General features: G+C 33.7%; 1 long non-coding RNA gene and 1 pseudogene across 1 annotated transcript; both read right to left on the minus strand.

Moving 5' to 3' along the window:
- Positions 1–31,773: 31,773 nt before the first annotated feature.
- Positions 31,774–39,753, minus strand: LOC128164182 (uncharacterized; annotated as a pseudogene).
- Positions 39,754–40,357: 604 nt separating this feature from the next.
- On the minus strand, positions 40,358–42,184 carry LOC128171085 (uncharacterized). Its single transcript, XR_008242007.1, has 3 exons — positions 42,057–42,184; positions 41,165–41,339; positions 40,358–40,647 (listed from the first exon to the last, which is right to left on the minus strand). It is a non-coding gene; the product is annotated as an uncharacterized LOC128171085 (long non-coding RNA).
- Positions 42,185–69,098: the final 26,914 nt, after the last annotated feature.

Below are 69,098 nucleotides of genomic sequence, written 5' to 3' on the forward strand. Positions count from 1 at the left end.
AAAGTTGTTGATTTGATCTGCATACGATAGCGATTTACTTAAAGTCGTACATAAAATTACCGGAAATGTCTATTGTAAAGTCGTACATAAAATTCATGTTGTAACTTCGCTTTTTTACGATAATTTAAAAACTATTGAATCAAGTGACTTGGAAATCAATAGGGTTTGTCCTTTTACCATGCCAAAGAAGTGTACAAAGTTTGACAAATATTCATTAATGGGTTGCGCGTGGGGATAAAAATGAACAAAAAATAATTATGGTTCAACATATTAAGAATTGCGTCGTATTAATGTGTAAATTAAGATGTACAAGCTGTCAGACCAAGTGTGATGGTACTAAAAGCAAAATGTAGAAGTTAATAAAAATTGTTTTTGTTCAACGACAGGATTGATGTACATACTGAATGACAGACAGATAGGTCAAAAACATAACAGGCCAACCATTAACAACTTGTTGAATGGGTATAAACAACTCTTCCTAAAAATCTGGAAGGGGGGGGGGGTGTGGTTGTATGGTTCAGCATATCTTGCACTGGTGACTGGTCAGTAAAAATGTTCAACTTTCACATAGGTCTATTACAGCTGAGCTGACCAAATTATACTGAATTACGGACATTTCATCCTTAAACCATTTTGAGAACAATAATCATTTCAAATCTAACTTTTCAATATCATAATATACATTTACACTTTCTACAATTAAATTTCACTTCCGTACCATGTCTTCAAAACAGATATCCATTAAGATTTATTAATTTTCAAAACTTAAATGAAGCAGTACAGGAAACATATTGGATGAGGGAACAGTACTTAGTTAATTGTCTTGAAGTAACTTTTAAGTTATGAATACTTCGAATTATGTTAAAAAAAAAATAAACAATTAATATTCATTCAGGGCTTAAAGAAGACTTTTGGTTACAGTCGGCAAATGTCAACCTTCTTTGAATTTAACTAGCCATTGTCAAATTTAGGTTGCCAATGGCAAATCTTAATGTTATTATAATACAAGAGGCCCATGGGCCACATCGCTCACCTGAGGAACAATAGGTATGATAAAATCAGCTTAATGGAGTCATAATACAAACTATCTGGACAATGTACAATAATACATGTAGATCCTGTATAAATAAAATCCATTTTCCCCTGGATATTCTTATGTTTATAATCATTAGTCCCTTTTCTAACAAGATGATTTTATAGTCATATCATATGTTGAGTATTGCAGTTCTCAAAAAGATCCTTAACAATAGTTTATATATTAGATATAAACGTACATCAAACTCTGAACCTTCTCGGGAGGCCAAAGAATTGTCCTGGGGCCAAAGTCTTAACAATTATAAAGAAACATCTGGCTGATTAGTTTCTGAGAAGATTTTTAAAGATTTACCCTATATATTCCTTTGTTAAACTTTGACCCCCCATTGTGGCCCCACCCTACCCCTGGGGATCATGATTTTCACAACTATGAATTTACACTACCTGAGGATGCTTTCACACAAGTTTCAGCTTTCCTGGCTGATTAGTTTCTGAGAAGAAGATTTTTAAAGATTTACTCTGTTTATTCCTATGTAAAACATCGACCTCCCATTGTGGCCCAAACCTACCCCCAGGGTTATGATTTTCACAAATTTGAATCTACACTACCTGAGGATGCTTCCACACAAGTTTCAGCTTTCCTGGCTGATTAGTTTCTGAGAAGAAGATTTTTAAAGATTTACTCTATATAATCATATGTTAAACTTCGACCCCCCCATTGTGGCCCCACCCTACCCCTGGGGATCATGATTTTCACAACTTTGAATCAACACTACCTGAGGATGCTTCCGAAGAAGTTTCAGCTTTCCTGGCTAATTAGTTTCTGAGAAGAAGATTTTTAAAGATTTACCCTATATATTCCTTTGTTAAACTTTGACCCCCCCCCCATTGTGGCCCCACCCTACCCCTGGGGATCATGATTTTCACAACTATGAATCTACACTACCTGAGGATGCTTTCACATAAGTTTCAGCTTTCCTGGCCGATTAGTTTCTGAGAAGAAGATTTTTAAAGATTTACTCTGTTTATTCCTATGTAAAACATCGACCCCCATTGTGGCCCCGCCGTACCCCCAGGGGTCATGATTTTCACAACTATGAATCTACACTACCTGAGGATGCTTTCACACAAGTTTCAGCTTTCCTGGCTGATCAGTTTCTGAGAAGAAGATTTTTAAAGATTTCTCTATATATTCCTATGTTAAACTTCGATCCCCCATTGTGGCCCCACCGTACCCTGGGGGTCATGATTTTCACAACTTTGAATCTACACTACCTGAGGATCCTTCCACACAAGTGTCAGCTTTCCTGGCCGATTAGTTTCTGAGAAGAAGATTTTTAAAGATTTATTCTATATATATTCCTATGTAAAACTTCGATCCTTCATTGTGGCCCCACCCTACCTCCGGGGATCATGATTTTCACAAATTTGTATCTACATTACCTGATGATGCTTTTACACAAGTTTCAGCTTTCCTGGCTGATTAGTTTCTGAGGAGAAGATTTTTAAAGATTTACTCTATATATTCATTTGTTAAACTTCGACCCCCAATTGTGGCCCCACCCTCAGGTGAGCTAAAAAGGTTAAGTTTACAATACAATAAGTTGTTTAAGTTGGTTTCTGGAAGAACAGACTTTGAAAATTTTCTTAATAAATATTGACAAATTTTTTACCTTTTTAAGCTTTAGTTTTTAAGATCTGTGTACAAACATAGAATTGTGAGCAAATCTCTGTATCTTGCTTATAATTCGAAACTTAACACTCAAATATGGTTGGTAAATAGAAATTGTAAACAATTAAACACAAGAAACATGCACTACATGTATAACAAATAAAGAACACAATTTATTTTTTCGAAATGAATCATATATATACATGTATATACCTACACATTTCCGTCAGCGATATCAAACTCTATTTAAACTGAATAAACTCGAGAAAATGCCAAGCATCTCAACAAAACCTATTGCATTAATCTACATGTACCATTACGCAAAAGATAATGCCGAATTACCGATAGAATGAATTGTATTTCAGTACCCCTACATCCGATTTTGCTTAATTTGCGCAGGTAAACAGTTAACTGTTTGATTTACCGAAGTCTCTGTTTGATTTGATACGTAAAAATCACGAAATACAGACGATAGTTTCCAGGTTACAAAGCATAATGAGAACGAAACGAAAATCAGAACAAGCTAACACCAACGTCATGTGTGAAAACTGTCAACGCATTGAAATATTTAGCCTCAATTTACTTCACAAAATCGGCACCAATATATTTTGTATGTTTCAAAATTTCCCTTCATACGCGAACTGTTGCACAACAAGCAAATTCATCATAGTCAGATCGACCCTTTTTTTGTATAATGTCATGGCTGCTTTAAACAAAGAACCTCGTTTTAGAAGTATGGAATCATTTTACCGGATGCCGAACCCGAAGCTATTAAACTGATTGAAACACGCCTTTCCTTTATTATTATTTTCGTAATAACTCAGATTTGAAACAGAATTACCACTTAATTTTTGCAATTTATATTTTCCTTCCCATAAGGATAATTTATGCTAAACTAGGTTGAATTTGCCTCGGTAGTTCTTGAGAAGAAGATTTTTAAAAATGCACCCCCCTTTTTCTACAGTTTCAAGGTTTTCTCCGCTTTGAATACAGATCAAACTTTTATTTCTGCAATTTATATTCGCCCTCCCATAAGGATGGTTTGTGCCAAATTTGGTTGAAATTGGATAAGCGGTTTTAGAGAAGAAGTTCAAAATGTAAAAAGTTTACAGACGGACAGACGGACAGACGGACGGACAGACGGACGACGGACAAAATGTGATCAGAATAGCTCACTTGAGCTTTCAGCTCAGGTGAGCTAAAAATATTGCATATTATTATTTAAATAATAAAAGATATGTATAGCTGGGAAGATTTTATTTATTGCAAGTTCATGTATGGCAAAAAATAAATAGATAATTAATTATAGATAATTAATTCCATCTAATATTGAATCAAATCTGTCATCAATGATACATCATTCTCATGACTGACACTAGAAGTTTTATTTAGCAGTGATTAGAGACAGAACTTATCTCAAAAATGCATTGTTTCGAGTTGAAATGTAAATTTTGGTAAAATGAGAATCTCCTGTAAAGTTTTTTCAGTTCGGCTAAACAAAATCATTTTACCTTCTTGTTACATTAAAGTCTCACAAACATTACTAAACTTGTTTGTCTCACGCAGTCTTACATATAAATTTATATTGGACAAAATCTCTACTTAGTATATACTGGACTGTGACAAATAATGTTGTTTTGAATAGTCTGTCATTTTGTCTGTTTTGACAGAATTTTGAAAAATTTGTAAAAATTTCACATGATCCAGGGCATTCAGGCAGATATTTTTAATCACAAAATAGCAACTGGCTTTCAATTTAAGTTCTAAAACCTGAATATAAGTCGCAAATGCAATCTTTTTAGTCACTAAGGGTTCAACGATAAACCGTGAGACCGTATATGACGGTAAAAATATGCTTCGGTTCAATGTCACGATACTGTAGGCTATACTGCGGTTGGGTATTTCGATCCGGAAAATTTTTATCCGTCCGATTCGGTTTGAAAATTATATTTTCAAAATGGCTTCCGATGTTGAAAAGCTTGCTTCGCATTATCTAATTTTGCCCCCTGCTACAGTGCATCCCATAAATCTTCGATACGATAACATTTGGGGTTTTATAGGATAAACAAAATTGGTTAACAAAGTTTCCCACATTGAGTGTTTCTACATGTGAGCACTATTTTGCACACCTTTTCCTACAAAAAAACGACATGCGTATTGCACCTCGTATAAAACGGCATTATCCATGCATGTGTTTGTTGTCGCAAGGAATTAATGCCACATTCTTAGATGCGCAAAAATGCAATTAAATTTAATTGTCATCCTAGTCATTAAATATTCTGCTTTCAGAAAGTTCATTTCATCTATGATAAGAGCTTAAATAATTTAATTGTTGTCAGTGTTGAAATAACCATATTGATGTCAACATTACATTTTTACCTTGTGCAGATTATGTTGACATTCTGATATTTATACAGATGATAAGGAAAAGTATGTGGGAAGAAATGATAAATCTAAAAAATGAAGATTGAAAAATACCAAAGTATGCATAATTGTTTATTTGTTAATTTTTAAAAGCACATCAAAAGTATCACAATACGTATCGTATCGTATTGTCTGTATCGTGATACGTATCGTATCGTGAGGTAAATGTATCGTTGCACCCATATTAGTCACAACTATTAGCCCTGTCATTGTGTATTTATTTATAGTTTTTATATACGATATCATTTGTTATCTTTATTTAGCTATATAAGAATTAAAAATTAATAACTTTATTTATAATTTAAATAAGAACACATTTAGAATATAACAATGAGTTTTGTGATTATAATCTTCACAACTAAAGGGGCAATTTAGGCCATTTAAAAAAAAATTCACATTCTCATCCATAATTGCCCCTTTTAAAGCGTACCACGTACCCTTTATTTTTATTTGAAAAAGAAATCGTACGGGAAAAAAAATTCAGGGGAAAACTTCAGGCTTTAAAAAAAATTGATTCCAGCAATGTTTGTAATTATCATAGGGATACAAATGTTTACATGCATTAACATTTGAATGAAATTAAATGGAATTTAAAGATTACAAATTGGTGTGTGTACTAACATCAGCGTTATTTATTTATAAAAAGATTGAGCGATTCTTATTTAAAGAAAAGGAAATTGTTGATATTTGATAAAAAATTTAACAAAAATTCATGGTGCATACCACAGGGACCAAGCCCGTTTCAACATTAAATGTATCTTTATTTATAGTTATATTGAAATTCATGTTAAGCGGGCTTTGCCCCTGTGGTGGATACAAAATGGTCATGGTAGTACCATTCTAAATGGTTTTCACAATATTATACAAACATGACAAATGACTAGCTTCACATTGACGTACATCTACATAAATTATTCATGTTTTTATGTTGTGTGTATCTGGAAAATAAGAACATAAAATAAATTATGTTCCTAAGATTATGAGAGAAAATTGGGTTGGAATAGGTTTACATTGGAAACAATCACAATATTTAATTATTTGGGACCCATAATAACATATTTCAATATATGAAAATAAATCATACGATATTTACACCTCTTTTATGACTATGCCAACTATAGGAAACTTAGTGTTAATTGCAGAGTCATGGAAAATAGTTGCTGTCGAGGGGAACACCAAGTTCGCATTAGAGTTATCGGACTTTGCATTTACCAAGCGATAACACTTCAACAGGCAATATGTATAGGCTAATAACAATCAAAGTATCAAATATAAGAACACGAGACCGGGAAAAGCATAATATCAAATCTATGTTTTCTCTCAAAATACAACTTTCAAATGATAACGCAAAAGTAATTATGTTTTATGAAATGAATATGGACTCGTTTCACAATGGCGACTGTGTCGACATGATGACGATACGACCTACAGTTGAATGTTTATACCCCAAAAAACTTACACTGTTTGCCGAGTCTGTAGAGATCAATACAACTTTACACTTTAAATGACTTATACTTCTTTTTCAGGCGCTGTGACTTTTAGACTATTTGTTTGTCGCAAGTTCCAATAATTTCGTAACTGCGTAGATCGTGCACTAGTTTTCTGTTCTAAATATTCACCTCACGGGACTTATTAACTCGTACGATAAAATTTCATGCAGAGAATCTAACAGACCTGATATGTGTAATTATTTGTCCCGACGACTTCACACGGCTTGTATTTTGTAAAATACAGATTTTCTTTTAGCAATGAAATAAGAAAACTATTCCAATTTCAGACTTCCAGTTTCACTATGACTTCTTTATTGATATATGTGAATTGTTTTAATAAATCAATCTATGCAGAACACGCGATTTTAGATTTTATTTTGAGGATGAAAGGTAAAATCATATTATTTTTGTTTTGCGCCATCTATTCTAAAATCATTGAGTCATTTTTTTGTATATCAAATGAAAGCAAATTTCAAAGAAATGTTGTTTTAATAAAGTGTCAACTATTTCAAATATTTTTTAAGAACAAGTGTTTTGATTTTTTTTTTACCGGATTTCTGGAAAAGAACATATTTGTAACAGATCCTCCATCTTCTTATGAGACCGTAAAAACAAACAAATAACTAAATAAATAAATAAATAAATAATAAGGTTGAAAATTAAAAAAAATAAGGTTGCATATTGTTGACAATATATCGTTTTTGAGTATTTCTTCAGTATTGATTTTCAAAATATATCTCAATTTTGCGGTATCAAAGATCAAATTTTTGGCGCATAACCCCTTAAAATCCCTAATTACTTAACAGAGAAGCAAACATTTGTGTTATATAGGTCAACAGCATTGCAGTGAACATAAATTATTGCTTCGATCTATAACAATGAAATTGAAAAATAGTTCACAGTAAAAAGTTATTAATAGGATACGTAAGCGCTCTCTCGGCCCCTAATTTGAAGGGCCAGCCCTTTGACTTGATGTGAAATGAAAGTTCTTGTCATTTCAGACACATTTTGTTCAACAAAACTTTGAGATTTTATGCCGTTCTCAAGATATATGGGAACGAGTGTTTTCGGGGCCGACCTTATAACTAATTTAAGGTACAGTTTAACTGAATTTCTGATGTCACAAGAAAGCCCTTATCATATCAAACACATTTGGTTCAGTAAGTGTTTACAAATTATGTACTGTTCTCGAGATATCTGGAGAAGATCGCTTCACAGGCCGACCATGTTTCTTCTTTTAGGGACAGGATTACAAAGAAATTTTGGTTGCATATTGTTAAGCACATTATTTCAGGCATCTTGTGCTCAATATTGCTTTTTTCTGAATTTTCCTCCATATTTAGATATTGAGGATCAAAGTTTCGGATTTCTGGCCACTTAAAATCTCTAATTACGTAATATAGGAGCAAATGATTGCCATATAAATAGGTAAATACACTTATAATGAACATAATTGCTTCTATAACGTATTACAAAAAATTTCACCGTAAAAAGATATAATTAAAAGACTTTAGATCCCTCTCAGCCCCTTATTTGAAGGGCCAGCCCCTTTTTCTTGATGTCATAAGAATGTTCTTGTCAATTGAAACACATTTTGTTCAACAAGTGTTTAGAAGTTATGTACCGTTCTCGAGATATCTGGAGAAGGTTGTTATAGGGGCCGACCCTGTAACTCCTTTTAGGGACTGCATAACAAAGAAATTAAGGTGGCATATTGTTGAGCTCAATATTTTGAGCATCTCCTGTTCAATATTGCTTTTCAGAATTTTCCTCCATTTTGAGATATTGAGGATCAAAGTTTTGAACTTCTGGTCCCTTGAAATCCCTAATTACGTAATATACAGTCTGTATGAGCAAATGATTGCCATATATAGGTAAATAACCTTATAATGAACATAATTGCTTCTATAATATATCACAAAATATTTCACCGTAAAAAGATATAATTAAAAGACTTTAGAGCCCTATCAGCCCCTTGTTTGAAGGGCCAGTCCCTTTTTCTTGATGTCATAAGAATGTTCTTGTCAATTGAAACACATTTTGTTCAACAAGTGTTTAGAAATTATGTACCGTTCTCGAGATATCTGGAGAAGGTTGTTATAGGGGCTGACCCTGTAACTCCTTTTAGGGACCGCATAACAAAGAAATTAAGGTGGCATATTGTTTCGCTCAATGTTTTGAGCATCCTCTGTTCAATATTCCTTTTCAGAATTTTCCTCCATTTTGAGATATTAAGGATCAAAGTTTTGAACTTCTGGCCCCTTGAAATCCCTAATTACGTAATATAAGAGTAAACGATTGTCATGTATTGGTAAATAACCTTATAATGAACATAATTGCTTCTATAATATATCACAAAATATTTTACCGTAAAAAGATATAATAAGAAGACTTTAGAGCCCTCTCAGCCCCTTATTTGAAGGGCCAGCCCCTTTTTCTGGATGTCAAACAAAAGCTCTTGACGTTATAAAGTTTTTTTGTTCTACATGTTTTAGCAAAATACTATCGAGAAAAGAGATATTGAAAGAAAACCACGAAAACTCAAGACGCTTTTTCAACCGTAATTTTCGAGCTCGGGCGAGCTTCGGCGCTTTTGGTCACAAAAAAATATATGAACCATATTTCAGATCTCCAACTTGTTGTCTACAATCCCTGAAAGTTTGAACTCAATATCTCAAATACTTTAGGAGTTTATCCCCGGACAAGCCGACCCTCTGAAAATCGTTAAATTGTAAATATCTCAAAACCGGAAGTGACGTCATCATTCAAAAAAATTTCCAACAAGGTTCAGATCAATACCTATTAGATCTGAAAGTTTGACGTAAATCGGCTCAGCCGTTTATGAGAAATTGCGTGCACAAAATCGGTAAGAAAAAAAAGAATAATAATAATAGGGAAAAAGAAACCTAAGAAAAACAATAAGGTCTTCCGTTGGAAACGGAAGACCTTAATAATAATAATAATAGAAAGAAACCGAAGAATAACAAGAGGGTCTTCCGTTGAAAACGGAAGACCCTAACTAGACACGATCTCGTTGCGAGCAACGAGGAGGTCTTCCGTCCGATTTTTAGAATACGGAATGACCTTGCTCTTGATCTTCGTCAACGAAACGTATCTGGAAATGGAAGCGGGGTCTAAGAGGAATGGGTGAAAGACTATCTACCCCTTTTGTGTCCCTTTTTTGAGGGATCAGCTCCTTTTCATTCATTTTAGTTAAAAGGTATTTTTGTGTACTGCTAATAAATGTTTAGAAATTGGTTATCGTTTTGAGATATATGTGAAAAATGGATTTTATATCTGGTCCTAAACTCCATTTAGGGTCCAAATAACAAACAATATATGGATGTACATTGTTAAGCACATTATTTTCAGTATCTTTTGTTAAATACTGCTTTTCGGAATTGACCTACATTTTGAGATATAGAGGATCAGAGTTTTGGACTTCTGGCCCCTTAAAATCCCTTATTACGTAACGTAGGAGTAAATGATTGCCATGTATAGGTAAATAACGTTAGAATAAACATAATTGCCTCTATAACGGATCAAAAAATATTTCGCAGTAAATATTTATCATTAAAAGTCTTTAGAGCCCCCTCAGCCCCTTGTTTGAAGGACCAGCCCCTTTTTCATGATGTCATAAGAATGTGTTTGTCAATTCAAACACATTTTGTTCAACAAGAAATTAGAAATTCTGTACCGTTCTGGAGATATCTGGAGAGGGTCGATTTAGGGGCCGACCCTGTAACTCCTTTAAAGGACCGCATCGCACAGAAAATATGGTTGCATATTGTTAAGCTTAATTTTTTTGGCATCTTTTGTTCAAAATTGTTTTTTAAAATTTTCCTCCATTTAGATATATTGAGCATCAAAGTTTTCGACTTCTGGCCCCTTTAAATCTATGGTTACGTAATATAGGAGTAAATGAATGCCATATATAGGTGAATAACGTTAGGATAAACAGAATTGTTTTTATAAGGTATCACAAAATATTTTACAGTAAAAAGTTATCATCAAAAGACTTTAGAGCCCCTGAGCCCCTAATTTGAAGGGCCAGCCCCTTTTTCTTGATCTCAAATGAAAGCTCTTGTCAATTCAAACACATTTTTTTCAACAAGTGTTTAGAAATTCTGTACTGTTCAGGAGATATCTGGAGAGGGTCGTTTTAGGGGCCGACCCTGTAACTCCTTTCAGGGACTGCATAACAAAGAAATTTTTGTTGCATAATGATTAGCTCAATATTTTGAGCATCTTTTGTTCAATATTGCTTATCAAAATTTTCCTCCATTTAGATATATTGAGCATCAAAGTTTTGGACCTCTGGCCCCTTAAAATCCCTAATTACGTAATATAGGAGTAAATGATTGCCATGTATAGGTGAATAACGTTAGAATAAACAAAATTGCTTCTATGACGTATCTCAAAATATTTTACAGTAAAAAGTTATCATCAAAAGACTTTAGAGCCCCCTCAGCCCCTAATTTGAAGGGCCAGCCCCTTTTTCTTGATCTCAAATGAAAGCTCTTGTCAATTCAAACACATTTTGTTCATCAAGTGTTTAGAAATTCTGTACCGTTCAGGAGATATCTGGAGAGGGTCGTTTTAGGGGCTGACCCTGTAACTCCTTTCAGGGACTGCATAACAAAGAAATTTTTGTTGCATATTGATAAGCTCAATATTTTAAGCATCTTTTGTTCAATATTGCTTATCAAAATTTTCCTCCATTTAGAGATACTGAGCATCAAAGATTTGGACTTCTGGCCCCTTAAAATCCCTAATTACGTAATACAGGAGTAAATGATTGCCATGTATAGGTAAATAACGTTAGAATAATCATAATTGCTTCTATAATGTATCACAAAATATTTCACATAAAATTAAAAAGTTATCATCAAAAGACTTTAGAGCCTTATCAGCCCCTAATTTGAAGGGCCAATCCCTTCTTCTTGATCTCAAATGAAAGCTCTTGAAAAAATAAATTTTAATTGTTCTACATGTCTTAACAAAATATTTTCAAGAAAAGAGATAATTAAAGAAAACCAAGAAAAATCACATTTTTTATGTCTCAATTTTCGGGTCCAGGCGAGCTTCGGCGCCTTTTGTGCCAAACATAAATGGCTCACTTTAGACAAAACTACAATCATTCGTCTACAATTCCTGAAAATTTGAATTTGATATCTTTTATCGTTTAGGAGGAGTTCGACGGAAAAGCTGACACTCTAAAAATCGCTAAAACGTCAATATCTCTAAAACGGAAATGACGTCATCAAAATAAAAAATTTCCAATAAGGTTCAGATCAATATCTATCAGATCTGAAAGTTTCAAGAAAATCGGCCGAGCCATTTTCGAGAAGTTGCGCGGACAAAATTTGTAAGGAAAAAAAGAAAAATAACTAGACACGATCTCGTTGCGAGCAACGAGGAGGTCTTCCGTCTGATTTTAATAATTGAGATATATCTTCGATCTTGATTTTGCTATTTAACAGCTAAACATGATCTAGAATAGAAAAACAGGGTCTACATTCTAAGGGCCAGATACTATTTTGTTTCAGGGATAAGAGCTTTCTTCAACAAGTGTTTAGAAATTCGTCACCGTTCTTGAGATATCTGAGAAAAAAAAACGTTTTAGGGGCCAGTCCCTTATCTCCTTATTGGAGCTGCTGAACCAAATTTTGAAGGTTGCATTTTGTAAAGTACATCATTTTAAGCACCTTATTTTCTATACTGCATTTCAAAAATATTTTCCTTTTTGAGATATAGGTGGTCATAGTTTATGGACTCTTGACCCCTAAAAAATCCTTATTACATAACACATGAATAAATCATTATATTACTTGGATACATAACTGAAAGATAAACATATTTGCTTCTATAGCCTTTCAAAAATTTCCCTCGGCAAAGATCTACAGATGAACATTTTTAGAGCCCTTTAGTTCCCTAATTTGCAGGGCTAGCCCTTTTTCTTGATATCAAATAAAAGGTCATTTAAATCTCAACACATTTTGTTCAACAACTGTTTAGAAATTCGTTACCGTTCTTGAGATATATAATAAAGAACACTTTAGGGGCCGATCCTTTAACTCCTTATAGGGGCCTTTTAACGAAATTTTGAAAATTGCATATTATTAAGTACATCATTCTGAGTATCTTTTCTTCTATAATGCATTTCAAAATATTTTTCCTTTCTGGGATATTGGTGATCAAAATTCTGGAATTTTGGCTCCTAAAAAATCGTTATTTTGTAACACATGATAAAATCATTACATTGCTTGGATACATAACTGTAAGATAAACATATTTGCTTCTATAACCGTTCACAAAATATCCCCCAGTAAAGGACTACAGATAAAAGACTTTAGAGCCCTTTGGTCCCCTAATTTTAGAGGCCAGCCCCTTTTTCTTGATATCAAATAAAAGGTCATTTAAATCTCAACCCATTTTGTTCAACAACTGTTTAGAAATTCGTTACCGTTCTTGAGATATATGATAAAAACATTTTAGGGGCCGATCCCTTAAATCCTTGTAGGGGCCGTTTAACGAAATTTTGAGAATTGGATTTGATTTAATTCATCATTCTGAGCATCTTTTCTTCTATACTGCATTTCAAAATATTTTTCCTTTTTGAGATATTGGTGATCAAAATTCTGGACTTTTGGCCCCTAAAAACCCCTAATTACATAATACATGATATTATCATTACATTGCTTGGATACATAACTGTAAGATAAACATATTTGCTTCTATAACTTTTCACAAAATATCCCTCAGTAAAGGGCTACAGATGAAAGACTTTAGAGCCCTTTGGTCCCCTAATTTTAGGGGCCAGCCCCTTTTTTTTTAAATCAAATGAAAGGACTTGTAAATATAAACTTTTTTTGCATTACATGTGTTAACAAAATATTTTTCAGAAAAGAGATAAACTAAGAAAACCATGAAAAATTACGACGTTTTTTTAGTCTCAATTTTCGGGACCAGGCGAGCTTTAACGCCTTTTGAGCATGACAAATATGAATACCAAATTGCACATCTACAATCTCTTGTCTACAATCCCTGAAAGTTTGAACTCAATATCTTAAACCGTTTAGGAGGAGATCCCTGGACAAGCCGACCCTCTGAAAATCGCTAAAACGTCATTTTCTCAAGAACGGAAATGACGTCATCAAAATAAAAAAATGTATATTAAGTTTGGATTAATATCTATTAGATCTGAAAGTTTCATAAAAATCAATTCAGCCATATCCGAGAAATCGCCTGCACAAATTTTGTAAGAAAAAAAAAATAATAATAATAGGGAACTAGAGCAAAGCTCGTTGCAAAGCAACGAGTAGGGTCTTCCGTTAATGTCGGAAGTAAAGCCGGAAGTTCCTGTAAGAAGCAGAGCTCTTAAACTAATAACAAGAGTAACTTAAATATAAAAGATGAAAAAAAATCGAATTATTCCTGGTACGACTTAACAAAATACGAATGATTTTTAGTACGACTTAACAATCACCTTTCCGATTTCAAGAACGACTTAACAAAAAAAATCCGAATGTGTTGAAGTACGACTTAACAATTATTTTTGGTACGAGTTAATTTAACTTTAAACATAACGCTATTTTTTAAACCAAGGACGCGGAATCAAAATTTCCGGAAAAAAATAATTTCTTAACCCCGATATCTCTGTAATGCATCGTCCTATTTTAAAACGGGTTTCGGTTTTAAATTAAGCTTAATAAAAGCTTCTTTGCTGCTTGATGATTATTATCAAATTATTGGTCAGAAAAGAGTTATTATGAAAAGACTTAGTAGCCCTTCTGGCCCCTAATTTGAGGGGTCAGCCCCTTTTTCTTGATATCAAATAAAAGGTCTCGCTAATATAAACATATTTTGTTCTACAAGTGTTCATGAATTGTAAACCGTTCTCGAGATATCTGTACAAATGCATTTTAGGGGCCGACCCTTTAACCCCTTACCGGGGCCACTTACAACAAAATTTTTGGTATCATATTGTTAAGAACATTATTTTGAAGAACTTTTGTTCTACATTGCTTTTAAAAATAGTTCTCCTTTTTCAGATATTAATGATCAGAGTTTTGAGTTCTGGCCCCTTGAAACCCCTAATGACGTAATATATGACTTAGGTATGGTAATGTATAGATTAAAAGCTGTACAATGAACATTTTTGCTTCTATAATTAATAACAAAATATTGTTCAGTAATGAGTTATTGTAAGAAGACATTAGAGCCCTCTTGACCCCTAATTTGAGGAGCCAGCCCCTTTTTCTTGACATCAAATGAAAGGTCTTGTAAATATAAACATATTTTGTTTTACAAGTGTTCACAAAATGTTTACCGTTCTTGAGATATCTGTACAAATGTGTTTTAGGGGCCGACCCTTTAACTCCTAAATGGGGTCATAAACAAAAACATTTAAGGTAGCATATTGTACAAAACATTATTTTGAATAACTTTTGTTCTACATTGCTTTTCAAAATATTTCTCCTTTTTCAGATATTAACGATCAAAGTTTTGAACTTCTGGCCCCTTGAAACCCCTTATTACGTAATATATGACTTAAGTATGGCACTGTATAGATAAACAGCTGTACAATGAACATTTTTGCTTCTATAATTGATAACAAATTATTGTTCACTAAAAAGTTATTGCAAATAGACTTTAGAGCCCTCTTGGCCCCTAATTTGAGGGGCCAGCCCCTTTTTCTTGATATCAAATAAAAGCCCGTGCAAATTGAAACAGCTTTTACATTACATGTTTTAACAAAATATTTATACGTCAAAAGATATTACGGAAAATGTGCGAAAATTTTGTGAAAAAATATGGTGCTAATTTTCAGGTTCAGGCGAGCTTCTAGGCCTTGCGCATTTTTCGCAATTGGAAGCATGGAGGGAAATCTACAGACATTCATCTACAATCCCTGCAAATTTCAAGCTTTTATCATGATTAGTTTCAGAGGAGATGCGTGGACAAAATGACCCTTAAAAATTTACAATATCGTCCATATCTGAAACCGGAAGTGACGTAATCATTTGAAATTTTAATAATCAGTAGCGACATTGATGCTTTATAACTCCTAAAAATTTGGTGTAAATCGGTTGAATAGTTTCTGAGAAATAACGCTCCAAAAAAGTCAGAAAAAGAAAAAAAAGTATAATAACTAGACACGATCTCGTTGCGAGCAACGAGGAGGTCTTCCGTCCGATTTTTAGAAGGAAATTTAACGTTATCGACTTTGATTTTCGACAAAAAAACATGATATGGAAAAAAGAGTGGAGGACTAATGCTTTTTTGTATCACATTTTATAACTTCTCTTATATCGTTTTTTTTAAATACTTGCATTTCTTCAAATTAAGATCGAAAAGATTAAACTTGTTTACCTCTGGCTCCTAAAAAACCCTTATTAGGTAACGCATGAGAAAATCATTATATTGTTAGGATATATAAACGTATTATACCTAATTCAGCTTAAACAACCTTTTACAAAATAGCTCTTAGAAAACGCTATAGATTAAAGACTTTAGAGCCCTTTGATCCCCTAATTTAAGGGGCCAGCCCCTTTTTCTTGAAATCAAATGCAAGGCCATTTCATTCTGAACACATTTTGTCAACAAATGTTTAGAAATTCGTTACCGTTCTTGAGATATATGGGAAAGAAGGTTTTAGGTGCTGATCCCTTATATCCATGTAGGGGCCGTTTAACGAATTTTTGAAGGTTGCATATTGTTAAAAACATCATTTTGAACAACTTTTCTTCTGTACTGCATTTCAAAATATTTTTCCTTCCTGAGATATGGGTAATCAGAATTTTGGACTTTTGGCCCCTAAAAACCCCAAATTACGTAACACATGATAAAATCATTACATCGCTTAGATACATAACTGTGAGATAAACATATTTGCTTCTATAACATTTTACAAAATATCCCTCAGTAAAGGGCTATAGATAAAATACTTTAGAGCCCTTTGGTTCCCTAATTTAAGGGGCCAACCCCTTTTTCTTGATATCACATAAAAGGTCACTTAATTCTAAATACATTTTGTTCAACAAGTGTTAACAAATTCGTTACCATTCTGGAGATATATGAGAAAGAAGATTTTAGATGCCGGTCCCTTATCTCCTTATAGGGGCTGTTTAACGAAATTTTGAAGGTTGCATATTATTAAAAACATGATTTTGAACAACTTTTCTTTTCTACTGCATTTCGGAATATTTTTCCTTTCTGAGATATGGGCGATCAAAATTTTGGACTTTTGGCCCCAAAAAACCCTTAATTACCTAACACATGGAAAAATCTTTACATTGCCTGGATACATAACTGTGATATGAACATATTTGCTTATATAACATATCACAAAATATCGTTTAGTAAAGGGCTACAGATTAAAGACTGTAGAGTCGTTTAGTCCCCTTATTTGAGGAGCCAGCCCCTTTTTCTTGATTTTAAAAGAAAGGTCTTGTAAATAGAAACTATTTTTACGTTACATGTCTTAACAAAATATTTTTTCAGAAATTAGATAATTAAAGAAAACCACAAAAAATTACAGCGTTTTTAAATCCCAATTTTCGGGTCCAGGCGAGCTTCAAGGAAAATGGCTTCTTGACAAATCTAAAACGAGCAAGCATATCTACCATAACCACTCTGTCTTGCATGTAAATTTCAAGTCTCTAACTATAACGGTTCCTGAGGAGATGCGTGGACAACATCATGCTCCAAAATACAGGAAAAAGGGAGATAATTCAGAAGCGGAAGTGAATTTTCAGACAGGAAGTCGGATGCAAAGAGATATTTACCAAAGACATTATCCCTGTAAAAATCATTAAAATCGATTGAGAAATGGCTGAGAAATTAAGGGTGTCTACCAAGGAGAAAAATAATAATAATATAGAAGAATGAGAACCCGTAGAAAAACAGTAAGGTCTTCCGCTGAAGACGGAAGACCTTAATAAAGAAAAAGAAACCGTAGAATAACAAAAGGGTTTTCCGTTGAAAACGGAAAACCCTAAAAAGAAACCGAACGAAAACAATAAGGTGGTATATATTTCGTAAGAATTTTTTTAAAAACTTTAATAGAAATTTTATATAATTTTCTCTCTCCCCCCCCCCCCTCTCTCTCTCTCTCTCTCTCTCTCTCTCTCTCTCTCTCTCTCTCTCTCTCTCTGTTCTCATTCTATCTTTCTCCCTCTACCCCTCTGTCTGTCTGTCTGTCTGTCTGTCTACTCTCTCAAATTCTTTTTTCATAGTTGATAACTAAATAACATGACAATGATGCAAGGTATGTGTAATTCTTGTTAGATGCGCTCGCCACAACGGTAGTACAGGCAAAACATATTATGTGCATAAATAAATGCAAACCAGGGTTTTATAACTTATTTCAATTCTTTTAAAGGTTATAATTAATTACGGAGCAATAATAACACGAGAAAAATATCTTAATACAGTGAGATATTTCGCTCCAATGGAGGTGCGAAACATATTGAGATGCGAGTCATCTCCGCGCGAAACACAATAGGTGCGATCCCGGATTCTTTAAATGCTTACCTATATTGGTCAACATCACTATGATAATCCAATTAGAGCACAATATGGATCCTTTTGCTTATCATCACAAAAGAAACGTTTATCCATGTTAATTAATCCCTTTCTGCATATGGAAAACACCGGAAAGTACAGCACGTGCAATTTAACTGGGTAAAACTACATGTAATACCCGCTAACGTGGCCTGCAGGGTGTTGCTAAAATGCGGAAAGGAAAACGGAACGGAACGGATAACATTTTTAAGTTAAAATCACAATTTCTTTAATTCATTAAACATGTTAAATTGGTTTTCTGAGAATCGCAGCCGGGGAGGGATGTTGTGATGGATTTTAGCTTCTCATTGAGATACGATAGGATGGTGATATGCTTGATTAGATGACATATCAAACAAACAAAAATGACAATGAATATCAAAGTGAAAGAAAAAATAATTACAAAATTAAAAAAAAATGTGAACGCATGTTTAATTAATATACAAGTCGTATGAACCATCATTACTAATAACGGTGTTTCTGTGCTTGATTTCTAAATTTTTAATTTTTATTTGTTTACAGGGGACAGCAAACTTGGTTTTCTTTAACACCAAGCCATGGATAACATCAAAGAAAAATTTGCTAAAATTCATCATTATTGTCTCATCACCAGGAAGATGAAAAAAGAACCAGTCAGTATAAAAAATGAAGAATTTCGCATGTACAATGTTATTTTTTCCTTACTTTTACAGTTTTCCTTACTTATAGTATACGTCAGGCACGTAGCATCGGGGGAGGGGGCAGGGGGCTGGCCCCACCACGTTTTTGCGCTGCAAAGATTTTTTTTTGAATTTACATACAAAAAATTGAAATAACATGGGGTCCCCCCACCCCCACCCCCACTTTTATGGGACCACGTAAAAAAATGAATTGAAAACGAGGAAATAAACAGTGAAATTGAAGTGAAGTGAACCGTATACTCCCCCCCCCCCCCCCCCCCCCCGGATTAGGATTTTCGAGATTTTGGATTTTCAAAATAACCCTCCTTTTTTTGTCAAGATTTTTTGGATGAGTCTACACCCTTCCAAAAACGATACTACGTGCCTGTACGTTAAGCTGATTTTTCATCATTTATGAAAAAGAACCAGTCAGTATAAAAAGTGCAGAATTTCGCAAGGACAATGACAGTTTTTCCTTACTTATACAGTTTTTCCTTACTCACAGTATACGTCAGGCACGTAGCATCGGGGGAGGGGGGGTGGGGGGGGGGGGGGGCTGGTCCCACCACGTTTTTGCGCTGCAAAGATTTTTTCAAATTTACATACAAAAGATTGAAATAACATGGAGTTGCCCCCCCCCCCCCCACACACACACACATACACACTTTTATGGGACCATGTAAAAAATGAATTGAAAATGAGGAAATGAACAGTCAAATTGAAGTGGAGTGAACGCCCCCCCCCCCCCGGATTAGGATTTTTGGGTATTTAAATGACCCTCTTCTTTTCGGTCAAGATTTTTTGGATGAGTCTGCCCCTTCCAAAAATGATACTACGTGCTTGTACGTTAAACTGATTTTTCATTATTTATAAATAATTAGGTAATTTAATTTTGAATAAAATTTCAGTGGCGTCGTAAGCAAATTAAAAGTGGGGGCGGGGGGGGGGGAGCGGATAGATTAATAAATCCTCAGAAATCTTGACAAGCAAAAGAAGAAAAAAACTTATTCACAAAATCATGAAAATCCTAATGGGTGGGTGGGGGAGTTTACTTATAACTACAAAAACAATTTACCTACCAACATTTTTTTTTTTTTGCAAATCATCAAATTCCTAATCCGGGGGTGGGGGGGGGGGGGGTGGGGGGTAGGGGGTGGGGGGAGGTGGGGGGGGGGCAAGTATGCCTATGACTCCAACTTCTAAATATTTCCATCTTTTCAAGGTAAATTTAGGAACATTAACTTTGCTGCGATAAAAAGTTGGGGGGGGGGGGGGGGAGGGGTGAACCCTCTCTGATGCCATGTGACTAATGCTTAGGTCCAACTTGACAAAAAAGGGGGGGGGGGGGGGCTAAGTTAGGGGGGGACTACCAAAAGGGGGGGGGGCTACCAATTTATTTTTCATTTTCAATCCGTAGGGGGGGGGGGGGGGAAGGGAGGGGTACTAGTATACCTATGACTCCAACATCTCAATATTTCCTTCTTTTTAAGGTAAACGTAGTAACAAATAACTTTGCTCCGAGAAAAAGTGGGAGTGGGGGGGGGGGGGGCTGAACTCTGTCTGGTGCTATGAGCCTAATGCTTAGGTCTAACTTTGCAAAAAAGGGCTGCTACCAAAGGGGGGGGGGGCTTAGGGCTTGGCTAATGAGCTAAGGAGGGGCTACCTATATTTCCATCTTTTCAAGGTAAATTTTGGAACACTATGCATCGAGAAAAAGTGGGGGGAATGAACCCTGTCTGATGCTTAGGTCTAACTTTGCAAAAAAGGGGGGGGGGGCTAAGAGGGCTACCAAAACGGGAGCTAAGGTGGGCTTCCCCGTAAACGGGGTGGGGTAGGGGGGGGGGGGGGGCTAGTATACATATGACTCCAACTTCTCAATGTTTCCATATTATCAAGGTAAATTTTGGAAATATTATCTTTGTTGCGAGGAAAAGTGGGGGGAATGAACCCTGTCTGATGCTTAAGTCTAACTTTGCAGAAAAGGGGGGGGGGGTTAAGGGGGCTACCAAAACGGGAGCTAAGGTGGGCTTCCTAATAAAAAAAAAATTCAAATCATGAAATTCCTGCAAAAAGGGGGGGGGGGCTAAGGGGGCTTCCAACAGGGGGGCATATGGCTGGGTTTAGGGGCTAAGGTGGGCTACCTAAAACTTTTTTTTGCAAATCATGAAATTCCTTATCCGTAAAGGGATTAGGGGGGGGGGGGGAGCTAGTATACCTATGACTCCAACTTCTCAATATTTCCATCTAATAAAGGTAAATTTAGAAACAGTTATCTTTGCTGCTTGAAAAATGGGGGGTGAACCCTCTCTGATGCTATATGCCTAATACTTAGGTCTAACTTTGCAAAAAAATAGGGGAGGGGCTAAGGGGGGAGGCTAGTATACCCATGACTCCAACTTCTCAATATTTCCACCTTTTCAAAGTAAATTTAGGATCATTAACTTTGCTGCGAGAAAAAGGTGTGGGAGGATGAACCCTATCTGATGCCATGTGCCTAATGCTTAGGTTGAACTTTACAATAAAGGGCGGGGGGCTAAGGGGTGGGGCCACCAAAAGGGGGGGGCTACCATTTTTTTTTCGCAAACATGAAAATTCCAATCCGTAAGGGGGGGGGGGGGTAGTATCCCTATGACTCCAACTTCAATCTAATAAAGGTAAATTTAGGAACAATTATGAACCCTCTCTGATGCTATGTGCCTAATGCTTAGGTCTAACTTTGCAAAAAAAGGGGGGGGGAGGGGGATAAATGGGGGCCACCAAATTGTTTTCCGCAAATAATGAAATCCCTAATCTATAGGGGGGATGGCTAGTATACCTATGACTCGAACTTCTCAATATTTTCATCTTTTCAAGGTAAACTTAAGAACAATTAACTTTGCTGCGAGGAAAAGTGGGGGTGGGGGGGGGGGGGCTGAACCCTGTCTGGTGCTATGTGCCTAATGCTTTGGTCTAACTTTGCAAAAAAGGGCTGCTACCAAAGGGGGGGCTAAGGGCTTGGCTAATGGGCTAAGGGGGTGCTACATAATTTTTTTTTCGCAAATCATGAAATTCCTAATCCGTAGGGGGGGGGGGGGGGCTAGTATACCTATGACTTCAACTTCGATCTAATAAAGGTAAATTTAGGAACAATTATGAACCCTCTCTGATGCTATGTGCCTAATGCTTAGGTCTAACTTTGCAAAGAAAAGGGGGGACTAAAGGGGGGCACCAAATTCTTTTTCGCATATAATGAAATCCCTTATCTATAGGGGGCTAGTATACCTAGGACTCCAAGCCCCCCCCTCCCCAGCCCCCCCTCCCCCCGGTTCCGACGCCTCTGAAATTAATTAAAGATATTTTTCTAAGCAATTTGTTTCAGAGCCGATTTGATGTCGGGAAAGCAATTCGTAATTTTGTTTCCTTAATTTCCGCTAATAATTTTCTTAAAGGTAAACTTTTATAAAGTTTAATTTTTTATGTTTTTAATTTTTTTAGATTGAAAATTAAGTATATCTTTTATGAGCAAATTTACGAATTGCCCAGGTATAGTATAACATGTACGGACACCTAACGGTGACAACCAAGTACATGTTTTTATCTATTTGCACATGTATATGATTGCGCCCATGAAAAAATGGCCCTCATTTTCAAATTTCCAGATTTTTATGGATTTAAACTTATATTTGTCAGAAGATTAAAGTTGAAGTTTCATGAAGATCAAATAACTATCTATCAATTACTATCTTAATTTGGCATTTAAAGCTATGGATTTTTTTTTACCTAGCCTTGCGACGTTACGTTATTTTTATGTTAGGTTATATGCTCCATTGTTTTGCTTTTGAATATATCTTACTAAAATTTTATTCAATAACTATAAATATAACGCATTTATATCAAGTCATTGTGGTTTTTTTATTATTTAAATTAATATTATTAAAAATGTCACGAAAACTATGAAGTCTTTTTAACGGACATTCATTTATCAAAATAAGTCATATCTTTTAAAAAAAATGAATGTGCGTTAAAAAGACTTCATAGCTTCTAGAATATCCAATATCAATAGCTAAGTACAATGAACATGGCATTTTAAAAATGTATGGAGCCGATATACGGTATGCATATTGGATTCCTGTGCATGCTATATAAAAAAGAAACTTCGCCAAAAGTCGATCTTTCTTTTTCCCTCTGATAAGAGAGATAACTTTTGTAGAAAATAATCTCACTTTGTTTCTGTTAACTCACAATTATAAAGGTATGAAGCAATAAGGGAAGCAGTGCTGGGCCCCAATTTATGTTGAAAGGCGATATTTATTTAATATTCAATGATAAAAAAGGAAATTTGAAAAAATATTACTTAATTTGATGTACTATTTCAGTATATGAACAGAACGTGTTTGATGTTTCATCTGCTTGTTACATTGGTTATTTGTCGACAAGTGAATAGATACACGCGTTAAATGAATAATAGATAAGAATAAATACAAATAATTTAGCGTTTTTATATGTAGCCCAGAAGCACACTGAATTTTTTGTTAGTAAAAACTTCTTTCATGTTTTTGAGCGTTCTCTAAACTTACTGTATTATAAACTGAGCAGGTTATATTTTTATTGCTTTTTATATTATAAAAGATATTGTTCGCACAATATACATGTATATACCCTTTGTCATTTAGGAACTTTTTCCGAAGAAGTGGATCAGTACCTCTCACCCTCCCCCAAAAAATACATACATGTAAAAAAAAATCAGGCTCCCAATTAATTGGACAAGTTACTTTATTAATAAGAATTAAAAATCAATCAATTAAAATAAAATCAACCAATTAAAAATCTAATTAATTATAAATATCACAAACTTATTCTTTGATTTTTTTGCACGAACTTGTAATCAATGCTATAGCTTTTAATAATTTAAACCATTACATGCTAGCCTTAACTAAAAGGTTAAGTATACTTAATTTCACAAGTAAATTTCAAGTAAATTTGGCCTTTCAAAATGCTTTTAATATTTATTATTTATTACACTAAACATGTACGCTGGTTTAGCAATAGTTATATAAGAGCTGCTAAACGTTTTTTTTTATTCTTCTAAGTTACACTGGGTAAACCTATTTATTTACTTATTATAAAGTTCCCTTTATTTTCCTGTTCTTTTCAAATGGACTGGATCATGAAATCTCATTCATGAGATTTTTGTATCAATGAAGATGATATGTTTGTTAATGTAGGTGCAATATCAATAATATTCTGTAAACCTGTAATACTATAATATTTATACAATCTTATTTTTTGCCCCTGCTCTTTTTCTCCTTTGGTCGGTCAGTTATATTTTTCGACACAAAAGCAGTATAATATAATAGATGCTTAAAAAATAAAAAGTTGAAATAAAATATTTGTTTTTTAAACCCTTCATTAGTTTTAGTGCAAAAAAAGTGCACAAAATTGAAAAGAACATTGACCACGAATATTAAATTGGCTAATTCCTCTTTGTTATCAAAAACATGGAAAACAAATATATAATTTTATTTATATAAAAAATCAGTACTACCATAAAGTTCATACGAAAACGATTATTTTATAATTTATCTATAGACGTTGGCTCTTTGAATAGATAATGCACATCGATTTAGTTTATTCAATAGAAATAACAGGAAAAGTTATGTTTGTACATGTAAAAGCTCACATCGTCATTCAATATTAATGTTTTTACCGTATTAACAACTGCATCCTCTGTATAAGGAACGCACCTGAGGCCGGTATGGCAAGGGGACGGTAAAACTCTGACTTACCTCCAATTTAATCTAATCTACAAACCTTCCTCGTGCATTTTTGGCATAAAATGTCACCAATGTACACGTTCTTTGCAATGAACGAACTGCATCTACTTCTCCAACAATTGTGTCATTTCCTATAGATGTTCTGAAAAGCAAACGCATCAGTTTTCCCCATGATTTTTGACGTTGCACATTACAATAAGTGAGGTACATTTATATACTTTTCTGCATAGATATATTTAAATCAAAGAGCAAATGAAAATTTCATTTTTATGTAAACAAGACTCATGCCATGGTTTTGTTTACATAATATTACTGTAAAAAATCTTTTTCGAGCTGATTTGTCTATATCATTTTCAGAATATAAAAAACATTTCCTAACACATTCATTTTAGGTCTAAAACTAGACTTTTCAATTCAAATTTCCTAACACATTCATTTTACGTCTAAAACTGGAGTTTTCAATTCAAATTTTAAGGCTTTGTTTTCAAAACATATGGGATCCAGATAAAAAGCAAAACAATAGAGATAATTTAAGTCTTACAGCTCATAGAAACAATTAATTCTTTACAGACGAGCCATATTAATTTAATATTAGTAAATAGATAACTATAGGAGATGAAATTTTATTAGACTCCTAATTATACTTACAACGCACAATGCAAAACGCCGAGAAGAAAATTCCATCTAGCTTAGCGACAAACCCAGGACACAAGAAAACTTTGAAAAACTTTAGTAAAGAATCAAAATCCACTTTAAATGCATGTATCATGGAACATAATGTCTCTGTCAATTAAAAAAAACTAAAGAAAGGGTATCCTACAGAACACTGTAAAATCCTGAATATTGCATTTATTTGAACATTTATAAATGGTTTGGACAAAAATTAAAAAAAAACGCACGAGTCTTCTGATTAGTTTGAATAATTAATGTAAAACTAAAGTAAATAAAAAGCAATGAAGTCAATGAAGGGAATTGTGATGATTATGATATGATTATGAAATCGTTCTTGACGATATTGTCATCTATCCCTGCGAACGAAATTTTACAAGTTGTGAGTAGGCTGAAAAATAATGATAATCCAAAGTATGATTAGTTATGTAAGGAACACCAGACAGAATTACATGTTTGTCATGAAATATTGCCTTTTTTTATTTGAATCATGCATTATCCTAATTGGTATTTTAAAAAGAGGCTACCAGACTCTACTCAGAAATTACAAAGAAACTCTCATCAGCCTGTTTTTGTTTTAACAAGATTTTCTTTTAACAAGATTTTCAGAAATGTAGAATATTCACACAAATATTAGAGGGACAGAATTTTAAGAAAAGCTTTGGACAAGAAAATATGTAATTTGTTTATACAAATCATTTAATATCTGACAGCTTTTACTCAATTTGATTCTCATTAAAATGTGCATGTTTACGCGCCTTCACGTATGCCCCATTACAAATGTTATAAATGGATATGCATAAGCCGATGTAAAGTAGAATTAATGACCCCCGTGGAATAATTGACCGGGGGTCATTTTTCAACGTAGAAAATTTTAGCATATTTAGTCTAGCCGAAAATTTTTGTGTATTAAGTTGTTCCGGACAAGTTGCATATTGCATTACATATTGCATCACATTCTAATATGCAATGAAATTCATCGGCTGTACGTTTTGTTTTACAGCGAGGACAAAATCTTTCATTTAATGGAATACCTTCCCATCTTCCCTGTTTAACTGGTAGATTGGTGATTTGAAGTACGAAATTGTGCAAGAATTTGTTTTTAGATTTTCAGGGGTAAAACATCTAAATATTTTTCATATCCAAAATTTGTTTTAAAAATTTTATATATAAATCCTTCTGATGAATTATTTATATCAGCATGCCACTTCTGAATAAATTGATCTTGTTATCTCTATTGAAACCCATTTTTGGTTATCAATATTTAAAAACTGACTATGCCAAAATTAAACATAAAATGTGCTTTAAAAACTAGGTCAACACGTTCAATACTATCAAGTTTTTCAAAACCCCATACTTCGCAACCATATACATGTAGCAATACAGGTACAACTATTACTTTTTTGGAAAAAATCAATATATACTTTTGTTTTATCTATATAAACATTTATATTTTCCACTCTTTACAATAACTTTCAAACTCATTCAGTGCGTTCTGCAAATCATCGCAAGATAACAGTATCGTCTGCATAAGAAGAACAAGCAGTTTTATATATATATATATATATAAAATGCTTGTTCTATTGATGTTGCAGACCAGAGATATTTTTTTCCACAAGATAATTTTCTAAATCATTTATGTTCAATGAAAACAAAAATGGTGACAAATGTTCTCCTTGGTGGACTCCAACATTACAAGAAATAAAGTCGGATACCGTGCCATTTATCTTCATGAGTGATTTAATACCTTTTCACATATGTGTAATATATTTAAAACATTTACCATTGATGCCATAATTTAAGGACCATTTCTTCAAACTGTGTCAACTGCCTGTTTGAAATCTATAAAACAGAGAAAAATTTTTTCTTACACTTAATCAACGTATTGAATAAAAATGTGGTCTAAATTAGAAACCCGCTTGGTTATTATAGACCAGTTCTATCTCTTCTGAATACAATTCTAAACATACTCGTACTCGAACAAAGATTATATATATTACTCTATCATCGGCATACTTTAATTATTATCAAGATGATTGATGGTCACATTTTAATTGATAGAAGCCCTCAGATGCAAGATATAAATATTTCGAAAGTTCCTCTACTTACACGCGTGTCTTTAGAGGAATATAAACCCCCTAAAATGAGCCCAAATACCATTATCAACTCTTTAGGAGTAATCTCTTTTTAACCTATTTGAACATCATTTATTTACTATTTAAGATTTACCATAGTCAGGTTCTCTTCACACAATTTCTTTTTAAAAAAGTCTATGATCTCAAATATCTGAGGGCTTCTATCAATCAAAATGTGACCATGAATCAATGTGACCATCAATCATCTTGATACAAAATTGTTCGACATATTGAAGCAAACGAAGCAACTTGCTAGATGATGCGCAAGTTTTTGAGGTTGTCAACTCCCAAAAAGTGTTACTTGATTGACGCAGGGATGTAAATAACTTCCCTGATTGACGCTATGAGAAAAAAACCAGTCTCCGACCAAAACAACACACGCCGACCGTTAGTTCCGGGATGAAAAATAGAATTTGAATGGCTGACAAGTGACGAACCACATGGGAAGCTATATTGTTAACCATGTCGGAGGTGACCACTATTAATTTTTACTATATATTCTTACCAAAATTACTCAAATTTAGATGTCAGTAATTAATTTTATACAAACTTCTTTGGAAATCCCCCTTTACAAAACAAAAACAATTTAGTAACAAACACAGAGCCATCCACAAACTGACAAAGGCACGAAAGTTTGTTTAAGCTATAACAATCATTCAGACCAATGAGCGAATAGATTATAATTTCCAGATCTTACCTAATTCTCAACGATACCTAAACAACGTGACGGCGTCTGTACTTTTTCTGAATGAGGTAATTAACTCAAAAATAGAAATTGTCGGTTTAAAAATAGAGACTGGCTATTAAAATTAGCCTGACCGCCGGGCTGTCTTTTAAAGTTTCGCCCCCGCCCGCCTTAGAAACAGGCCGTCTTGGGCGGTCGGACGGGCTATTATTTCCAACCCTGCACTGAATGAGTTTGAAAGTTATTGTAAAGAGTGGAAATTAAATGTTTATATAGATAAAACAAAATTATATAATACCTGTATTGCTATATGGTTGCGAAGTATGGGGTTTTGAAAAACTTGATAGTATTGAACGTGTTGAACGGAACAACTTAATAGACAAAACTTTTCGACTAGATATGCTAAAATTTTCTACGTTCTAAAATGACCCCCGGTCAATTATTCCACGGGGGTCATTAATTCTACTTTACACCGGCTTATGCATATCCAGTTATAACATTTGTAATGGGGCATACGTGAAGGCGCGTAAACATGCACATCTTAATGAGAATCAAATTGAGTAAAAGCTGTCAGATATTAAATGATTTGTATAAACAAATTACATATTTTCTTGTCCAAAGCTTTTCTTAAAATTCTGTCCCTCTAAAATTTGTGTGAATATTTTACATTTCTGAAAATCTTGTTAAAAAAAAAATAGGCTTTCTTTCGTGCCTTTTTTTTTAAAATACCAATTAGCATAATGCATGATCCAAATAAAAAAAGGCAATATTTCATGACAAACATGTAATTCTGTCTGGTGTTCCTTACATAACTTGTCATACTTTGGGGTATCATTATTTTTCAGCCAACTCACGACAATATCGTCAAGAACGATTTCATAATCATATCATAATCATCACAATTCCCTTCATTGACTTCATTGCTTTTTATTTACTTTAGTTTTACATTAATTATTCAAACTAATCAGAAGACTCGTGCCATTTTTAAATTTTTGTCCAAACCATTTAGAAATGTTCAAATAAAAGCAATATTCAGGATTTTACAGTGTTCTGTAGGATACCCTTTCTTTAGTTTTTTTAAATTGACAGAGACATTATGTTCCTTGATACATGCATTTAAAGTGGATTTTGATTCTTTACTAAAGTTTTTCAAAGTTTTCTTGTGTCCTGGGTTTGTCGCTAGCTAAGCTAGATGGAATTTTCTTCTCGACGTTTTGCATTGTGAGTTGTAAGTATAATTAGGAGTCTAATAAAATTTCATCTCCTATAGTTATCTATTTACTAATATTAAATTAATATGGCTCGTCTGTAAAGAATTAATTGTTTCTATGAGCTGTAAGACTTAAATTATCTGTATTGTTTTGCTTTTTATCTGGATCCCATATGTTTTGAAAACAAAGCCTTAAAATTTGAATTGAAAACTCCAGTTTTAGACCTAAAATGAATGTGTTAGGGAATTTGAATTAAAAAGTCTAGTTTTAGACCTAAAATGAATGTGTTAGGAAATGTTTTTTATATTCTGAAAATGATATAGACAAATCAGCTCGAAAAAAGATTTTTTACAGTAATATTGTGTAAACAAAACCATGGCATGAGTCTTGTTTACATTAAATGAAATTTTCATTTGCTCTTTGATTTAAATATATCTATGCAGAAAAGTATATACATGTACCTCACTTATTGTAATGTGCAACGTCAAAAATCATGGGGAAAACTGATGCGTTTGCTTTTCAGAACATCTATAGGAAATGACACAATTGTTGGAGAAGAAGATGCAGTTCGTTCATTGCAAAGAACGTGTACATTGGTAACATTTTATGCCAAAAATGCATGAGGAAGGTTTGTAGATTAGATTAAATTGGAGGTAAGTCAGAGTTTTACCGTCCCCTTGCCATTCCAGCTTCAGGTGCGTTCCTTATACAGAGGATGCAGCTGTTAATACGGTAAAAACATTAATATTGAATGACGATGTGAGCTTTTACATGTACAAACATAACTTTTCCTGTTATTTCTATTGAATAAACTAAATCGATGTGCATTATCTATTCAAAGAGCCAACGTCTATAGATAAATTATTAAATAATCTTCATGCAGAAAAGAAAATTTCATCAACATTGTCTTTTCGTATGAACTTTATGGTAGTACTGATTTTTTATATAAATAAAATTATATATTTGTTTCCCATGTTTTTGATAACAAAGAGGAATTAGCCAATTTAATATTCGTGGTCAATGTTCTTTTCAATTTTGTGCACTTTTTTTGCACTAAAACTAATGAAGGGTTAAAAAAACAAATATTTTATTTCAACTTTTTATTTTTTAAGCATCTATTATATTATACTGCTTTTGTGTCGAAAAATATAACTGACCGACCAAAGGAGAAAAAGAGCTGGGGCAAAAAATAAGATTGTATAAATATTATAGCATTACAGGTTTACAGAATATTATTGATATTGCACCTACATTAACAAACATATCATCTTCATTTCTACTTCCTATATATGAAGAAAAAAGAAGATTTTGCTTTGGGATTTCAATAAGTTTGAATTTAGTGAAATAATATTGATATAATTATATGTTGAACATCTATATCATTTCCAGGGTTCCGATCCTATATAGTGTGCAATTTTCCAAATTAATCCTTTCTTTTCTTGTTGTCTATATAACACCGTTTAAGTACAATGTAATAGCTTGAAAATACCATTATAAATTCCTTTCAATGTGTACCGGTAAATCAATTAGGTACGTGTATCATAAAATACAGTTCAAAGGCTCAACAAATTTTCTAATTAATTTATAGGGTTTAACTTACACTTATATTCTATGAAAAGACAATTTGTCTTGGAATAAGAAAGCTTATGCAATTTTGAAAAAAAGTATACTGCATATTGCCAATTTCATTGAGGTTTGAGAAATATATGGTCATTTAAGTGAACCCACCATTTCCACTTTACTCTATTTAACATAGATTCATATGGTTCTTCTTGAGCAAAACATCTTTACTTAATATTTAAGAGGTCAATTGTTGTTCAACCTCTTTTAATAGGAAACCTTATTCAATACTGCATGCATCTACATGATATTATCATTCTAAAAGCACCACATCACTTAGAAATACCCTTGCATGCATTCCCTCCTCCTATGTATTGATTTTCATAAAAAGCAGTGGTTTGAAATCTTTCACCTAATATTATGAAACTTGTGGCAATTTCCTAGTGTCAATTCTCACATATATTTGAAAACATGTATCACCGACACTAAAAATTGACCTATTTTGAAAATTGGATGAATTGTAGCATTTTAGAGACAAATATACATGCCGTCCTGCATATGATTTCTTGTTTAAATTTCTTAAAAAACAAGCTTAACAATCATATTTAATAAAAATCTACTCCCTTTCCAACCATGATAAAATAAATAATGTCTGCCTTAATTTTATTAAAATAAAATTCAAACACACCCGGGTAGCTGGAGACAGATAAGAAATCCAAGAAAAATGTTCAAATTTTATATGTTTTTCTATGAAATGCATAAATACAAAACAAAGATAAAAATATGGTTGCTTCTTGTTCATTTCAAAAGTAGTTATTATAGCAGATGTTATTTTAATTTATGTAAAATGTACATTTTCATATCCTACATGGAATTTAAATTGAGACAATTGGAAGGAATGGGTGATTTTTCAACTATACGTATATGTAAATATGTGTAAAATTTCACCTTTGGACAGGAAGGAGCTAAAAACTTGGATTTTTTTTTTTTACATTTTGTATTCAATGATAACTGCATTTGTCTTCATGTAAACTTAATTTGAAAGAAAAATATGCCTTAAAAAAAGGATAAGAGGCTTACTAGTATTAAATGCATATTTTTATACCAGGACATTATAGACAAAAACATACAAAATAAATGTATTAAGGGAGTATGGGACTCACACCAAAGTAATTAAAAAATTATAAAACTTGGTTCAATGGATAGCACTGTATTTCCTCTAACAGAATATAAAAAAAAATTAATAGGTCAATATGTTTGTTTCCATGGTAACGGTACCCAAACATACCCTTGTTGGAAATGCTCAAGCTCATTAAAATACACCGCTTGCAACAGAAATGAAGCAATGCTACAGTGTTTGCAATTATTTGATTTCATTTTTCTTATATGCTATGTATAACACATTAACAGAAGAATGATTTTTTACAAAAATATTTGGTCAACGCCTCCTCAGTATTTTACAAGCTGCAACCGAATTTCCTCTACATAGTTCTAATTTGTTGCTTTTTGCGTTGACCTTTAATGAAAAATGGTCAAAAAATATATTTTAATATAATTAAAAGTCTTATTTTTGAACTGAAATAAAATGTTCAAACGTTATGCTTTCACCGGAAAAGGAAAAACTCACATGTCAATGACTTAGATAAGATTTTGCAGTCTGAATTTCCTCTGGTCTATTTTTTCAATTTCGCGCCATTTTCAATTAAACACTATTCTAATGTAGATAAATTAATCAATACCAACTTTTTGTTCAATAAACACTTGTCAATTAATAATATCTTTATTACAATGCTAGTACTTTATAAAATTCAGCAAAAATGTACAAAAATATTCATTTAAATCCCAAATTTCCTCTGTTTAACTTGAAATTCCTCTGTAAAAGTACAAATTTCTAAACTATTTGCACCTTATAACAAGAAACTAGGTGGGAACAAAATAATTGTAATAGGTATAAACAAATAAATATTTAATTTATGATTTCCTACATGTATCTCATAACTATTTTTGCAACTCTGAAACATATAAAAGGATCAAAATCAGCATTACATCATGTACAATATGCAAAGTATAAAGGGCGAATTTAATTTTAAGCCATTCGGTAGAACAACATCCATTACTGTTACAACCATATAATTATTATGGTATGAATTTTTTTATACTAATCAAGTTTATACTGGACATTTAACTCCTCACATGTATATGTAATAAATCAACAGACTTATACATATAATGCACCCAAATCAAAAGCCCTCTCAACATTATTGCATGTGTTACCAATCTAGCATAAATAATGAAGCTGACAATTATCGCTCCAAAATGAACAACCCTCTCAACATTTGTATTACATATCTAACATAAATATTGAAGCGGACAAGAGCACAAGTCCTTGGCTTATCCTTGGGCAAGGATGTAGTATAAACATCTTTTGAGATACTGTATGACATTGAAAGTTAAAGTTTTGTGTTATTTTTCACAAATATAGATCGTACCTTTAGATTTCTTTAACATGATTAGCATCCAATGTTTTATCAATATTTGTGTCAATGTTTGTCCAAAGTTTGGAAATCATTGTGCTATCTTCATCACCAACTATTGTCTTTATACGAACAGACCCATCATGCACATCCTTAGCCATCTCTTCTATCATGTCACTCTCCATGGCCTTCGTAGTTCTGTTCCAGTTGATACTGCAACCGTGGAGAAGGTGTTGACAAAGTATATGTGCGACAGGATTTCGATCTTGTTGAAAAGTTTATATTTTTCCAGAAAATGTCCTGATCATAGATGAATGACCTGAAAGATGGGAAATAGCATCAACTAAAATACTTATACGTAGAGAAATATCTAAACAAAAACTATTGTGACATTCAAACACAAGGATTTCTTAGGATGTACAATTTATGGTTCATTAAGATTAGGGCTGGGACAATTCAGGGTTTATTCAATTTGTTCGATTTCTATTCAAAATGCTACTGTATCAATTCATTTTATTTTTTTCGATTTGATTAAATATAGATCAGCCTTAATATTTCTCATTATAAATGAAATACTAATCTTTATCTTGTACATTCCTTTACTTAAGGATAACAAACAAAAAATTCATATAAAAATTACCTAATTTAAAATTTACTTATAAAATAAAACAAACATTTTTAATAAATGACAGATTTTCAATTGGCACACTCATGCTTAGAGTATTAAACATAGTAAAATCAATGAAAACAAGCATTCTGAGAGTATTGCATAAGCAATACACATCCCCTACCGGTTTGTGGAAATTGTGAAAACAATGCACTGTTATGCAGAATATCAAACCCGAACAATAAAAAATTGGAATATAAAAAATCAATTTCTCAAAAAAATGTCAACCAGACGCTACAAAAGTGTAAACTTGATCTGTAGTTTGACATTTTGAATCTGTTCAGCAAATTTCATATCATTCCTCAAACGCATAAAGAAAACAAGAGGCCCAGCGGCCACATCGCTCACCTGAGCAACAATTGCCTTAATTCTGATCAAATTAGCATTACAGTATCAAAATATCTTGACAACTGAGTACAGTAGATCTTGCTAAAAAAAAAATTGAAAATCTGCCAATTTTTATCCACCTCTTATTTTTTAGTAAAGCCCCTTTTGTTGTACCTGTAAGAAGATTTTTCTATATTCCTATAACCCCCCCCCCTCCCCATTTCGTGGCCCCACTATTCTCTAGGGAATCATGGTTTCATCAAACTTAAATCTACCTTTAATCTCATAACCTGTGCTTTCACACTAAGTACTGAGTTTTGGACCGAAAACTTTCCCAGAATATTTTTAAGCATTGTAAAACTTGATCCCCCAATTTTGGCCTCACCCTACCCCCGGGGACCATGATTTGAACAAACTTGAATCAACACTTCCTGAGGATGCTTCCATTTTAATTTGAGCTTTTCTGGCCTAATAGTTTTAAAAAGAGATTTTTTAAAAGATTTTCTCTATATATTCCTATGTAAAACTTGATCCCCCAATTGTGGCCCAACCCTACCCCCAGGGACCATGATTTGAACAAACATGAATCTACACTTCCTGAGGATGCTTCCATTTTAATTTGAGCTTTTCTGGCCAAACAGTTTTTGAGAAGAAGATTTTTAAAGATTTTCTCTATATATTCCTATGTAAAACTTGATCCCCCAATTTTGGCCCCACCCTACCCCCGGGGACCATGATTTGAACAAACTTGAATCTACACTACCTGATGATGCCTCCACACAAGTTTAAGCTTTTCTGGCCAAATAGTTTTTGAAAAGAAGAGTTTTAAAGATTTTCTCTATATATTCCTATGTAAAACTTGATCCCCAAATTGTGGCCCCACCCTACCCCCGGGGACCATGATTTGAACAAATTTGAATCAACACTTCCTGAGGATGCTTCCATTTTAATTTGAGCTTTTCTGGCCTAATAGTTTTTAAAAGAATTTTTTTAAAAGATTTTCTCTATATATTCCTATGTAAAACTTGATCCCCCAATTGTGGCCTCACCCTACCCCCGGGGACCATGATTTGAACAAACTTGAATCTACACTTCCTGAGGATGCTTCCATTCTAACTTGAGCTTTTCTGGCCAAATAGTTTTTGAGAAGAAGATTTTTAAAGATTTTCTCTATATATATTCCTATGTAAAACTTGATCCCCCAATTGTGGCCCAACCCTACCCCCGGGGACCATGATTTGAACAAACTACACTACCTGATGATACCTCCACTAAAGTTGAGCTTTTCTGGCCAAATAGTTTTTGAGAAGAAAATTTTTAAAGATTTTTATCTATATATTCCTATGTAAAACTTGATCCCCCAATTGTGGCCCCACCCTACCCCCGGGGGCCATGATTTGAACAAACTACACTAACTGATGATGCCTCCACTCAAAGTTGAGCTTTTCTGGCCAAATAGTTTTTGAGAAGAAAATTTTTAAAGATTTTCTCTATATATTCCTATGTAAAACTTGATCCCCCAATTGTGGCCCCACCCTACCCCGGGGACCATGATTTGAACAAACTTGAATCTACATTACATTAGGATGCTTCCACTCAAATTTGAGCTTTTCTGGCCTAATAGTTTTTGAGAAGAAATTTTTAAAGATTTTCTCTATATATTCCTATGTAAAACTTGATCCCCCAATTGTGGCTTCACCCTACCCCCGGGGACCATGATTTGAACAAACTTGAATCAACACTTCCTGAGAATTCTTCCATTTTAATTTGAGCTTTCCTGGCCTAATAGTTTTCAAAAGAAATTTTTTTAAAGATTTTCTCTATATATTCCTATGTAAAACTTGATCCCCCAATTGTGGCCCCACCCTACCCCCGGGGACCATGATTTGAACAAACTTGAATCTACACTTCATGAAGATGCTCCCATTTTAATTTGAATCTTTTTGGCCTGATAGTTTTTTAGAAGAAAATTTTTAAAGATTTTCTCTATATATTCCTATGTAAAACTTGATCCCCCAATTGTGGCCCCACCCTACCCCCGGGGACCATGATTTGAACAAACTTGAATCTACACTACTGGATGATGCCTCCACACAAGTTTAAGCTTTACCGGCCTAATAGTTTTTGAGAAGAAGATTTTTGAAAAATACCAACAAATTTTCAATAATTCTCAATTATCTCCCCTTTAAAAAGGGCGTGGCCCTTCAGTTGAACAAACTTGAATCCCCTTCACCTAGTGGTGCTTTGTGCCAAATTTGGTTGAAATCTGCCCAGTGGTTCTCTAGAAGAAGATGAAAATGTGAAAAGTTTATGACGACGACGACAACGACGACAGACAACGGACAAATTGTGATCAGAAAAGCTCACTTGAGCCAAAGGCTCAGGTGAGCTAAAAAGTGTGGAAAACTGAAGTGGGACAGACAGAGGGATGGACAGACGGACAAACAGACGGACTGATTGACGCAGAGGAAAGCTATAGTCCCCTCCGTTGAAAACCGGTAGGGGACTAATACATGGCACAGTGATAATCTCTGGGACTATAGATTTCATTCAACAATATATGGAATATTACAGTTAACTTTTACCCTGCTGTCAAATCTTTGAATTTTGTGAGGTCTAATTATTGGGAATTGTTATCATTCATTAAAGGTTCATTGGGATGCAATTTCATGGATTATTTTGCGCAGTTAATGAAGATTTTTTGGGGTTTTTTTTTGAGGGTTTTTTTGTGTGGGTTTTAATTTGTTCATATGAAAGAGTATACCCCTGAAATCCATTAAAATTAAATCAATCACAGAGATACCAATCGAAAGTACATGTAGTTTATGTAATTTATCAAATACCTGACAAACTGTTATGACTTCCCACTCTCTCTCTCTTCTGCCAACCAGCATATTTTTATATATAGCTCTTCTTCCTTAGGAGATCAACACAGTCTAAAAATGGCCACGACCATCGAGGTCTCTTAAATGCATATCTGCTTACATCCCTAATTCCACCAAACTCCTCCACTATCTCCAACCACAATCAGACATTTTGACAACTTCTTCATGGTCAACATCTGTAATATTAAGTTACATAATCAGGAATTTTTGCACCATGAGAGAATATTAGAACCATTTCAACAAGACCTTGGACTTTCGGTTGGTCATAGCTATCTTTTTCTGTCGTCAAAGCAACTTAAAAATGACGCGGTATCAAGTGAAATATGCACCGATTGCGTAGTTAAGCTCAAAAGCCAGACAAATCTTGTCGATTTCAAACAGCCATGGCTGAGTGGCCTACAATGAAATAGACAAGCCTACGTCACATTGCTGTTTGACAGAACTACCCAAAGTCCAAGGTTTTGTTAAAATGGTTCTAATTGGAACATCAACATTTGGTTGCCAAATTGATCAGTAAAAAAAATATATGCATATGTACTTGATATTATAAAGGCATAAACAGAGGGTAACTCAGATTTAACAAACATATCAATATTTACTGGAAGAGGGACAGTTATTATTAGACACTGACTTCTAAAATCTTCACTTTTAAATTAGTTGTTCTCCAATCAGATACATAAATATGTACATGCAAATCTTTCCACATGAAGAAGGGCATGGGGCTGTAAAAAGTAAATTTTGAGGGAGCATTATTGTGAAAAGACTGAAAGTCACACAAAAGCTCCAGACACTGTTTTAACTTTAAAAAGTCACCATCTGAGGTTGATTTTTAAATAAAAAGATGTACTTGACACCTATTTCACACCTATTTGAAATTTATTTTGCTGTCAAAATGTGTATACCATAACAAATATCATTAACTAAAGTGTTCAATCTGTCTTCCTATTTTAAAATACATCTCCTGACGTCATTGGTTTCTGATAGTTTAACACCTAACGCCACACATATTGGCTGTCAGTTACCGGGTAATAACAATTTTTATCTAAACTGAATCATTTTTAACCTCACTCAGACATAGCATCTGAAATTACTGATACAAAATCAAAGTTGGTTGTCATCATATGCAGTTTCTACTTGTAGCTAAAATATAAACTTGATGCCACATAATTCGACTAATGGCTATGCACAGAGACGACAGGAGATTTCGTATGTGTGGTTTAACATCATTTTGGAATGAACTCATGCATTGAAAATCAACTACTCGAAACATCTGATTTTCTGAAGCATGTGAGGACATGATACAAATTCTGATATATTTTAGAATACACTATAATAATAATGAAAGAAATTAAGAATTCTACTGGCTTCTGATTTATATGTGTATTGAACCATACTGTCAAAAACTTGTATACATGATTATAATTATTTTTTTATTATGAAATTACACCTCAGGTGCTTGGGGCTTTACTCACGAATGTGTACGATGCCTAATTATTATAGATATAGGGATCTTACATATTCATGAGCAGAGACCAATGCATGCAAGCACCAGTGCATTACACCGGCATAGCATAAGAAAAATTCGATGATGCCCATACCAATTTTATTTTCACTCTAATCTCAGCAAGATTCGCCAAAACTGAAAAACTGTAGAGACGTCTGTAAAAAAATTTCAGTCTCGACGAACTTAACCTCGCTAAGATTACCAAATACTTTCACTCTATCAATGAATGCAGGTCAAACCTGGACAGATCGCTTTAGCTGGCGTCGAGTCATCTTCCTCCATCTGTGATGAGAATTATTCAGCTGTAATATCAAAATGTGTGATTGGTCTACCCAAGAGAGCGTCCACGTTTGCTCTATGTGACTAGAGCATCCTTTTTCTGAGCTTTAGCAAACTTTATGTCTTCTCAGCGTTCAAAATCGGGTAACTAGATTTACCGAAATACCCGTGATTTACCGAAATGCCCAGTGAAAACACCGAAATACCCTTCAAAAACACCAAAATGCCTCATTTGAGCACAAATATTTAACATCATAGTTTGAATCTAAGTGTTTAAATGTATTTCCCAAATTTTCAGTTTGATAATGTAAGTATTTTGACATAAATAGCGATTTTTAACATGTGTAGACATTGGGATAAGAACGATAACTCTTGCATGAATTGCTTTTCACTCGAATAGAGGTGTGAAATTTTCTTCCCAGAATAAAATAACTAAGAATTAAAAATAACAGTTTATCAGCTTTTATTTTGTAATATCATATAATAATTTGACATGATAATACTATAAATATTCCTTTTTCTATCAGAATTGCTCCTTTCTCTTGCATACATATGTAACATGTCAACGCCAAGCGAAATCTTTGATTTGCATTTTAGTCAATAACCACGAAAATCGGCTGATTTATTCAAAAAATTAACTTTATATACAATAACTATTTATATACAACACTAAACATACACTATTTTTGGCGTAATAATGGGCATTTTGGTGTTTTTGAAGGGTATTTCGGTGTTTTCACTGGGTATCAAATCCACGTTTCCTCCGCATTGCCGAAAACCGAACCGATATTTATGTCGTAAATTAATATTTTTTGTTAAATCAACTTTTAATATCATTTATGTTCACGTTTTATTTTAAAAAGAAACTATGAAATCCTTTCCACAATAAATTTTATTGTTAAATACCTTAGAATTGAACCAACAGATTTAACGACTGCGAATTGGTTTACGTCATTCGGAGTTGCGCGGTAGATTCAAAATCTACCATACCATCGACCAAAAAGTCCCATACTTCCTTAAATATTTAATCTATCAGGGATAATTAAAGACAAGAATTTGTCATTAAAAACACAACAAAATAACATTTACACCTATAAGCTGTGATAAACAAAAACTGAGTCATCTATATGTAACATTCTGTGTATACTTAATGTTTATTTATTCGGTATTTCATATTTGGATGAAAATCTCTATTATATTATAAAAGTACAAATATAAAGTAATCAACATACTCTTTTACATGAGAGAGAGAGAGAGAGAGAGAGAGAGAGAGAGAGAGAGAGAATGCAAAGGTTTACATTCGCATTGTTTTACGTATACTTTAATAATTATAATTTCCAGTTGATGGTACTTTAAACAATTTCATAATAAAAACATGTTAGACTTGTTAAGAGAGAGAGAGAGAGAGAGAGAGAGAGAGAGAGAGAGAGAGAGAATTCAATTTTTTTTGGCTATTGTGTATTATAATTATAAATTAGGATGTAGACATTAGATTAAATGTCACAATAATTGTTCTCCTTCTCTTGGTGCATGGTGTTTGAGGCTTAGAGGTTGGTGGTTGTCAAATACTCATGCATCTTTCTCAGTCTCCCCATGGCCAAGTCCTCTTCAATTAACAATGCAGGCAGTTAATTCCTGTATCATGCAAATCTGTTAATCAAAAAGGATAAAATGTATACAAAAAGACAACAATTGTGAAATAAAGACAAATATAGTCATAGTTTGGGACTAAACTTCATATTCACCTTAAATTTTTAACAGTTCTGATTACAAAATATATTTAAAATGGACACTACAGAAAACATCGTCATGTACTGATTTATGTATACATGTATGTACCCTGTTGTATTCATATAAATCTGATATGAGTTACATGCATATACATGTAAAGATGATGCTTTTGGTTTAGCAAAGCAGTTCACATCCAGGTGACATTAAACTCTTAATAATTCAGTAATTGAGACTAATCAGGTTTGTCGATTGAGAGCACAGTAAATGTAATAATACTTCCCTAATTGAATTTTTCAGTTAATGTTAAAATATTTAGTCTTAAAGCATATAAATGCTCTGTTATAAATTGTTTGTGAAATACCATGATAATTTAAAAATTGTCACTTCAACTGAAAATACCCAACCTTCAGTGAAAAAAAAAGAAATAGAATCACACCTTATGCAAACAAAAGAACCTGTCAATTTCACTTCTGATCTTGGTATGCATGTTTGAATAAATTTCTCCTTGGCTGCAGTTTGTGGGCCTCATGAAATATGGCTTGGGGAGAATTAGGTATCAAGCACAGCAAGTGTCACCCAGCAGAACATTCCATGTTCTCCTTCTTCCAAATCTTTAAATAAATAATTTTTTAAATGTATTGAAAATACAAAACAACAGATTTTTTTTAAATCATAAAGATATATACTTAAAACATGTCAGAAATGCATTTATTAATAATGTAAAATACGTGTACATTTGAAATAGATACACTTCAAAAAACATGTGCATCATGATTGGGATCTGCCCAGTGGAAAGAAATAAAAAAGGTCAAATTTAAATATCACTTATTTAATTAAATCAATATAAATATATGGAGTTTTAAAAATTAAATGCTTCAAAAATTTAAAATGCAGTTATTCTTTTAAAAAGTGATTTAAAAAAGGAAGATATAATATAAAATACATGTACATAAAAATCATACCAATATTGCTCCAATCAGATATAATTTTAGTATCTTAACATTGCTTGACTGTGCATAACATTTATTTAGACTATAGACGTTTCAAAAATAATTTTGATCCACCACTTGCATTTTGTCAAAAGGGAGATAAATCTTAATATGCAGTAACAACATTGAAAAAAATTATGCTAACATGTTCACTCAATATCTATTTATCAAGGAGCTGATAATTCCTTTCTCATTAATGTTTTAAAAATTCAAGGAAAAATTGTACAATGTTTTTGTACTTATAGTACAAAAACAGTATAATTTTGGAATTTTTTGTTAAATGTCTTATGTGACAACAACAATAAAATCAAAGTGAAGGTCAAATAAAGAAAAAAGTACCTTTTACTGCTGTCAACAATGCAGCCTCCTCCAATGAAGGGATCCTTCAACATAGGGGGTATGAACCATGTGCAAAATCCTTCTTCCATATTTATATCACACAGATACTGCAACTTTTCATGTCAAGCCAGTTGCTTTTCGGTATCTTAATCATATGTGAGATTTTCAAAAACTTTAAAATTTCTGACAAATGCTTATTATACCAATTTTTGAGTTGAAGTGGCAAAATAATTACAATGGCGGCCATATTTAATCACTGTGTTAAATCTTAACCAAGGTACTGGGGGTGGATTAAAGTTAACACAGAGTTAACACATGGTTAAACTCTAACACACTTTTGGAAAACGTTTAACCGTGTGCTTAACTTTAACACCGAGTTTAACACAGAGTTAACACGGTGTTAGAGTTAACCACCTTTCGAAAAACCGGGCCCAGGTTTACAGAATATTATTGATATTGCACCTACATTAACAAACCTGAATGAACGGAACAACTTAATAGACAAAAATTTTCGACTAGATATGCTAAAATTTTCTACGTTCAAAAATGACCCCCGGTCAATTATTCCACGGGGGTCATTAATTCTACTTTACACCGGCTTATGCATATCCATTTATAACATACGTGAAGGCGCGTAAACATGCACATCTTAATGAGAATCAAATTGAGTAAAAGCTGTCAGATATTAAATGATTTGTATAAACAAATTACATATTTTCTTGTCCAAAGCTTTTCTTAAAATTCTGTCCCTCTAAAATTTGTGTGAATATTCTACATTTCTGAAAATCTTGTTAAAAAAAACCCAGGCTGATGAGAGTTTCTTTCTAATTTCTGAGGAGAGTCTGGTAGCCTTTTTTTTAAAATACCAATTAGCATAATGCATGATCGAAATAAAAAAAATACGAAAGCCGAGAAGGATCATTCGAGATTCGAGATTCGAAATACGAGATTCGAAATACGAGATTCGAGATTCGAAATTCGAGATTCAAAATCTAAATTAACCAATCAAATCAAGGATCTGAAAATATGTATCCTAGCGACATCAAAATGTTCTAAATAAAATCATACGTACATGCTCTTATATACAAATAAATGCTATGTTTACTTCTCCCTATCTAACTAAATAATGATTTGTATTTACTTTTACACAGAATATCTAAGTAGACTAGTAATAATGCAGTGTGCTTCGCGGATCTAAGTAATTTTGTTTGCCCTGGTGCATTTCCACCTGATGCGTTTGAACCCTAAGGTATTTCACCACCAGTAATAGTTTAAAACCCGGGTTTATTCACCCCTTTTGTGTAAAAATGCGGTTATGGTAGAGAACTTCATAAGTGTAGCTAATTTTTTCTGTAGGGGGTCCTAGGCCAATTTTAAAAAATTTTACTATGTAAATTTAATAAGCTCCAATTTTCCCGAGGAGGGGTCCAGATCCCCTGACCCCCTCCTTTCTAGATCCCCGCATGAAGATTAGTACATGTATCTAAATAATCTAAATATAAATAATCTGTCCTGTTTCACTAATAAATATAAGCATTACTTATCGTTTTTATGTATGCATATAGTGATACACTAGTACTATTATTATAAACAAATCATTGAGATATTATCACATCATACGGAATTATTAATAAATACAATTTTTTTTCCTTTTCCTCAGTAAACAACTTATTATGAGTCTTACTTTTGGAATTGTTTCAATATAGAAGGATACCTACTCTCTACAATTAAAGGTAGGGATGATAGGGTGCCAATTTGTTCACATTGCCGATTTGCAGAGAACAGTAAAACCCTTTATTTGATTGTGCATGAATATTTCAAAATTAATTGTTGTACATATATTTTGTTATAATTCATTCATTGATATATCAACAAGAAAGAATAAAAGCATATGTTTCACAGCCAAGTTAAGTTTCTCTGTAGTTTCCTTACCCCCCCCCCCCCCGCACCAAAATTGACAATAATTACATATAAGTCATACAAATGTTTACTTTTTTTGTAAGTAACTCTCTAAAGATGTAAATAAGCACTGCAAACAAAGATGTGGGTATTTAATATGCTACTACATTACACTTAGCCAGATAAAATGTAATCAGGATGAAGCTACAAGGGGTGAGTGGTGCAAATTTACCAATTTGTCGCCATACACACAGAACACCAAATAAAGAAACTGTGAGTGGTGTGTGGAATGCATAAAAGATGGCGGCAAATTATCTCAAATAATCAGTGCAAAAACCCACAAATAGGCTGTTATTTGTTACATATCCTGCAAAAACATTGATAAAAAATGTTATCGTCCCATAACATGCAGTACATAGCCGATTAAGTTAATGTGTACATATGGTCAACGTACATGTAATTCTAATATACAAGAAGGCGGACGTATCAGGCGGGGATCCAGAAAATTAAATTTCAAAAATAATCGGTTGAATTACATTAAATGCTTTGAAAATTGTTTTAAACTATCGCACGGGTCAAAATGCGTGATAGAAGCTATGTACAGTGTAATTGGAAACTTTCATTTTATATCAATATGTAGTATTACCTATTATAACAAATGAGAGTATAGCACAACTGCCACAAGCAATACATGTCCTTTACCGGCACCTCCCCATAAAAAAATGAAACAATTGTCGTTTTATTTGCTAAAATGTGTGTGGTTCAAGATTTTTCTAAAGGACATACCCGATTAGAATTGAAAAAAAGAGTCGTACGTTTAACACTAATTTTGTCAAAACTTTTAGATTCATTTGGTTATATTTTGGTCCATTTGGGTAAATATATGCACCAGCGCAGCTCTAATTTATATATAATCAGGCCATAAATTCAAAATATTTTCAAAAATTAATAGCTTTAAATCCAGTGGATGAAAGAAAAGGAAAGCAAGTCGAACTCGATGAGTGCTAATACCTGTGTTGAATGAATGGTACAGTAGGATATGCGCAAAAAAGTCCCGTCTACTCTTTCCTACCCTATAATCATTGGAATATTAAATCCGATTATAAGAGTCAAATTAAAAATCAAGTACGGATATGTACTTGTTTATCAAAAGTAAAACTACTCATAATTTATCTACAGTGCATCGTTATGGAGCTACACAGAAAGTTTTATATTAATTTACCGAGCCAAATAAAAAAACCTGGAAAACGAAGAGAAAACAAAGTGGGGACAGAATAACTGACAAATAAATAAGGACTATATAGCCGCCCCCCCTCTTGAAATGTGTATACTGAAAACAGATTATTGGCGTATAACATCCGCACACAATTTAAAGAAAATTTCATGTTTTTTTTATCATTTTCGCTAGCTAATGTAAGACATCACAAATACCCCAAGCCCCCTCACGGAAAAGGAAATGCTAGGTGATGAGAGAGAGAGAGAGAGAGAGAGAGAGAGAGAGAGAGAGAGAGAGAGAGAGAGAGAGAGAGAGTCGATGTAAATCACAGGTGCGCTAACACCGTTAAAATTAAAGCTTGCTAGTTGGTCTGCCCTACCCTAGCTACCTCCTCTCTTTTCTCGTTTTAGAGGCTTAATTATTGTCTATATATGCTTGTAACAAATCAAATCAATTTCAACAATTTCAAATTCTAAATCAAACTGAATTTGACACTACAAAACTCTCTGTCTGTCTGTCTGTCTGTCTGTCTGTCTGCCTCTCTCTCTCTCTCTCTCTCTCTCTCTCTCTCTCTCTCTCTCATATCGACAATGGCATTGCCATACCCTACAATACACTATTCTTATCTGGATTTTTGTCTTTGAGGTTGTAAATCATTATATCTTCTATGGTTTAAAACTTTATCATAACCTATATTTTGACATGTCGATTATTTTTTTGAGTTTCGTTTCATAGCTAAAACATTTAGATTAAACAGATTTTTCTTCGCGAGCCGATTTTTACACAGTTGGGGCGAATATACTTCGGGTTAAAATTGTTCGGGGGGAAATACATACAGGGCAAACAAAACCACTTAGATTCGCAAAGCCAACAGTGTTATTTCTAATTTAATTGTTTATACTGTGTGGGGTTAATTCATCAATGTTAATTTAACCATTTTATAACCACTATATAAGAGCCATTAAGACATTTATTTGTAGGAAAGAGCATATACGAATGATCTTTATTTAGAACAGTTTGATGTTGCTAGGATACAGGTTTCAGATCCATGATTTGATTGGTTAATTTAGATATTGAATCTCGAATCTCGTATTTCGAATCTCGTATTTCGAATCTCGAATCTCGAATGATCCTTCTCGGCTTTCGTAAAAAAAGGCAATATTTCATGACAAACATGTAATTCTGTCTGGTGTTCCTTACATAACTTGTCATACTTTGGGGTATCATTATTTTTTAGCCTACTCACGACAATATCGTTAAGAACGATTTCATAATCATATCATAATCATCACAATTCCCTTCATTGACTTCACTGTTTTTTATTTACTTTAGTTTTACATTAATTATTCAAACTAATCAGAAGACTCGTGCGTTTTTTAAATTTTTGTCCAAACCAATTATAAATGTTCAAATAAAAGCAATATTCAGGATTTTACAGTGTTCTGTAGGATAACCTTACTTTAGTTTTTTAAATTGACAGAGACATTATGTTCCTTGATACATGCATTTAAAGTGGATTTTGATTCTTTACTAAAGTTTTTCAAAGTTTTCTTGTGTCCTGGGTTTGTCGCTAAGCTAGATGGAATTTTCTTCTCGACGTTTTGCATTGTGCGTTGTAAGTATAATTAGGAGTCTAATAAAATTTCATCTCCTATAGTTATCTATTTACTAATATTAAATTTATATGGTTCGTCTGTAAAGAATAATTGTTTCTATGAGCTGTAAAACTTAAATTATCTGTATTGTTTTGCTTTTTATCTGGATCCCATATGTTTTGAAAACAAAGCCTTAAAATTTGAATTGAAAAGTCCAGTTTTAGACCTAAAATGAATGTGTTAGGAAATTTGAATTGAAAAGTCTAGTTTTAGACCTAAAATGAATGTGTTAGGAAATGTTTTTTATATTCTGAAAATGATATAGACAAATCAGCTCGAAAAAGATTTTTTACAGTAATATTGTGTAAACAAAACCATGACATGAGTCTTGTTTACATAAAAATGAAATTTTCATTTGTTCTTTGATTTAAATATATCTATGGAGAAAAGTATATACATGTTCCTCACTTATTGTAATGTGCAACGTCAAAAATCATGGGGAAAACTGATGCGTTTGCTTTTCAGAACATCTATAGGAAATGACACAATTTTTGGAGAAGTAGATGCAGTTCGTTCTTTGCAAAGAACGTGTACATTGGTAACATTTTATGCCAAAAATTGCATGAGGAAGGTTTATAGATTAGATTAAATTGGGGGTGAGTCAGAGTTTTACCGTCACCTTGCCATTCCAGCTTCAGGTGCGTTCCGCTGTTAATACGAGAAAAACATTAACATTGAATGACGATGTGAGCTTTTACATGTACAAACATAACATTTCCTATTATTTCTTTTGAATAAACTAAGTCGATGTGCATTATCTATTTAAAGAGCCAACGACTATAAATAAATTATTAGATAATCTTCATGCAGAAAAGAAAATTTCATCAACATTGTTTTTTCGTATGAACTTTATTGTAGTACTGATTTTTTATATCAATAAAATTATATATTTGTTTCCCATGTTTTTGATAACAAAGAGGAATTAGCCGATTTAATGTTCGTGGTCAATGTTCTTTTCAATTTTGTGCACTTTTTTTGCACTAAAACTAATGAAGGGTTATAAAAACAAATATTTTATTTCAACTTTTTATTTTTTAAGCATCTATTATATTATACTGCTTTTGTGTCGAAAAATATAACAGACCGACCAAAGGAGAAAAAGAGCAGGGGCAAAAAATAAGATTGTATAAATATTATAGTACTACAGGTTTACAGAATATTATTGATATTGCACCTACATTAACAAACCTATCATCTTCATTGATACAAAAATCTCATAAATGAGATTTCATGATATAGCCCATTTGAAAAGAGCAGGAAAATAAAGGGAACTTTATAATAAGTAAATAAATAGGTTTATACAGTGTAACTTAAAAGAATAAAAAAAGTTTGGCAGCTCTTATATAACTATTGTTCAAACCAGCGTACATGTTTAGTGTAATAAATAATTAAATATTAAAAGAATTTTGAAAGGCCAAATTTACTTGTGAAATTAAGTATACTTAACCTTTTAGTTTAGGCTAGCATGTAATGGTTTAAATTATTAAAGGCTATAAGCATTGATTTCAAGTTCGTGCAAAAAAAATCATACAATAAGCCTGTAATATTTATAATTAATTAGATTTTTAATTGGTTGATTTTATTTTTAATTGATTGATTTTCAATTCTTTTTAATAAAGTTACTTGTCCAATTAATTGGGAGCCTGATTTTTTTTTTTACATGTATGTATTTTTTTGGGGAGGGTGAGAGGTACTGATCCACTTCTTCGGAAAAAGTTCCTAAATGACAAAGGGTATATACATGTATATTGTGCGAACAATATCTTTTATAATATATAAAAAAGCGATAAAAATATAACCTGCTCAATTAATTATACAGTAAGTTTAGAGAACGCTCAAAAACATGAAAGAAGTTATTACTAACAAAAAATTCAGTGTGCTTCTGGGCTACGTATAAAAACGCTAAATTATTTGTATTTATTCTTATCTATTATTTATTTAACGCGTGTATCTATTCACGTGTCGACAAATAACCAATTTAACAAGCAGATGAAACATCAAACACGTTCTGTTCATATACTGAAATAGTACATAAAATTTAGAAATATTTTTTAAAAATTAATCCACTTGGGGGGGGGGGGGGGGAGGTATACTAACCCTCATTAAAATTTTGATAAATATGTTTCGCTTCTTACATCTTTTTGTAAAAGTTTTCTTTACTTATTTAATTTCCAAACGTTTGGGTTTAGTTCGTTCTGTTCAACCTTTATTATAATTGAATATGAAATAAATATCGCCTTTCAACATAAATTGGGGTCCAGCACTGCTTCCCTTAGAAACAAAGTGAGATTATTTTCTACAAAGTATCAGAGGGAAAAGAAAGATCAACTTTTGGCGAAGTTTCTTTTTTATATAGCATGCACAGGAATCCAATGTGCATACCGTATATCGGCTCCATACATTTTTAAAATGCCATGTTCATTGTACTTAGCTATTGATATTGAATAATTTTAGAAACTATGAAGTCTTTTTAACGCACATTCATTTTTTTTAAAGATATGACTTATTTAGATAAAATGAATGTGCGTTAAAAAGACTTCATAGTTTTCGTGACATTTTTAATAATATTAATTTATATTAAAAAAAAACACAATGACTTGATATAAATGCATTATATTTATAGTTATTAAATAAAATTTTACCAAGATATATTCAAAAGCAAAACAATGGAGCATATAACCTAACATAAAAATGACGTTGATTAAATTATAACGTAACGTCGCAAGGCGAGGTAAAAAAAAAAATTCCATAGCTTTAAATGCCAAATTAAGATAGTTATTGATAAATAGTTATTTGATCTTCATGAAATTTCAACTTTAATCTTCTGACAAATATAAGTATAAATCCATAAAAATCTGGAAATTTGAAAACGAAGGCCATTTTTTCATGGGCGCAATCATATGAAAAGACTAATAATTCTTAATAAAATTAACTCAAGGTATAAATATTGATTCGTTTTTGTTCTTCTATGCTGTTGAATTTTAAACCGGTTTCTTGGTCAAAATTCAAGATTTAAGAAAATTGTCAAGATATAAAATACTTATCTAAAACACCAAATATTGAAATGAAAATAAAATGTCTTCGTTCTGATTATTTATGCAGTTGGATTAAATCTGAAATAGCCTATAACTACAGTTTCGGTATCTGTAATCTCAAAGGTGCGGGATTTTCCCTAACAAACAAACAATTTTTAAAATTTCATTTAGCAGTAATTTCAGCATTTGTTTTGCCAGATACTTTATGTGGGGCAATTGTGCAGATTCTTATTTCTTATTTACAAAATATGCAATTTACATATTCCCCAATGTTTGTAACGGGGCCTAGCCTGTTAGTCTCCTTTCTTTTTTAATACCCGGCTGGGAGTTAGGACATCTGTGCAGTGGGTGAAGACTTCATATAACATATACAGTTATATTGCAGTCTCCCCCGAATGTCCAGCATTAACTCCTCCCAGAAGCCCCCGAAGGAACTCAGACACAGATATGAAAGGAGGTGTATATACATGTGAAAATAGATAAAAACATGTACTTGGTTGTCACCGTTAAGGTGTCCGTACATGTTATACTATACCTGGGCAATTCGTAAATTTGCTCATATAGAATATACTTAATTTTCAATTTAAAAAAAATAAATACATAAAAAATTAAACTTTGTAAAAGTTTACCTTTAAGTAAATTATTAGCGGAAATTAAGGAAACAAAATTACGAATTGCTTTCCCGACATCAAATCTGCTCTGAAACAAATTGCTCAGAAAAATATCTTTAATTAATTTCAGAGGCGTTGGAACCGGGAGGGGGGGGGGGCTGGGGGGGTGGGTGGGTTTGGAGTATTAGATATACTAGCCCCCCCCCCCCCCCCCCCCTATAGATAAGGGATTTCATTATTTGCGAAAATAAAATTTGGTGGCTCATTTTTGATAGTCATACTACCCCCCCCCCCTTACGGATTGGAAATTTCATGTTTTGCGAAAAAAAAATTGGAAGCCCCACCCCTTAGCCCCCGCCCTTTTTTGTAAAGTTCAACCTAAGCATTAGGCATCAGATAGGGTTCATCCCCCTCCAACTTTTTCTCGCAGCAAAGTTAAAGTTCCTAAATTTACCTTGAAAAGGTGGAAATATTGAGAAGTTGGAGTCATGGGTATACTAGCCTTCCCCCCCCCCCCCCCTTCCGGATTAGTAATTTCATGATTTACGAAATTGTTGGTAGACCCCCCTTAGCCCCTCCCCCATTATATTGCAAAGTTAGACCTTAGTATTAGGCATATAGCATAAGAGAGGGTTCACCCCCCCCCCCTTTTTTCATGCAGCAAAGATATTTGTTTCTAAATTTACCTTTATTAGATGGTGATATTGAGAAGTTGGAGTCATAGGTATACCAGCCCCCCCCCCCCTTTACGGATAAGGAATTTCATGATTTTCAAAAAAAAGTTTTAGGTAGCCCACCTTAGCCCCCTATCCCAGCCCTTAACCCCCTTTTGGTAGCCCCCTTAGCCCCCCAACCCCCATTTGCAAAGTTAGACCTAAGCATCAGACAGGGTTCATTCCCCCCACTTTTCCTCGCAGCAAAGATAATTGTTCCAAAATTTACCTTGAAAAGAAGGAAATATTGAGAGGTTGGAGTCATAGGTATACTACCCCCCCCCCCCCCCCCACCCCTTACGGACTGGAAATTTCATGAAAAAAAAATTGCGAAAAAAAAATTGGTAGCCCCCTTTTGGTAGCTCCACCCCTTAGCCCCCGCCCTTTTTTTTTGAAGTTAGACCTAAGTATTAGGCACATGGAATCAGATAGGGTCATTCCCCCCTCCAACTTTTTCTCGCAGCAAAGTTAATGTTCCTAAAATTACCTTGAAAAGGTGGAAATATTGAGAAGTTGGAGTCATGGGTATACTAGCCCCCCCCCCCCCCTTACGGATTAGTAATTTCATGATTTGCGAAAAAAATTGTTGGTAGCCCCCCCCCCCCCCCAGCCCATTCCCTATTTTTGCAAAGTTAGACCTTAGTATAAGGCACATAGCATCAGAGAGGGTTCACCCCCCCCCCCCTTTTTTTCACGCAGCTAAGATAATTGTTACTAAATTTACCTTTATTAGATGGAAATATTGAGAAGTTGGAGTCATAGGTATACTAGCCCCCCCCCCCCCCTCCCCACGGATTAGGAATTTGATGATTTGCAAAAAATATTTTTAGGTAGCCCCACTAAGCCCATTAGCCAAGCCTTATAGCCCCCCCCCCTTTTGTAGCAGCCCTTTTTTGCAAAGTTAGACATAAGCATTAGGCACATAGCATCAGAGAGGGTCCATAATTGTTCCTAAATTTACCTTTAATAGATTGAAGTTGGAGTCAGAGGTATACTAGCCCCCCCCCCCCCCTACGGATTAGCAATTTCATGATTTGCGAAATGTTTTTTTAGGTAGCCCCTCTTAGCCCATAAGCCAAGCCCTTAGCCCCCCCCCCCCCCTTTGGTAGCAGCCCTTTTTTGCATATTAGGCACATAGCACCAGACAGGGTTCAGCCCCCCCCTACCCCCACTATTCCTCGCAGCAAAGATAATTGTTCCAAAATTTACCTTGAAAAAATGGAAATATTGGGAAGTTGGAGTCATAGGTATACTACCCTACAACCCCCCCCTTTACAGATTGGAAAATTTAATGATTTGCGAAAAAAATAATTGGTAGCCCCCCTTTTGGTAGCCCCACCCCTTAGCCCCCGCCCTTTTATTTAAAAGTTAGACCTTAGCAAGCATTATGCACATGGCATCAGATAGGGTTCATCCCCCCACCAACTTTTTCTCGCAGCAAAGTTAATGTTCCTAAATTTACCTCGAAAAGGTGGAAATATTGAGAAGTTGGAGTAATGGGTATACTAGCCCCCCCCCCTTCCCTACGGATTAGGAATTTCATGATTTGCGAAAAATATTTTTAGGTAGCCCCCCTAAGCCCATTAGCCAAGCCTTTAGCCCCCCCTTTGGTAGCAGCCCTTTTTTGCAAAGTTAGACCTAAGCATTAGGCACATAGCACCAGACAGGGTTCAGCCCCCCTCCCTACCCCACTTTTTCTCGGAGCAAAGTTAATTGTTCCAAAATTTACCTTGAAAAGAAGGAAATATTGAGAAGTTGGAGTCATAGGTATACTACCCTACAACCCCCCCCCCCCTTACGGATTGGAAAATTTAATGATTTGCGAAAAAAAAATTGGTAGCCCCCCGTTTGGTAGCCCCACCCCTTAGCCCCCGCCTTTTTTTTAAAGTTAGACCTAAGCATTAGGCACATGGCATCAGATAGGGTTCATCCCCCCCAACACTTTTTCTCGCAGCAAAGTTAATGTTCCTAAATTTACCTTAAAAATGTGGAAATATTGAGAAGTTGGAGTAATGGGTATACTAGCCCCCCCCCCCCCCCCTTTACGGATTAGTAATATCATGATTTGTGAAAAAAAATCGGTGGTAGACCTCCCACCCCCTTAGCCCATTTTTTTGCAAAGTTAGACTTAAGTATTAGGCATATAGCATCAGAGAGGGTTCACCCCCTTTTTTAAAGCAGCAAAGATAATTGTTCCTAAATTTACCTTTATTAGATGGAAATATTGAGAAGTGTGAGGCATAGGTATACTAGTCCCCCCACCCCTTCCCCGCCCCGCCTCCACGGATTATGAATTTGATGATTTGCAAAAAAAAATTTGGGGTCGGTAAGTTTTTTTTTTGGTAACTATAGGTATTTTTTTAAAGTTTAAAGTTTAAAAAGTTTTTTTTTTCTTTTGCTTGTCAAGATTTCTGAGGATTAGTATATCCGCTCCCCCCCCCCGCCCCCCACCCTTTTAATTTGCTTCCGACGCCACTGAAATTTTATTCAAAATTAAATTACCTAATTATTTATAAATAATGAAAAAAAATCAGCTTAAGGTACAAGCACGTAGTATCATTTTTGGAAGGGGGGCATGCGCAGACTCATCCAAAAAATCTTGACCAAAAAAAAAAAAAGAGGGTTATATTAAATACCCAAAAACCCAAAAATCCTATATACCGTTCACTTCACTTCAATTTCACTGTTCATATCCTCATTTTCAATTCATTTTTTACATGGTCCCATAAATTTGAAAAAATCTTTGCAACGCAAAACCGTGGTGGGACCAGCCCCCCCCCCCTGCCCCCCTCCCCCGATGCTACCTGCCTGACGTTTACTGAAGTAAGGAAAAACTGTATAAGTAAGGAAAAACTGACATTGTCCTTGCGAAATTCTGCACTTTTTATACTGACTGGTTCTTTTTCCATAAATGATGAAAAATCAGCTTAACGTAGTATCGTTTTTGGAAGGGGGCTAGACTCATCCAAAAAATCTTGACAAAAAAAAGGAGGTTATTTTAAAAATCCAAAATCCCGAAAATCCTAATCCGGGGGGGGGGGGGGGTATATTGTTCACTTCACTTCAATTTCACTGTTCATTTCTTCATTTTCAATTCATTTGTTTACGTGGTCCCATAAAAGTGTGTTTGTTGGGGTGGGGGGGGGACTCCATGTTATTTCAATTTTTTGTATGTAAATTCAAAAAAAATCTTTGCAGTGCAAAAACGTGGTGGGGCCAGCCCCCTGCCCCCTCCCCCGATGCTACGTGCCTGACGTATACTATAAGTAAGTAAAACTGTATAAGTAAGGAAAAAATAACATTGAACATGCGTTCACATATTTTTCTTAATTTTTTAATTATTTTTTTCTTTCACTTTGATATTCACTGTCATTTTTGTTTGTTTGATATGTCATCTAATCAAGCGTATCACCATCCTATCGTATCTCAATGAGAAGCTAAAATCCATCACAACACCCCTCCCCCGCCGCAAATATCAGAAACATGTTTAATGAATTAAAGAAATTGTGATTTTAACTTTAAAATGTTATCCGTTCCGTTCCGTTTTCCGTTCCGCATTTTAGCAACACCCTGCAGGCCAGGTTAGCGGGTATTAGTTTTACCCAGTTAAATTGCACGTGCTGTACTTTCCGGTGTTTTCCATATGCAGAAAGGGATTAATTAACATGGATAAACGTTTCTTTTGTGATGATAAGTGTATAAGTAAGGAAAAACTGTCATTGTCCTACCGTTGTGGCGAGCGCATCTAACAAGAATTACACACACCTTGCATCATTGTCATGTTATTTTAACACCAAACCAAATGCATGAACAATAAGATTTAATTAAATTTATGAATATTTCTTATGCGTTACACCAAAGACTGTTTTCTTTTCATGTGGTTGTAAATATCATATTTTTATAGATTTTCATTTGATGTACTGTTGGCATATTTTAGCAAACAAACATCATGATATGCCCGATTCAAAATATGATAAATTCAATCTTGTTGTAAGTACTTTGTTGTTTAATAAGTGTTACTTGAAAAAATCCACCTTTTTTGAGAATGACCCACATAACGGTTGTAATTGGCTTAAATTGTTGCACTAATGCCTCCAAAATACACAGAAGTACAAGGAATGATTTATTTGTCACTTAACTCACAGAATTACAAAACATTTAAGGCGAGAGAAATTTAATTTTTAGTTTTACGGATTTTGTTGTAAAAAATTTGGGTCGGAGGAGGGAAAAAAAACCCAGTTTACATATTACTTGCTTGAACTTATAATATTTAGTTTAATTTGTCCACTAGCCACTGTGTACTTTGTGTTTGTTTCAAGTTCATTAGTATTAACCTTACTAAACTTGTTCAGGATATCATTTTCTTTGCTTTTCATAAAAACTTTTAAGCCAAACCATGCATGGCTGACCTCCATCTTAAATACTCCATGTTATAGAGACGCTTACACTTGATTTTAAAAGCTCCCTTTCTCAAACGTTTTGCAGATTTCATATAAAATAAAGTAATTTTAAAACTATGATCGGTCAAACTTGAAAATTCCGGAAAAATTTCCGAGGATACAATTTTTTTTTCAATTTTTTTTTTTACAAAATCGAAAAAATTGGGTCGGCGGATCCGTAAAACTAAAAATTAAATTTCTCTCGCCTAATGTATAAAATGTGTGAATGTATCAGATCAATTAAGTTTTACAAATGTGATAAGACTTAACAAAAAAAAGGTTTGTTTCCACTTTCCCGACCGACCCTAACTTAAACCCGCCGACCCCAAAAGTTTTCCGAGTTTTTTTTCGTAAATTTCCGTTTTTATCCGGTTTTTGTTAGAATTTCGTTTTTATCCGATTTAAAATTTATTGTGTCAACTTAATTTAAGTCCTAAAAACGCTTATATACCTTATTTAGATGTCATCAGTGTTGTGTAGATGTTTGTTATTTACAAATGGCAGCACATGTCGTGCCAGTTGAGCTCGAGATATGTTCCCACCAGCCGGGGAAAAGGTTCATCAGATCATTTAAACAATGACAACAAATACTTTTTCTTTTTTTTAAAATCTAACCAGATTAATAGATAAATGGTTTAATATGCACAACTGAACAGATGGAGAGGGAAAAAAAGAAAAAGAAAAAAAAAGCCGACCTACCGACCCTAATTTTTTTCAGCCTGAAAGCGGAAACAAACCTATTTTTTTGTTAGGCCTAAGTTTTTACAAATTTTAGAAGTAGTTTTATTTTTTATTGACGTACATGCTTCTAATCCAATTTAAATTAAAATTTTGTCCTAGGTTGGTCCCTAATTATAATATTTAATTCATTTGAAGATAAGTTAAATTTATTTAAAAAACCTATAGATACCGGGTATATGTATTATAGATTAAAAAAAGGTATTTTCTTTCATGCAGGTATCTTTCACACATTGACAGGATGAAAATAATTAATCTTTGTTGGAATTTGAAAGTTTACATAATCGATTGTGACCTGCCGATTCATCTCCATTATCGATAGTAAAATTGGTCGGATTATACAACAGTGTTCTATACCCAATTATCAAATGTGTGCAAAACGGGAACACACCTCCATAATGACTCAACTGATATTGTGCCATATCCATGGCCCCTCGGTAGATTAACCAAAAATGAACTAACTTGAGTATATTGTGCCATGTGCAGGCACTTCAAAGTGCTTTAAAAAAAAACCTCAAGGATTTTTATTTCATAAATATCTTGAAATATTAACTTAACATTACATGTATATCTTTTTATATCAATCATTGTTAAGAATGTATTCGATGTGAAACATCGTGGTCCAAACTATCTTGGCGCAAAACAGAATAGGTGCGAAGCATCTCAGGGCAAAACATGTTTAAGTGCAAAACATCCCGTACCCCATTTAAATACATGTAGTAACACAACATTTGGCTAAATGGTTATGATATAAAAGAATTAAATGCTCAACGACATGTACATTTAGGACTACATTTTCAGACTGATGGAACTATTTCAATAATTTACCCCTGAAATTCAGAAAAATTCTTGTAAAAGGACTACATATATGATATGGGCCTAAAATGGCCCCTTAAAATGAACGTCATCATTTTTCTTTGTACAGATATATATGTGATGTTTTTACATAATGTTCATTTTGATTCAACTGCCCAGAATTTAGAAATATGACATCGTAAAGACAACCTTTTCCTGCCATTTTTGCATTTTAGCATAAAACAGCTTGTTTTCAAACAGTTTTTCTTTCAGAAAAAATAGAGAGCATGTTTGAACAAACAAAATATTTTAATCAGAGATGTATCTAGCCAAGGCTAATAAGTGACAAAAAATTTTTCCCTGTTCAAGCATGCCCTCTATATTTCCCATTCATAAAAAGATAAGAAAAATATAAATTTTTGACTGATTTTGATTGAAATATAGAAATAGCGTCACTTCTGACATCATTTTCTGCCAGTGAGTGCAAAAAAATCAAATAAATAGGTGAAAAATAAATTTTACATCAACTCTTCTAAAAAATAACATAACATTTTATTGTACCTGAAACACTTTTAAAAATTGCGAATATTGGGGGCCAAATTTAACTCATATATAATATATATAGTTCTTTCGTACTTCAAATTACCATCTACCAGTTGAAGTGGGAAAATGGGAAAGTATTCTATTAAATGAAAGATTTGTCCTCTCTGTTACAAAAAACGTATAGCCGATGAATTTCATTATATTTTAGAATGTGATGCAATATCACAAGTCCGAAACAAATTTATAGACAAAAATTTTTCGGCTAGACCAAATGTGTTTTAAAGTATTACATATTAGGGTATCCTTGGGGCTGTATAGTGTATCAAGAGTTATAAATCTGTATGATTAGGGTATCTTTTGGAGTTCCTTGGGATTTCTTTGGGGTTCCCTAGAGGTTTATAGAGGTTTTTAGAGGCGTGTCTGGGATACCAATGAGTCCCCAGTGGTATCAAGAATTTTTAATTTGAATTATTAGGCTATATCCTTGGGGTTCCATTGGGTTCTATGGGGTATCAAGTTTTATGAATCTGTATTATAAGGGTATCCTTTAAGTTCCTTTGGGTATCCATGGGGTTCCGTGGGATACCTAATGGTGTCTGGGATATCAAAAAGCCCAGGGGGTGTATCCAGAGATAAAAAATTGTGTTATTAGGGTATCCTTGGGGTTCATTTGGGTATCAAAAGTTATATTACTGGGTATCCTTGGAGTTCCTTGAGGTATCCATAGGGTGTGTCAGGGATAACAATGGGGTATCTGTATTATTACTATTAGAGTACTATTAGGGTATCCTTTAGGTTTCTTGGGGTACCCATGGGGTTCCCTGGGATACCTTGTGATTTGTCTAGGATATCAAAGAGACCCAAAAAGTATCAAGAGATATAGTGTATCCTTGGAGTTCCATAGGATATCAAGAGTTATAAAATTTATATAACCAATACATGTATAAGAGTATCCCTAGAGTTCCTTGGGGTATCCGTGGGTTTTGTCTGAGATACCAATGAGTCCCTACGAGTATCAAGTTATAAAGTCATCCTTTAAGTTCCTTGAGGTATCCTTGGGGTTCTGTGGTGTATCAAGAGTTATGAATCTGTATTTTTAGGGTATTCTTGGAGTTCCTTGGGATATCCCTGGGGTTCCCTGGGATTCCTAGAGGTGTATCTGGAATACCAATGAGTCCCCAGGGTTATCAAGAGTTTTAAATTTGTATTACAACGTATTAAGGTATCCTTGGGGTTCTATGGAGTATCAAGAGTTATGATTCTGTATTATTAGGGTATTCTTGGAGTTCCTTGGGATATCCCTGGGGTTCCCTGGGATTCTTAGAGGTGTATCTGAAATACCATTGAATCCCCAGGGTTATGTAGAGTTTTAAATTTGTATTACAACGTATTACGGTATCCTTGGGGTTCTATGGAGTATCAAGATTTATGATTCTGTATTATTAGGGTATTCTTGGAGTTCCTAGGGATATCCCTGGGGTTCCCTGGGATTCTTAGAGGTGTATCTGGAATACCAATGAGTCCCCAGGGTTATCAAGAGTTTTACATTTGTATTACAATGTATTAGGTTATCTTTGGGGTTCTATGGAGTATTAAGAGTTATGATTCTGTATTATTAGGGTATTCTTGGAGTTCCTTGGGATATCCCTGGGGTTCCCTGGGATTCCTAGAGGTGTATCTGGAATACCAATGAGTCCCCAGGGTTAACAAGAGTTTTAAATTTGTATTATTAGGGTATCCTTGGGGTTCCTTGGGATATCCCTGGGGTTCCCTGGGGTTCTTAGAGGTGTGTCTGGAATACCAGTGAGTCCCTAGGGATACCAAGAGTTTAAAATTTGTATTATTAGGTTATCCTTGAGGTTACTTGGGTTCTATGGTGTATCAGGAGTTATAAATCTGTATTATTAGGTTATCTTTGGAGTTCCTTGGGGTATAATTGGGGTACCAAGGGTAAGGGGTGACCCTTGCACTCTAATGAGACCCCCTTGGGTAACAATAGTTATTCATTTCTGTCATTGGGGTATCCTTGGGGTTCCTTGGGGTTTCCTTGGGGTTCCTTGGGGTTCCTTGGGGTTAAAAGACGTGCTGTTATGAGCCATCGATCGGTGTAGGTATTACTTTCACTTTCTAAATAAGTGATATCCCTTTGCCAGCATACTGAATCATCTTTTAACATTGGCTTATTGTTTTTGGTGCGTCGACGAGCACGCGCAACAGATTTTGTTAAAATTGTAAACTAAACTATTGATTATACAATTTTTTTTTATCAACGGGCACGATGTTTCGCTCTGCAAGAATGAGTGGTGAACAATGATATTAGTTGATACACAAAGTTTTAAACAATCCTGATATCAATGAATTTGATTTAAGTGAGGCACTTAATGTCTTTTTCAATAGAAAGCTGTTAGAAACATTGAGTCTGTGAGAATGTAGAGACGATAAATGAATGATAGAAAAATCGAAAACTTTTGACACTGTAAATTTGGTTTGTTTGATTAAACCCCTAAAGAAAGAATCTGCGATTTAAGAAAGCTCTATTGCCTACCATTGAAGTGAATCACAATTATTTGACAAGGTAATTACTATCGGACTCGATATTTCTTGACATGAATGTAAGCAATAATGTTTTAAAATATAGAAAAATTGATGTCATATGAGTTAACTTCGGGAAAATTTTACTTGGAGTAAAAGAGATGAGATGGACGCATGGGCGCTGATGCGCTGAAAACAATTACCAGTAGTCTTAATATTTAAATCATAAAAGGTTATCATCATTACCTATTCTATCACATTAGTACAGTTTTGTATCATTTAATTGCAAAAGTTATTTTTTGATTTGTCAGACTTACACTATTAAGTAGAAAGTTATCATGCACATGTATATATGAGTTATAATAGGAAAGAAGGGGTCTTTTTTTCTTAATGTATAATGATGCATCAAATATAATGTATGCCATATCCCTATGGGATTGTTCTGACCCCATGAAAGGAAAAATACCAAATATTTTGAAAACTGTTGAGATCCCAACCACTAAACCATATACCGGTATATTAATTCTTGTTTTTAATGTCATTATGATGCATCAAATGGTGTAAAGTACATGACCCCCAGGTGTTGTCTTTAAACCACCCCCACCACTCCCATCCCCTCTGAAATAGAAAATAATGATATATTTTGATAACTTTTGAGATCCCCATCCCTAAACCATATTTATTCTTGCTCTTTGTGTTATTGCTCATCAAATGGTATAGCTAGGTTTAGGGGTGTGCAATATTATCGATATATCGTTATATTGCAATATATTAAACCCAACGATAATATATCGCAATATATTTTTCCAATACCGGTATTTACGATATTTGAACCGGAAGTGTCTAATAGACGCTCAATATGGTGTTGAAGCTGAATTCCAAACCTGTAATTATTTAATTTTCTTGTTTAAATTAATTACAGTGCATAAAAAATCAAGATTGAATATGAAACGACCAATATATAACGTGGTATTCACTGCATTCTTAAGGTACGGTCTCATATTAAGTTACGATATAACACTTTTCCGGAATACATGTCGAAACATTTTGCAGTGTAGAATAGGTGTTTATCAAAATGGCGGACAAACACAACGCAGACCAAAGTTCTGATATTCCTGAATCGGCCTATAGTTATATAAAGAATAACAAATTATAACACATAATAATGTGTGAGTCATGTTTTTTTCTCACATCTAGTAAAAAAAACTAGTCATGTACTTATGTGTACTTTTATAGTGCACTTATGCAATATATACGTACATGTATTTTGTTTCCACTTATTTAATGTTATGTAATGAGATTAAAGAGTTGTTATTTAACTTTGATTTTAATGAAGAAAATTTATGAAAACTAATCTTTATAAACCTTTACGAGAAAAAAAGAAGAAAAAATCAATATATTGCAATATTTATCGCAATATGCCACAAAATATCGCAATATATCGTAATATGATTTTTCTGGCAATACCCACCCCTAGCTAGGTTATACCTTTTTGGAGACACCCTGACTTTTAGAAATGGAAATAATAAAGTAATTTATCTTATTCTGACATATGTTATGTTTGACTCATGTGGGTAATTCCTAGCCAAATGTCAGATGAACCTGCTTTGTTTAGACGATATTACAATTGCTCTGAATACAATATATAACATTTTGTTTATCTTAAAAATTAAAAAGCAAAAAAATCTTAATGTGCATCTAGAGAAGAATACCAATCACGAAATGATTTATAATTTGCTACTGTACACATGTAAGAATGAAAGAAGACTAAATCTTTTGAACCAGGTTTGATTGCGGGGGTTGATGTGGAGGATAAACATTAAATTTTAATCATTTGTTGTTATTAATTTTAACGTGAATATTAGTTATTGATCCCCATGTAGAATATAAGACTATTAATTTAAACAAAGGGAGAAGTGTTCACTGTAATAATAGCCAATGGATTCACTGAGTTAGCCATGCATGGATAAGTTGTAATTGTATAGTATGGTATGCAGGTGTTTACTGGTGAACATTATTTAAGCTTTGATTACTCCCCCCCCCCCTTTCCAACACACACACACACACTGCTTGACCCTATTTAATTTATATAAAAAGTCACTAAATTTTACATATATAAAAATTTTTATTTAACATTATATACCTTGAAAACAACAATTAGAATGAAATTACATTTAGCTTGAAATTACTATCACTATCCATAAATTATTACAAATGCTTGCCCATCAATGTTAAGGTGCATATATAGTAATTTTAATGCATCTCAAACCATCTATATTCTTCTTGCACATGTCATATTAATTGTAAATTTTATGACTCTAGTCCCACAGCTAGGGGCCCTAGCAGTTAGTTAATACTTGACCATTTTTCAAAATCTTCGACTGTACCTCTGCACATCTGAAAGAAAATATGAGTTCATAGTTATGTAGCCCAGGAAGCCCAAAATTGTGAATTTCATGTGCTTCGGGGTAGGGGTTTTTAATCTAGGGAATGGCTAATTATAGTCATTAGGCTTGGGGTAATGCTAAATATAATGGTAATGCATTGCAATGCATTACATGTTTTCAAAGTAATGCTAGTAATGTGTAATGCCACAAAATTAGCATTACAAGTAATGGTAATGTAATTCATTACTTTCCAAAATCTAGTGTAATGCTAGCATTACATGGCATTACTTTGCATTACTAGCTATGCTTATTTATGCATGTTCAGTGTTCACTTTAAAAAATGTGATGAATAAATGAATAGTTGAAATTGAATTTGATTAAATTTATTTTTAAAGAAGAAAGAAAACATTCTTGAGATAAAAATGTTTTAATTGTATTATTAAAAAAGATTTTTCAAAATTCATTTTTGAATTGTTAATATAACTAAATATAACAGCACAGTTTCATAACATTTTTAAGAGTGTTGTTATTAAGAGTTTTTAATCATTTAAACAATTTACTCCAATTAGTTTGCACTTCAATAAGAAATGTGTCAACAACACACTATGCCCCCAGGATTCTAAGTATCAAAGCAATCTATTGTTATAAGAAGTGCTAAACACCCCAATCCCCTTCCCTTTACTGTGTCCCAATAGAATAGGAGAGAGACATGCACCTTTAAAAGCAAAATGAATGCACTGTCCATCCATAATGAAAATCAATATCACTTCCAATTTTATAACGCATTTGAAAATAATTTTACTTACTTATTCTCTCTCTCTCTCTCTCTCTCTCTCTCTCTCTCTCTCTCTCTCTCTCTCTCTCTTATATTAAGTACACTGTACATTAGTTTGGACTGATAGAAAATACAAGATTCATGTCTGTTTCTATTATTGTGCGGGTTAAGATTATAAAGGTCTTCCGTTTCCAATGGAAGACCTTTCTATTATTGTGCTGGTTAAGATTATTAGGGTCTTCCAACGGAAGACCCTCTTGTTATTCTATTGTTTCTTTTTATTATTAAGGTCTTCCGTTTCCAACGGAAGACCTTATTGTTTTTCTTCGTTTTTTTTCTCATTCTTCTCCTTTTTTAGGGTCTTCCGTTTCCGGAACGGAAGACCCTTTTGTTTTTCTTCGGTTTCTTTTTATTATTATGGTCTTCCATTGGAAACGGAAGACCTTATTGTTTTTGCTTTGTTTCTTTTCCTCTATTATTAAGGTCTTACGTTTCCAACGGAAGACCTTCTTGTTATTGCTTTGTTTCTTTTTCACTATTATTAAGGTCTTCCGTTTACAACGGAAGACCTTCTTGTTATTGCTTTGTTTCTTTTTCACTATTATTTTTATTGTTTTTTTTTCTGTCACGTTTTCTCAAAAATGCTTCAGCCAATTTTCATGAAATTTTCAGATCTTATTCATGACAAAATTTGTAAGAAAAGTACACGGGCTTTTTTTGGTCGTCACTTCCGGTACCGAGATATTAAAGATTTTTTGTTTTTGCTTGTTCACGATTTTTCTCAAAAAGTATTTACGACAGAACCTTCAAATCTTCAGAGAAGGTAGAGAGTGAACGGCCGCAGTGCACTTCGCATATCCGAACGTCCGCCATCACTTCCGGTCGTCACTGGAAGGAAATGAAAAACGTTAATTTTTCAAATTTTTAGATTTGAATTTTATATATGTTTTTATTCGATAGAGACGCTTAAAACACTTCAGAATATGAAATTCGAGTTAAAATCGATCCAGGCATTCCCGAGATTTTGAGTTCAAAAGTTGTGAAGCGAGAGTTCGCGTAGCTCAGTCGTTAGAGTGTTGGACTTGTGCCCAGGCGACCCGGGTTCCATCCCCGAGTGCCGATTATTTTTTCTTCCCTAATTTTGTTTTGTTTAACGATTTTACCTTTAAAATGATGGTTTTTATTGTTTTCCGTTTTATTTTTATCATAGATAAAAGTAATAACAGCTTTTTTAGTACAAATATAGAGCTCGTTTTTGTCAGTAGTTCGCATCGCCGCAATCAAAGTCATGCCGCCGAAGCGCCCCTGCAGTACGACCGCATTAGAGTTCACTGGGTCGCTTTGCCGGCATCAAAGAAACGCCGCCATCTCAATGGCTGTATGCACACAACATTAAGCAATGCACCAACGTTATTCAACATGGCTTTAAAAGGTGGACTGATTAGTATTTGTTCACATATATAGATACACGCTTGCATGTATGCATGCGTTTATAGACATACGTTGCTGATATACTGATTCCCTAAACACTACAAAAAACTAGAAAATCTCAATCTCTCTCTCTCTCTCTCTCTCTCTCTCTCTCTCTCTCTCTCTCTCTCTCTCTCTCTCTCTCTCTCTAAAGTACATAAGAACTAAATACAGGTAACATGCAGTAAATTGGATAGAGGCTAAATTTACATTGGCGTCCAAAAATTATACATGTATTTATTTCAAGTTACGGGATAATTTCTATGGATTCAAATAATTTGAAATTCATTGTTTAATGATTGTCTTCTTACTGTTTGGAAGTCAACGCTACAAAGTCATTTTTATTAAAGATGGTGTACTTTTTCCTTTTTTGTGCATGTCTATACACTGATAGAAATCTGTTGCCTGTCTGGGATTAAGAAAAACCTCCGAAGTTTATACTCGTAATTATACAAACAAACGGGTGACTGCGACAAGATTTGAAAACTGACCACCCGTTTATGAGTGTATGTGCCTAAAAAAAACAGATGTAAAAAAAAAAATCAATAGTTACATCTATCAAACAACGCTTATACATTGTTTTTAACATATGTATTTTATTTAATACCACATATTGCAATATGTGATATTTAGAATTTAATATTCTACGTTTAATATAGAAGTCACCGACCGACCCCCCCCCCCAAATTCATAAAATCATTTAGTTTTTAGGGCCCGATTTTACTTGATCTTTGATCTCCGACCTTTAATTTCAACTAATTACCATTCTAGATTACTGTACTAATTACCAGACCAATTCGTTCATTATTAACAGAGTTATGAACCTTTTGGCATTTGAGTTTTAGTTGTTGTGTTTGACATGTACTGTAAAAAAAAATTCTAACTCCCAAGCCCTTCACTCAATCCTAATGAAAATTCGTGAAAATGAACCTCTGACCCCATTCTTATTGTCTGTCAAATATGCAGCCGATTGAACAATTACTGATTTCGTTATTTCTGCATTTATAAAGATTTTATCAATCCTGCTGAAATAGAACAGTCAAACATAATAGTAAACGACACGAAAAAAAAATCTCAACACTGAAATACATGGGTAAAATGCACCAGTCATTGTTTTAGGACTTCCCCTAATTGTTGTTAACCGAATCCGATATCCACACCTCAAAATTTTATTTTCGATTTATTTAAGACAAAAATCAAGCTCGGGTCTTTTCAACCCCCACAAGACACAAACACGCATCAATATTTCAAATGACCTCGCACTGTTACCAAACCTGAATAGTCAGACATCTTACACGTTGTTTTTCATCTCATACAAAAAACTCAGCTCCTCTTCCGGGCGAAAACCCCCCATATTCAAAGACAAATTCGGGAATTATTTCGCGTCAGCCATGTTTTGAGACACCTGCAACGGTTGTGTGTTCTAATCTCGCCGGAGCCAAGATTTGCTCTTTCTCTCTATTACTTTCTCTCCTTTTTATTTCTTTTTCTAACTAAAATATTCAAAATAAAAGGGTTGTTGGACTGTAGTACAAGTCGAAAAACACTCTTCAATTAAGATTCAGACAAAAACAGTATTTTATTATTAGGGTCTTCCGTCTCAGGCGGAACACCCTTCTATTCTTATTGTTATTAGGGTCTTCCGTTTACAAAGGAAGACCCTCTTTTTTTTCTTTGGTTTCTTTTTATTACAGGTCATTAGACCTGTTATTAGGTCAAAAGATCTCTTATTTAATATGATATAAAATGGGCTGGTCCTTCAAATTAGGAATCCAACCGGGTGTATAATCCTTCATCCATCGCTCTTTTAGATCACATCTGCATTTCTTGATATGTTTCGTTGATGAAGATAAAAGGCAAGGTCATTTCCTCTTCTAAAAATAGGACGGAAGACCTCCTCGTTGCTCGCAACGAGATCGTGTCTAGTTAAGGTCTTCCGTTTCCAACGGAAGACCTTATTGTTTTCGTTCGGTTTCTTTTTCCCTATTATTAAGGTCTTCCGTTTCCAACGGAAGACCTTATTGTTTTCGTATTGTTTCTTATTAGGGTCTTCCGTTTTCCAACGGAAGACCCTCTTGTTATTCTATTGTTTCTTTCTATTATTATTATTATTAGGGTCTTCCGTTTTCAACGGAAGACCCTCTTGTTATTCTTCGGTTTCTTTTTATTATTATACTTTTTCTTTTTTTTTCGGACTCCTTCTCGGCTTTATAACTCAAAAAGTTTCCAACTGATTTTGATGAAAATTTCAGAGATAATGTGACACTATTATCCCTGAAAGATGTTAAAGTTTTTTTGACAACGTCACTTCCGTTTTTACGTAACGTCATTTTTAAAATTTTCAAAAAGTCATTTTGTCCGCGGCGTTTCTTAAAAACTCTCTAAGATAGAGACTTGAAATTTTCAATGGTTATGATTTAGTCGATTTACCTCTGTAATAAGGCTGGAAATGAAAATCTGTCACTTCCGGTCGAAACCGGAAGTGAAACAAATTTTTCGAAAAATGAATTTTCTGATCAAATCAAAAACGAATATGTGTTTTGTAGAGCTTATTAAGCTGAATCTAACACTGAAACCCGCGATGAAATCGGACGATTTATAACAGAGATATCGGGGTTTAAAAATTGATTTTTCCGGAAATTTTGATTCCGCGTCCTTGGTTTAAAAAATAGCATAATGTTCATAGTAAAGTTAACTCGTACCAAAAATAATTGTTAAGTCGTACTGTAACACATTCGGATTTTTTTTGTTAAGTCGTTCTTGAAATCGAAAAGTTTTTTTAAGTCGTACTTAAAATCATTCGTATTTTGTTAAGTCGTACCAGGAATAATTCGATTTTTCCATCTTTTTATTTTCGTTACTCTTGTTGTTGTTGTTGGTTTAAGAGCTCTCCTTCTTGCAGAAACTTCCAGCTTTACTTCCGACATTAACGGAAGACCCACTCGTTGCTTTGCAACGAGCTTTGCTCTAGTAATTCTTTTTTTTCTTTTTCTGACTTTTTTGGAGCGCTATTTCTCAAAAACTATCTTACCGATTCGCACAAAATTTTCAGGACGGATAAAGCATGATCGGCGCTACATATTATAAAATTTTTGAATTATGACGTCACTTCGGGTTTCAGATATTGACGATTTTGTAAATTGTTTAGGGTCATTTTGTCCACGCATCTCCTCCGAAACTAATCAAGATATTAGCTTGAAATTTTCAGGGATTGTAGATGAATGTATGTAGATGTACCCCCATGCTTCCAATGACGAAAATTGCTAAAGGCCTCAAAGCTCGCCTGAACCTGAAAATTGGCACCCAATTTTTTCACGAAATTTTTGCACATTTTCTGTGATATCTTTTGATGTATAAATATTTTGTTAAGACATGTAATATAAAAGTTGTTTCAAATTACACGGGCTTTTGTTTGATATCAAGAAAAAGGGCGTGGGCCCTAAAATAAGGGGCCAAAAGGGCTGTAAAGTATTCTTACAATAACTCTTTACTGAACTAATTTGTTATTAGTTATAGAAGCAAAAATGTTCATTGTTGAGCTGTTTATCTATACAGTACCATACTTAGGTCATATGTTACGTAATTAGGAGTTTCAAGGGGCCAGAAATTCAAAATTTCGATCATTAATATATGAAAAAGGAGAAACATTTTGAAAAGCATTGTAGAACAAAAGTTGCTTAAAATAATGCTCTGTACAATATGCCACCTTAAATTTTTTTTGTTCATGACCCCATTTAGGAGATAAAGGGCCGGCCCCTAAAACACATTTGTAGAGATCCTAAGAACGGTTAACATTTCATGAACACTTGTTGAGGAAAATATTTTTATATTTGCAAGACCTTTCATTTGATATCAAGAAAAAGGGGCTGGCTCCTTCAATTAGGGGCCAAGAGGGCTGTAAAGTCTTCTTACAATAACTCTTTACTGGATAATAATTTGTTATTAATTATAGAAGCAAAAATGTTCATTGTACAGCTGTTTATCTATACAGTATCATACCTAAGTCATATATTACGTAACTAGGGGTTGCAAGGGGACAGAATTCAAAACTTTGATCATTAATTTCTGAAAAAGGAGAAATATTTTTAAAAGCAATGTAGAACAAAAGTTGTTCAAAATAATGTTCTGAACAACATAATACCATAAATTTTGTTGTTAGTGGCCCCGGTAAAGAGTAAAGGGTCATCCCCTAAAATACAGTTGTTTAGATATCTCGATAACGGTTAACCATTCG

The sequence above is a fragment of the Crassostrea angulata genome, chromosome 1 (genome assembly GCF_025612915.1).
Source record: "Crassostrea angulata isolate pt1a10 chromosome 1, ASM2561291v2, whole genome shotgun sequence".
In the NCBI taxonomy this organism is placed as follows: domain Eukaryota; kingdom Metazoa; phylum Mollusca; class Bivalvia; order Ostreida; family Ostreidae; genus Magallana; species Magallana angulata.